Consider the following 72,089-nt stretch of genomic DNA (forward strand, 5'->3'; position numbering starts at 1 on the left):
TGATAAATCAACTATGGCCCAATTTGAAATTCAGTACTATAAAAGTAGCTCAGCAAACACTGCTAAAAATATTCCCTCATATTTCTCCCCTATTAATTTTCTATCAGCATTCTCCTGACCTAAAAGCAGTTCATGTATCAAGCTAAACTGCATATGCTACAAGGACTTTTCAGAAAAAGGGAAGGACAGAGGCGGGGCGCTTGCTGCAGAACTTCATGACAGAGCACTGTAGAGATTATACAAAGTGCTTGTACGGCAGAAAGAATGAATCATGCTCTAGAGCATCTGAATATCAAACATAATACACAATTCTGGGCTTTGTTGATGCCTGAAAATTAAGAGTCCATATCTGTAGAGCTTTTTGAATTTAGACCGAATAAAGATTTGTTCACAGAGCTTTAATATTCAAAGCTAGATAGGGTACTTAAAGCTGGCCTAAGGCAAAATGGAAGAACTTGCATCTAAATCCAACCCCTCTCCGCCCCCAAAATGTTCCATGAACTTACACAACATTAGAGGTGCCAACATTTAATATACATCACCATGTGTCACTTAAAAACCCACTGCAACTTATTTCTGTGCTTCTGAAGACACCCATCACAGACCAGCTCAACTCTTAGTTCCTGCAAAAGCCAACACAACCAAAAACTTTTTTTTGACAGTCTTCTCCAGATATGCTGAACCACCACCCTCTGGATCAGGGTTTCATTACTGATTATTTACTTTTTAAATTCTACAGTGCTTGCTGTATTTTAAAGCAGAGGTGACGAAGGAGAAAGGGGCAGGAGACGCAACGGTTAAAGAACGCCCACACGGCAGCTAGAGGACTGGACAGAAGCGGAAGTGTCCAGCTCAGTACCCTTCCTAGCCTGAGGGCTCTGGGGCCATGCCTGCCACCTTCAAGTAAGGCGCCAGGCTATGAAGTAGGCCAGATGTGAGCTTTCTCCTCTTAGTATTCACCCTCTCTATTGAAATTTCACCACTATATAGAAAACAATGTAAAATTTACAGGGAGGGAGTGCAGAGTACAGCTCTGATCCTCCTGGTTAGCACGCTTGGGAAGAGGGAACGAGGGCTCCTACCCCTGCTCAATAAATTATTTCTATGCTCTATCCAGTGATTGTACTGACTAAGGCAAAAGCTTGACAAGAATCATCATTTTTCTGGCCAATGCACTTCCACTTGTCATGAGAAGAAAATACGTTAGATGGAGAGTGAAAGATATATTCAATCAGAGCATCAAATGATCTATGTTTGTACAGGCTCAGGATCTAACCATCAAGTAAATTCATCTACTTGGATTATTTCAGTTCTGCATTATGCTGCATTAACCATCTAATTGTCAATAACAACCACAATCAATTTGTGGAACTAAGATTTCATAAATAGCTTGAAAGGTAATTTCCTTTTCGGCAAGCTGATTTATAGTGTTACGTCTGGGAGACACGAAAGTGCTCTGCCTTGGGGTCTTCTGCTGCTCTCTGCTACTCTGTAGTTGAGTGCGAGCTGCAAGCTGGGGCTTTTGACTGCAGGCTTTCTGCCTTTTGGGAAATTCAGTTTGGTAACTGACCATTTTGCAACAGGAGCTGCTTTCCCTTAACAGGCAAAAATGCACTGTTATTTAGGGAATGCTGTGTAGACGAAGACTGTGACTGCAAAGGAGGCCGGGCTTTTAAGCACAACTTTTTGAAGAGCGCTCTCCAAAGAATACCAAAATACTTCCAACCTCTAGAAACATATTTCATTAAAGGACAAAACTATGTGAATTGGGAACACAATAATCCAATAAAAATCTCCTTTGTCCATTGTGTCTTCACAAAATGGCTCCTCTCCTCAAGTTCTGCTTTCAGATCCAGCAGTTTTAAGGTTTTAAACAAACTCCACACAGCCTCCTCCTAGTTCCCAGGAAAAATACCCTTCCTTCTTTTACATTTGAATTTGGGCTTGCTCTCAGGAATCTCCCAGACTGCAGCCGGGTTGCGGGATGCTCCCCGTTTTGCCATCTGTCATAGGGAATTCTGACTCACCATGCGGAGGATGTGCACAGGGACTGCGTTTTCATGACAGGAGAGATTTTAATTGTTTTGCAGAGGAAATTAGACACAAATGCAAAGGGCACTAAGAAGTTTTCAGTTTCAAATACTCCTTCTTAAACCTCCACTACTGATCACAGTCAAAATAAAATCCTGTGTCAGACAGGCTTTCAGTCTTTCCCAGCATGGCAGCTCTGCTGTACAACCGATCCTTTCAGAAAAGCCGGGGTATCGTTTCATCTCCGTGAAAGGGAAGTGGATGCTGAGCCTGTACTTTGTCGCTGCTCTGAGACACCACGCAACAGTGCCTTCAGCCGTCCCATGCGACGAGCCAGGCTCTTTTTTCTCCTGTACTTCTGCATTCTGCACCCATCTCTGCTTCTAGGGCCTCTGAACTACTCTAATTCAATACAACAGTCTTTGGGCTATTAAGTACAATTGATTACCTTATCCTGAAGCGCTGTCGCTTTCCTGGGGATTTACAATAAACCAAGATAAACAACACATAATGAAATCCACAGCTGTGTGCATAAAAGATGCTTTTGAAAACGAATCCTTCCTTGTTAACACAGGACTTTATGTGTATTTACATCATAACAATCAGAGCTCTGCAAGTAAAAGTTATCATTTTACTTACTGAGATTTATATTTTACCTATTCATTTTCAACCATGTTAATACTTTCCTGAAATCCCAATCCGTCAAACTGATTATTCCCAGAAGATACTCATTGCTTTTAATCGTAAACGTCAGCAAGAGGAATATAATTGAAATACTCTTTCCAACCAAGTGCATATCACTAAAGTCTATTTTATGCTATGCTATGCTACATTAGGCGGCTTTCTTGTGAAATGTCAAGGAAAAGAAAAAGGGGGGGGGGGGGGAAAGAGGCAGAGGATTTATAGTATACAGGAAAACTTTTACTGCTAGTGTTCTACCAATAACCTTAAAAGCCAACCTGGAGCACCGGCTCTTGGAAGAAGAATAATCAAAGCTCATTGCCTGAGCAAGCTATGGTCTATCTGCACAACTGTTAATTATGGATGAGAACTACCAAAATGAACAAGAGTAGGTTGTTCTTATAACAGCTTGTATTTTTTAATCATTGAAATAACCCCCCAACTTAATGTCCAGGAAGTGACTGCAACAACTTCCAACCACCAATGTCAATGTGAATTAGTACTGCATAAATTTCTTTTCACCAGCATTAAGGCCATTCATTATTTCCCTTAACTGAATAGCATTTCATATTTGTTTTTCTGATTTTAGTGTTGATTTAACACGAATAAAAAACCACTAAACTAAAGTTATAGAAACTGGGTTTGTAGCATGTTAGTCAGCATATTTTCCTGCTAATTCCTCATTCACACCTGGGACATGAACAGAAGTAGTGTAGTCAGACTCACCAAAAGCTTTTCGCCCCCTGAACCTTCTCACAGTTTGTTTTTGGTTAGAAAGTTCTTCATATTATGGGAATACCCACTTTTGTGCTCCCTTTCAGAATTGCTCAAACTTTCAATTCAGCACAGTACAACAGCACATATTTAAATTAATATAATTAGACCTAAGTTCAAAATTTAAGCACATATACCGGTATTTCACTAAATCAGGTTTCAAAGTCAAGTTTATATAATGAGGAATGAGAAAATTTGATGTAAGGAGTTCTCCATGTATTTTTTACCTTAGACTCAAAACAGAGTTTCACCACCATTCTTACACTTCACACTAAGTATCTCTTTCCTAAAGTATCTGCTTCAAAATACACTCCATTATTAGTAAGTCCTTCAAAGTCCAAACACTTCTGCGACATCCTCTGCCTCCCTTTCTGTCACCAGCTTCACAGTGTCCCTATCCGCAGATGGTGCTTTGGAGATACCAATCTACGCTTGCAGATAAACACGGTGAAATTTATTATTAGAGGATAATTTTCATGTGCCAGTCAATGGCTATAGTCTGATACCATGCTCCATCCTGCTCTATGAAAATAAACTACTACATTTATTATCCATGAGTGATATATCATTAACACAATATAAACACATGATATGAATCATGTAATACTGTGACACATAAGAAGCACATAATCAGCTTTAAGCAATACTTGGCAAGTACTGTTGTACACTGTCAGATTTGGTGTCCACTGCTAGCATGCAAGATGAACCAATGGGATAATGAGGTAGGTAATTGCCATGCAGTTGGATTACTTTACAGTATGTAATTATTATTTTTTCCTTCAAGCTTTAGACAGCAAAACAATTAAAATGAATAGAATATGCAGTAGTGCTTCCAGCAAAGAAAATGCATCAGTTAATTAACTGTACTTTGTGACCTGATTATGTTTAAGGAAAGAAAGAGGGTGGGTAAAAAAACATATACCCTCAGACCTCGTTGTTCTTTGGCAGTTACCCCAAATCTTTATGTACATAAATTATCTTAGGTTAAACACTTGACTTTTTTATAATGACAGCATTGCCTTTGCCCAACAGATAATTTTGAAAAATAAGTTTCTTTTTAAAAGTCTTTTCATTTTTCTTAGGTGCAGCTGATGGCTACAGTTACTTTTTTTTTTTTAATAAATCAAAAAGGGAAGACATCCAGATTTCATTATGTCCTGTCATGAATGCAAGTATACTGGATTGAACTTTTTAACGCTACAAAGGTATACAGAAAAAGCACTTGCAGTTTCTGTGCCCATTAACGTTGGAGCTGGGAAAAGGAGAATGACAGGAAGTGGGTGTCTATCCATTTAAGTTCTATCACATATAAAAAAAAATTATAACATACAGATAAATATGGACATATTTTATTGGAGAATGTTGCATACAACTCTACTGATTTCATTAGGAACATTCTACAGCTAAACATCACCCACTACATTATCAAGCAAAATACCTTCACATTGAGCCCTAAGCCATCCTAGCACAATACATACACCTGAAAATTTAACTTTTTATAGGAAGTTAAGACATATGCAGTAATTAATTAAACCTAGTTCTAAAATGACTTAAATAATCTTATATTTCTGTGTGTTTATGCAGTGCATTTACCTTAATACAGAAGATGTATTATTCTGAATGTCTTTAAAAGACACAGTGATGCAATTACATCAAGCCAAGTATTTGCTGACTGCAGTGGATTTTTTTATCTACAAAACAAAATATTTATGTTGATTTCCATTTTTCTCAGAGGCACTAATTCTTGATATTCCACTGAAAGTGTGCAGTAGCATACATCTGGACAAGCTAGGCATCGCTTTCATAGGAAATACTTGATGTCATTTTATTGCTTAATTTTTTACATTCTGACCATCTAGCATTATATGCATTGGTATAGTATGGATAGTGTGGAGTAGAATGATTATTTTTCTGCTGGTAATCATTTTAATGCATCATCCCTAGAAAACACATGAGATATTTATAGGACCAACTATTTTAAGTCTACTTTCTATTTATTTTAGATGATATCTAAGGTGATTCTTAGACATTTCTAGTTTGATAAAGCATATGGATATCTACATATTAAAAGTGAACTGTGAGCTGTTTTTCATAAGCAATTACAGATTACAAATTCAGAAAAGATTTAAATTAATTATTCAACAAATTCCAGATCCCTATTTGTATATAGATCTCTCTATAGAGAGAAAGACAATGCTTTCATTAGAATGAGGCATATGCCATACTTTACACACTTGAAAAAACAAAAGGCCAAAAAGTTTTCAATTTGAGAGATACGTTCCTTGAGGAATACACATAAAGCTTGCCGAAAAAAATAATTAATTGTTCTACCTTCTGCTGGAACATAAGTATTATTCTACAAAGGAAAAAGGAGAAAGAGTGAATAATATGAAAGTAAATCATTAATCTGAAAATCCAGGAACCAAATTAATTACAACAGTGGACATACAATCCTTCTCCAAAACCAGTTAACCCACTTCTAAAAGTACATTTCCAAAGTTCACAGTATCCTTTTTTTGAAATGACTGGAAAAAAATCAAGACAAGAGGAATCCTCATGCAATTTAATCTGAAATATCTTGCCCCATCAGTTATGGGCTGGTTTTATAACACTTCTAATCCCACTGTAGATTGGATCTCGGGACAGGAAAATTCTCACTTTGGGAGATCTAAGGATGTTCTCTTCCAGAAATGTTACAGGATAAATTGCTGATGCCAAGTCCAGAAATTAACAGTATTTCAAATTTGTATTTCACCTAGCTTTAGGACTTGAAATGTGACATGTCAATAACTTTTTTTTGCAAATAAGATGTAGTATTTATGAATTTTGACTCTTTATACTAGTACTGCATTACTTAACAGCTTTTCTTTTTTCTTTTTTTTTCCTTTTTTTTTAATATGTCATGATCTGGCAAGTGTTGCTAATAAATCCTGCCTTCTCTTATGCAGCTGAGTCTCTTGGCACAGTTTGAAAGTGCTGAATAAATGGGGGCAGGTGTAGGAAGTGCCTAGTAACAAGCCAACCCACGGACATGCCATTGACCTTGCATTTGTCACCAAAAACTGGGTTAATATTAGCCACAGGTTTTTTATCCAACACATAGATCTGGAAAGCAATGTACCACTGCAATGACAGGCTAGAACTGGTGATGTTTATGGTTCACATATGCTATCAAATGAAGTTACAGTGAACTATATAATTTATAGAAGCCTCATTACAAGCAAATTGTGTTGATTCCAAAGTGAACTCTACAATAACAATATATATTATTAGGGTGCATAAGCATACGAGTTAGAAGAAAGCAAAGGCTGGAAGCCTTGAAGTAAGGATGTTTATCTGAAGGTGGTACAGGCTGCTGGGAACCCAATACTTTGTATAGACTCATGATCCGTAGAGTATCGACACTATTCCTCCATGGTGTGTGAACATGCATAGACATTTCAGAAGGGATTGTCATCGCTTTTGTGGTAAGCAAATCCCTCTGCTAGTTAGGATAGAGGCTGAAACTAAGCAACCCAGGTCTATGTGAAAAGTTATCAGGGAAGAAAGATTCTGTTTGTCTAAGAAATTCTGCTTTATAGTTATACAGTAGTACCTGCCATGGGGTCAGAGAGAGAGAATACATCCTCCAGAAATGTAAGATAGTTCCATAACTGTAAGGTCACAAGAGATACCTGACTTAATTGTTGCCTCATATAAAGAAGTTGGTGTGATCTGAGCTTTTCTCCCTGTTTAGGTCTCGAGTTGTTGTATTATTAAACAGATTATCCTAGAGGTAAAAAAATAAAAGAATCACTAAAATAGTGAAACGAACCGTTGGATTTCTTTACCGTGTTCGTAGTTCTGACTGTATTTTGGGAAGCTAAGATCTGCATGACATCTCTCTTTAAATGTGTAGAGCTCTTCAGTACACAGCTACTATTGTCATCGATAAGAAAATACACCTATCCAAAGGCAATGTCAAGAAGGTGGCCGTCATTAAAATGAATAAACGTTGACTTCTGCAAGACTGTATAATTTCAGGAAGCATTACAGAATAAATATAGGGAAATTATAGGACACAAAGAACATAGAGTCTTTTAGCACTAAAAATCTTTTTATCACACACTCTGTCATGAAGACCTGAGAGCAACTGGTTCATTTACAAGGAAAATACATGCTGTCTTTTCTCTGGAGATTATTTTTTCTCCAGTAGATTTCAGTTAATCAGTAAACAAGTGCAAGGAAAAAAGAGAGAGAGAGGAAGAGCAAAAACCAGCAGATATAGCATTTCTCAGACACACAGAACTTGGTGTAGTGTCAGGTCAACATGTCAGAACAACACGTCCCTCTCCCACCGTAGCCAACTGCATTACACGAACGTTTTTGAAGAACAATAAAAGTGGAAAGCTAGTTCTTATAGAACACAGAAATGGAAAGTAGCCAATTTGAGATACACGTGAGTCACCTAAACCTACTAAAAAGTCTTCTGTGTTATTCATGGAAGTGGGCCGTTAAGTACGGACAAGTTCTATATCTGGATTTTGCAGAAAGGAAAAAGGAAAAAGTGAAGGTACTTCTATGAAGCTGATATTTATTGCTGGCACTCATAAGTAGCACATATGACAAATGGTTTTCTGTTACAGCTATTGAGGCATTACAGAATGTATTTGATGTGTACGAGTTAGCTGAAGTAATCACTTCAGTTAATAGCCCAAACATTCCTCAAGGAAAATTCTGCTGAAGAACACTAGAACTGCTATTTATTGCCCAAGATCAAACTGATTAGCAGAAGGCTTTGTGCACACAGAGCCTTGAGTCAACATACAGAATTTTGAACAGAAAGAGGAAATGAGATTTCCTATTTCATTTTGATGCTCCATGAGGAGGCTACACTCCCTAGGATCTGGCTACAGGCAGTGGAGGAAGAGATGATCCTCCGGAGAATGCTTTGCAATAGGAGCCTACTGCAGGTGCATTAAAGTCCCTCTGAATTCTTGTAATTTCTTCTGAGGTTCAGCAAGCTGCAGAACACATGCCCCAATTCCTGCCATGGAGGATCTCAACTGCCGCTGCCTGGAGAAAGCAGGCTGCAGTGTTGTCATAGGCTGCGAGGGAGGACACGGCATGTGCTGAGCTCTTGGCAGAACTTGGGGACACTGGAAACGGTTGCTGTGGGGTGAGCAGCCAACCCTTCGCCTATGGACAGAAAGTGCCAGCTTCTGTCTCCCCAGCAGCCACAGCTCTCTGTCATCAGTGTGGGCAAACAACAGGGCCACTGAATTGTTTGAACCCTGTTTGCCCATTGAGTAGACACAGCCAGTCTCTTCCCCTGAAGAGGAGGCAAGGAAAAGTCATGCGAGCTGTAGCTGGTCTGTAGGCTCGGTCAGGCTGCCCTGGTTATGCTGCTTTACAAATAACTCTGCATAAGAAATACATACTACTGGTTCACTCTGAGATATTTTTCTCTTTCTCTCTGAGGTAATATTTTTCTCTTGGTGAAGCCATACTGCTACTTTAACCATCAAGAAAGACCTGGTGAGCAAAATTTCATCCTCTCTTTATCCTTTTCTTCCTCAGTGTTTCAGGTCAGCATTCCAGCAGACTGAAACAGCTTTAAACTGGTTGATCTGGTCAAGAAAAATATGAGAATGGTACAGCTCTACTGCTTCACATATCACAACTCATTTATTAGAGTCATCCTCTGCTTCCACTTCAGCAAGGGTAGGGTATTGGTAGTTGTCTCTGTACTGATTCTCTGTCTGTACATTAACGACCACACCATTCTAGCTCCAGAACATCCATATGGCCTTCCAGCGTATGCTTATTATTTACTTATATACACTATTTCCACCAAACCTTGGGGTTTTTTGGTAGTGTGAAAAATATCGACTAGAAATACTTTAAAAACATGAGCACAACGTTTATATTTACTCGCGATTTCCCCAGTGCACATTGTTTTATGCATGTATGCACCATGAACCACTGCTCACTGATTTATGTTTGCAATTTGCACTAACCATAAAAGGAGGCAGTCGTTTACTTTTTTGCTTTAAGAAAAAACATGGTCATAAATAGAAATCTTAGAAAAGTCCTAAATACAATCCCATAAAATGAAATGCAAAAAGAAATCTCTACCCTCAATTAAGGTATTTCATAAAAGGGACAGCAGAAATAAAAACACAAGCATGTAAGACATTTTCCAAAGCTATATATTTTTTAAATAGGGAGAAATGCTGACCATGCAAATTGCTTATTTTATACAGATATTTTCAGAGAGAAGTACCATTGAGAAAATTATACATTATATGTAACAAGCATATGCATGCTCACATGCGCACACTCACCAAGACAAATGCCAAAGCAATTCATTATCTTTGACACTGTTAAAATTAAAAATGGACTTTAGAGATTTCACGATACTATCAAGGCTACCATATGAATGTTTTGGTCATACTTGAACTAACAGACAGGTTACTTATACTCACGATATCATTTTTTGCAGTTATTAAAACATATAATAAGCAAAAAATAACATAAGTAAATGCACCTCTGTAAATATTACACTTACTGCAATATTTATAATCTAGTTTCCTATTGAACAAGTCTCACAGTGAGACTTGAACAGCGAACACACACTTAAGTTTACACAGATCTGCTGAACTTGTTGGCCAGTAAACTTCCTGGGGGTATGTGGGTGACGTGTCCACCAAGCCCATGAAATCAGCAGTTAAACAATGGTAGGTACCAAAAGGAAGCAAGTGTGAAACTCAAATCTGCAAGAAAAAGGATTCATCCATTCTGGTTTTCACAGAACTATCTGCTTTATTACTATGTTATTATTTCAGATGAAAGTCTTTCCTCTGCACATAAGATCATTCCCCTCCCTAAAATTAGAATTGTTGGCAAGAGTTTTAGACATAAGCCATGCCCAGATCACTAAGTTTTGTTCAGTTATGACACTCTACTTACATAATTTGAATTTACACTTCCTTGACTAGGAGCAAACTTACTTCTCTTGCCAGATGCCTTTCAGATTATCTGCTGACCTAACCGTGCTCAATTTGAGCCTAAAGGTTTGCTGCTGACGTGATACAATTGCTTGATCATCTGTCCTTTCCAGTGGGAAATTGGGTCATTTCATCATATCCATCTTGCTTTACTACAGGAACAAAGGAAACTAGCTTTATATTAGATTAACAGAAATATGAGACTCACTACAGTCTATGTTTCCTCTGATAACAGACTGTTTAATACATGGGGAAAAAGCAGTTCAATCCCTGATAAAACACAATTTCATCTTGAAATCAATAAAAAACTAGGCAACTTTCCTCTAAATCTTCATGTTTAACTGAAGAGGCATGTTTTAAATAAAAAAGACTCCACAGTCTGCCCCTTACTAGATTTCAAATCAGACTGTTCACTATGTGCCAAAATCTAGAGGTCAAAAATTATACCAAGTATTATAGCATACAGCAGCACCTGCGGTGTTAAAAAGGCATAAGTCCCACTGCGTGGCAGGGTAGTAAACACGGCACAGATGTGGGATGCCACTGATCAAGATGACAGCTTTTCATCTCTGCTCTATGTTTCGTTATCAGATTCCCTGATTTATGGAAGAAAGGCAAGCATGAGTCTCTTGATAATGTTTATTGATTATTTGTGTCCTTCCAAAGATCAGTTCCTTACACCATTTAGCTGAGAAGAGGATGCAAGAAGATATATAGCATGGCTTAAAAACCATGAAAGAACCTAATGGAAAGCCAATAACTGAGCCATTAGTAAAACATCTGAAAACTGTTACTATTTGAATATAGTACGTGGCATAGATTTTTTGTTTCATTAACTGGTTTGCTGTAATAAGGAAGACAAACTACTTTGGTTTTGATTATCTATCCATGTTCATTTGCATTTGCAAAAGCCTAGGGATTATTTTTTAATGCAAATACTGTTCTAAATCTTTTTGTAAATCTCTTGGGGGAAATTTAGCCAATACTCAGTCAATGAAAGTTCTGTTTTTTCATTTCAATGGCATTACAATTTATCTCAAATGATAATCTATAAAATTATTACTATTATTTATTTTTAAATTTTGAGAGGCCAGAACATTCAACAACTCATACCAACAAGAAAAGATGAAGCTTTTATAGGTAATTCATCCATCTTACATGCTTTTAGTTTATTTTTCAAAAGCTACAAGTAAAAGCTCCCATATTCCTATCATTTTTAAAATATGAGACACCAAAATATCAGGCAGGCTGTAATAAATTAATAAAAAATAAATGCATTAATAAATATAAAATAGAAAATTAATTCGAGTGAGAAGTAAAAGGGCAAAAATACTTTTTACTTGCCTGTTTTGCATTTTCAGGTGTCAGCAAATGATTGTGAAGCAGGAAGTTTCCATCTCAGAATGACTGAGCAGAAACTTTCTCTAAACCTATTCAACGTGGCACCTTTTGTGAACTGATGAAATCTAAACGACCACTTAGAATTTACTTTCCATTTTATTTAGATATTGAAAATGCCCCTGTAACATCTTAATATAATATATTGGAAGCATGGAACATGGATTGGAAAGCCAGAGAACAAATACAAAAACTTCCCTTCTCTCTGTCAGTCATGCAGCTCTCATCCTTGAGTACCCAAATGTTCTGTTATATAGGTACATGCCTCTTTTCAAAGGAATCAGGAATCTCACAGTTCAAGTTCAAAGGTCCAAGCTAAAATAAACACCGATAGTGGGGAAATAAAACTATAGCATGAGTCTAAACCTCTCCAGTGAAAATCTTACTCTATGTGAAACATTCAAGATATCAGAAATCTTGGGCCACAGTTTGAATATATAGATAGGAATCCTGAGCAACTGTACATCTTAAATGGAAGGTGATGACTCATCCCACCTCAGCAGGTACCAGCCAGAAAGCTACGTGTGTGCAGAAATCTAGAGAGGACTGCTGATGAATAAACGGGTGAAACTGGAGAAGTAGAAATGTGATTAGTAAGTCAGATTCAGCTTTAACCTCATAAAGCAATGTATATCCTTCTGACTGAAGTTACAGAAGAGATGCTCCCTCCTACAACATCCACAGTGTCGGAGTCTAGTTCACAGTTAGTCCGCCTTCCTTTAACGCTTCTGTCACCACCAAACAGCAGTATTTACATGAGAACTATTACCTCTTCAAAGCACCATATTGGGCCCACAGACATAATCCAAACACAAGGATGGTGGCGAGAGGGAGGGGAGAAGGCTTGTTTGCAAGTCCAACATCATCACACACTGCCACTCCCCATGTGGAAGAGACAAGTGCTGTCCAGGTCTCATTTTTTTTCCTGTAGTTCATGCAATTATCCAGTCTGAGTGCATAAATATTCAAATTGGCAGCTAATGTTATGCATAACCCTTTTCTTCTGTATCACAAAAGTTGGGCCTCTGGATTCTGCACTGTGAACAATGCAAGTATGATAATTAATGGTCAGCTGTCATCCACTGCTTATACAACATTACTTGGAATAAAAAATAGAAATATGTTATAAAGAACTATTTTCACTGGCATAAGAATTTTTGGATTGTCTGGCTAAGCTTTATCATCTCTCAAACCTTTATTAAACTCATATATTTGCCTGAGTCTTTTCTTACATCCTTTGAATGGAAGGCACATGTGAGGATTTAATGGTGATGGTTTATAATAATTGTCTCACCAACCACGAACGAGTATATAAATATCAATACTTTGCCACTGTATGGTAATTACCACTGCGGGTAATGTTACATTCTTCCATTCTGGACCATTTTATGAAGCTTTAACATACATTAACACTTGCTTGAGATTTAGTGTTCTTTCAATCCCTACCCATTCCCTATCCATCATTACCTCAACCCAATCACCATAAAAATCAACGATACAGCTGTATTCATAATGCATATATTATGTAATGGTAGAACATGTGGTAAAATGTTTCGTAAAACCAGAGAGAGAGAAGTCAGCCCACTGCTTATCCATCAGATAATACGGTCTTCCCAGCAGCATATGCCTTGAGCATGACTACTTAGGGAAATTTGCTAAGAAACCAGATGTTGCACTGCAAGTATATCTTCTGTGAATTAGTATCTTGGTCCTGAAATTACTGTCAGACAGGAGAAGGGGTTTATAAAATGTTTTATATCACCTTATTAATTCACTTCTGCGATACTAATGATCACTATTATTATTTATTTTTACAGCTCCCAAACGTATGCTACATGTTTCAGAGCTCATATTTCACAAACATATTGTAATTAACTGGCTAGCATAGGGATTTGCAAACTTTTTTTATACTGTAGACCACAGTCTGAGACAAGATTGCTTCCTAGACCACTTCCTCTGCTATTCATGACACTAATGTATTGTACTAATGGTCCCTGTGCTCATTGCAGAAATTACTTAGAAGAAGGGAAAAAAAAACACAAGGAAAGTATTTAATGGATTTTTTCTGCCTTCTTAAAATGCAGCCTATCCGGTAAAAGTAAAAGAGTCAAAATACATTATCAACTGGCTCACCACAGACCACCAACAAACTTTTCCCACACCACAGCAGAAAAGCCTCTAGCCTAGTGAGCACGACAGCATTTTTTCTACGCTAAGTAAGGTTGGAATTCACATTTATTTTTTTGCCAAATACCTGCTACAGCCTTCCATTGGAGTAAGGAAAAATTCACAGAAAGACTAAAAGTAGCATATGGTCTTCATATACTAATTATATTTTTCAAGACAGTAAAAGTTACTGTTGCATTTATTATTGCTGATCTGAGACCAAATGAAATAGGGCAGTTTAACTTACTTATTTTGTCTTACCCAAGCCCAAGCCGCTTATCTCCTGAAATTTCAAAAACATATATTTGAAACTTTTCAGGTTAGTAATTCATATAATTAGGCTTTGGCAATAACAGCTCTCATGGCTAACATTCAGGAGAAGAAGAAAAAAATCGCAGCAAGAAGTATGAGGACTACTTGTACACTTTAACAGAGCTTTCCGCTAGGCAAATTGTTCATGACATTAGATAACTTCATAAGCCATTGTCAAGATGTTTGCCACCAATGGCAAATTTTAAATGATGCATTAAAATTGATTGCATTCTTAAAATTTTTGACACCCTCCTGCATTTAAGTGAAAATCTTCATTTCCTGTATCTTAAACGATATAAACAGCCAAAACTTTGCTCCAAAATGACCAAAATAGCTGTTAAAATAGCAATTGTTATCAAAAAGTACCAGCAATAGTTTAATACAGCTCCCTTGAATTAGGGCAGATAGCTTTATAAATTCCAAGCACCTAGTATTAAAATGAAAAAAAGGAGACATTTACATTACCAACCACCATTTTTCATAACTTTGCCAAAGTATTGTAATCATCCAAGGTCATGCAGTTTTCTTTTCTTGCCTTGGGAAACCCATATGGTCTAGATTTTATCCATCCTAACTATAAAGTAATTCAAAATTTATGCACACAAACATATGTATGTACATAGGTGTCACAGACTACATGAAAACAACCTTCTCTTCTACAAACCTCAGCTAAAAAGAGTGCTTGAATGCCTGGGTACAATTTACCTCAAGAATTTATTCTCACCAGAGCAATTAAAAAAAAAAAAATCTACTACTTACATAGTTACACCTGATGAGGCAAAACTAACTATGTTTTTATTGAGAAAACAAACCTGAAAAAATGAACAGTGCCAAGAGGTCACTAGTGCTATAACAAGCTTACATTTTTTCAGGGCACTTTTGGCATGGTTTTTTATTGCCATCGAACAGAGCATTGTTGCTTTTTCTTAACTAGACTTAACAACCCATGCCACAAACCCCCTCAAGTTTTACAGAACAGAAGGGCACGGATGCTGTTACAGCATATTTTATATGATTACAGATGGAAAGTAGTTAGCATCAATTATGTTCTTCACGCCAGTTCCCAAACGGGAAAAACAGTGGTTCTACCCTTCTGTCTCCTTCATAAGGCACCTACCTGGACTTTGCCTGTACAACCTGGAGCAAGCCATCTTTGGGGAAACAAATTCCGTAAGAAGCAAAAGTCAGAGGACAATATGATAAGCCTATGTGTGTCTACTTGTGGCTAGATGGATCCTGAATCATGGGTAGTAGAGAGCTAAGAGGAGAAGATTTTACAGAAATGTTGAAGATGGATGGAAACCTAATGCAGCTGTTCCTGGTAGTAGTTCAAATTGACTGAAAACTTCAAGGATCTGCTTTGCGGTTGGATATAGCATAACAAACAGGGATGCGACTGTATGGGAAAATAAGAACTGAATACATGGGAATAAAAAGAGCATTACACTTGACTCTGAGACGTCAGTCTCCCCAGCATGGAAAGTCCATTGCTTTGAGACGCATCCCTCCCCCAGCCATCTGCCAAGAGCCTGACAACAGGTTAAGAGAAAAACGTAAATACATCACTGGGCTGTATAAGGGGCTGTAACGCCAGGAATGGCATTTACAGCTTGCATGAAAGTCAAGCAGTTACAGGCTTTGAGATGAAATCAGACAAAATTTTTGCTTGTTTTTTTTTTTTTTTTCATTTGAACATTTTTTTTTTCTTTTGAACTAAGTGGTACGTAATTAAATGGAAAGTGGCATACTTCTAAAATTTGATTTGGGGTCTTTCCTAAAATTGAAATGAAAATCTGAGTGAAGCCTAGAGAAATTTGGTTATAATTGATCGGTGCTTATCTAGTAATCAAAGCAGAGCTTATAGCTTTGAAATGAACATTACAGTAAGCAGTGCTTACTGCTTTGAAAGGAACATTTGCTCTCTGGAGAAATCCAACCTGCACCAATAGTGTCAATCTTATTTTCCAGTTTATCAAAGTTGAGCAAGTTTTGCGAGCCTTTTCACATTGCATAATGGAACATGACAATGTGATATGAGTGACATAAAACAATGTGACTCATTATATACCTGCTGGAATATGAGCAGTAATATCATTTTCAAAACTATGGTATTCTTAATGATAGATCTACAACACATAACAGAGATCAATTTTTTTCCAAGGTAAAATAGGGACTTGTTTTTTTAAAAAATGATGTCTTCATTTATAATCATCCATATTTTCTTAACTAATTTCCCTCTAAACATGGCTAGAAGTAGGCAGCAATTAGCAATTGAGCTAATTAAAGTGCATCATCGAAGTGCTGCAGAACTGCCATAAAGGCAATGACAAGAGCGCTGACCTCAGAGCTAAGTCAAAAAGTGCCAGCTGATGGGATCTGCTATGCTGGAAGCAAGCATCTCAGACATATCTTTCCACAGACCTGCGCTGATTTTGCCTCAAACAGAAAAAGGTCAACATCCTGGCTGCTAGTTATTGACAGATACTTATTTAGGTTCAGGGTAATAGCTTTGAAAGTAAAATCACAAAGCTATTTTCAATGATTGCTCAGAGCTTTGGCATATAAATTGAAAATGCCTTTAGCTTGCATTTGTTGGGATTTTTATGAAGTCATTTTGTCATTTTCCTTTACGGTGACTTGAATGTTGTTATTCACTATTCACTAAGACCTCATTCTGAAGAGTTTAAAATCTAAACCACATTAAAAAGCTAACATACAAAACCAAAGAAATACTCTGGTTAACAAAAACACAACTCTTGCAAATTTTACTGCTCACTTATTTCTTAAGTTTGTTCCAAAATAGTTACTTGCAGTATCCCTTTAGAAGGAGCGATTATTGAGAAACTATGAAGAGAAAGTTTGAAATTATACAGGACACTGCTCAATAAAGCTATGCCAGTGTCTAATACCTTTGTGCAACCATCATTGCCACAGACTAATCTCCTGAGGTCAGCCAAAGCAGTGGACAACTTAGCAATGGAGCATCAGGATCACTCCAGTTCCATCCAAAGTCCTATTGGCTGAAAAGTAGTTTTCCAATAGAATTATCTGGATAAGGAATAGGATGTAAAAATGTATTAAATTATATATTATTATATTATGCATTAGAAGCCTGAAAGAAAGCACTGAAGGATAGAGAGTGGAGCCAAAAATTTAATTCTGAAAGGGAGACTTGAATATCAACACTTGCCAGTAGTATGGATCAGCTAAAAGACATTCTGAAGTCTGGGTGATCAATATTTTCCTGGCTTTACTGTTTGACTGATAATGAGAATCGTATTATGAAATGAAGTGGAAAAATGGAGCTTAAATTAAAAACTCATCAGAGCCCTGTAATTTCATTAAAGTGTACAGAGCTATTTCTTCATCTGTATATTTAATAGCTCCATGAGATTGTAAGTGTTTAACAAAGATTTCAATTTGGGAGAAAGTAAGAGACTCTCACATATCCCTAAGCAACTGTTTATAGCAGTTAAGTACGACCACCCAAAAAGTCTTATTTACAGTATAAATTCTTCTAGCTTTAGCTGTTAGTCTGTGTGTCTTATTGTGACTGACTGCAAGTCTACTATCAGAAATCTTCTCCCTGGTTAGGTACTCAGAGATCATGATCAGGCCATGTAATCTTTTTTCAGATAACAGAGCAGATTAAATTCCTTTAGTTGCTCACTATGAGACAGAGCGTTTGTGCCTCATAAAAAGGACTTCAGTCATTCTCCTCTCAATTTTTACTAGGTGATCAGTACTCTTAAAATTAGGAGCATATTGTGACGGATCTGTAGTTTCAATCTTGCTATATCTGTGTATAGTCAAGCGTAGATAAATCTAGGAAAGGCAGAAAAAACACAAGGGGATTTGCAGATGCTATCATGCACTTTGGGACAATCCACAGTCCTGCGCAGGAGACAGGGAGCAGCTTGGGGTGGGAGGGATCGTGCACTAGACATGGCACCGTACAGGATGGAGTTCAGCACCCAGCTCTCCATTCACAGAAGCGTCTGCAACAAACTCCTCCTCAGTGGTAACTCTTGCTTCCTACTTCTAGTGATATTCTCCTGTTTAAGCAGCTGCTCTAGCCCAGTGTAGCCCAAGCCACCATTTTGCTCTCCTAGGTTATACTGAATTGGTTTCCAAACCAAGACACAAGCTCTCTCTTAAACGGCTGCTTTTCAAAACATTATCTCCTGAATTATTAGCACAATATCCATTTTTAATTCTTAGATATACACAGCTGTGCAACCCAGAAAGCAGTATGTAATTTACTTGTACTTATCTTTAAACACTTCATCAAATTTGGAATCATTTACACATTTGATTAAAAACATGTTTCTATTTTCATCCAGATAATTGAGACAAAAAAATTTTTTTTGAATAGCATTAGGCCATTCCTTTCAAAACCTCGCTAGAAACATCTCCTTTAGATAAGGATTCCCCACATGCTTTTACTTTTGGAAGTCTCCTAGCACATTTTTAATCATTTTGTATTCTTTAATTTGTTTTATAGTCCTAGGAAAAATATGTAAGGGTCTTTCCTCTTAACTAAAATTATTAATTCTTGACTCAACCATGTTTAGCTTAGCTTGGTTTTTTACATAAAGGTAGTAGATGCAATATACTTAAGATTCAGCCAGGCGTTTCAGACTTTGCCGTATAACATAAGGATTGGGGAGTAAGAACAATACAAAGTCAGCACGACAATCAAAATGTGATTGAAATCTAGGTAACTGAAGACTGGGAATTGTCATAGGACAAGTGTACAACAAATAAGAGCCACAGGGACTGATGACCAGGGACAGTGGACAAATTAGCAGATGATCGAAAAGTCAGTTGATAATGAAGAGAATAATGTAGATCATTTAGTAAACAAGATACAAGTTAATAACATCTTAACATGAGCAAAGAGATGATCAAATGTCTAAGAAAACGGAGCATAAGCTACCCTACCTCACTACCTCACTAAGGGTCCCATTAAACAGTGGCATTGCACATGATCAGGTGACCAATGCAAACCTGTACTGAAAAAGGTTATCATGATCTTTGGTGCATAAGTAAAAGACAATGGAGAAGTAGATACGCCACATGATATATATGGCAAATGCGTATTATCGACATACAACACAGTGAACTCACTAGAAGTGGAAAATATATTCCAGGAGCAGCTACAGTTCAAGAATGGTGAAAATGGTAAAGGATCCAAAGAATAGTCACAAAAATGATCAGCAGTTTGGGAAATAAACATTACCAACAGAGTGACAGCTCCGTTCATGTAGTCTATCAGTTTAAGTAGTCTAACAAAGCAAACTCAGTGGGTGTTCAAGCACAAACACATAAGTATTTCTGGGAAGAATATGAATTCGACAGAAGATTTTGGAATAGAAGACAAAATTTTAGCATTCTCCAATAGCTGAAAGTTAAAGCTGGACAAATTCAAATTCAATCCAAGGCACACATTTTTTAACATCACAGTCTTGGAATTGTAAATAAGATAATCTCTCTAGAAAGAGTCATTCCTGACTTGCTTCTCTGATATGAAGGCCAGAAGTGATGGAGGAAGCACTGCATTTCACAACCCTCCCAGTGAAAATCCAACATGATTAGTAAAAAATAAATATATAGAGATGGCACCTGGAGCTTCTTCCAGTTTCCCTAGAAAAAAAAGTCCTCCCTTCAATAAACTTTCCAGAACCTACACTAAAAATAAAACTGTTAGAAAATGTATGACAGCAATACAAGGTATTTATGACAGGTTTTAAGAATGCCCCAAAATGAGTATCTAAGCAACCCATCAGGCAGTTCCTGAGTTCATATAGCAAGCCTGTGTTGTGAATTATACATCTTCATCTTTGACTCATGTTCACGCAGGATTATTACATCTGAATATAAAAGACTCAAAAGAAAGAAGCTCTGGAGAGAGGTGACAGTTTGTCTTCTGCATTACATATCTAAAAAAAATACAGAAAGATTTCCAGAACAATTTACCACAGATCATAGTGGTTTCTCTTCCTTTACAGCTCTTAAATCAAGATGGGAGATTTTTATAGAAGAAACATTGCTGTTCAAGCAGAGCTACTAGCCATAAACTGAGAAATAATTTGTTCTTTGAAGGTCAGACTAGATGAATGGAGCAGTCGTATCAGTTTTTAAATCTATCTCCTCTCCTAAGCATGACACACACTTCCTTTTTAACACTGATACTCTCCTTCGCAAATAGTCAAAATGTAACTGCTATAGCTGAAATATCTATTAGACTGAATGGTATTTTAAGTAACCCTATTTTAAAGAAAGGTGTTTATCTCAAGACACATGACATTTAATAACCTGCCCCCTCGGTTATATAGTTCAGGATCACATGACCAATCTGGACATAATCCTGTGCACTGAGCCCTCTCGCATGATAAAAGGGAAGCCCCTAAATGTGTACCCATCACACACCTACACGTGTGCTTTATGCTCTCCACTGAGCAGCCAAACTGTTGACAATAACTGAAAAAAAGCTTCTGCGTTAATCTTTTCTTGTTTATGGTAAGATTTTGTACGGCTGGGTACTTTTCAACAATTCTCTCTCTAGGAAACAGAATTTTTATTAAAAATGTCTGAATGGAAACAAACTACCTAGTATTCAGTTTCAGAAGAGTGCTAGCACCCACAGCTATGCACAAACCCCTAAATAGCTATTCTGTATAGAAACATTGTGGAAGTCATCAAGAGATTTTATTGAATATATTCAGTAAATAAAAGCAGAAGACAAAAGCTACATTTCATCAGATCTCTGGCAATTCAATTATCTCTTTATTTTCACTGCCTGTGAGGAAGAAGTTAGACCTTGATCTAAATTACTGAGCTAAACTGGAACAATACATGTGTGACATAGTTCTAATTAAAAATATCCCAGTACATTTTAACAGTCACTAGACACACTGACAAGCCCTAAATTTATCCTCCTTAAACGTCTTTTCAAATTTAACTGGATTGCTAAACCTAAAGGTTTTGTCACGTAAGTTTTAAGTAGGGAAAAATACATCCTACCTGGCCAAATAGCCTGCCAAAACCAAATCCAGATTATAGGGTTGCCTTCAAGCTCATTTACCTAATACTTTTTCATTTCTCTGCTGTAATTACCAGGTTGAATTCATATGTTCGGAATTAGGTATGAGGGATTTTGATGATAATGAAGTATAAGTTTGATCCCGTGAGTGGAAGTAGGCATACAATGTTCAGAGGTCATAGCTCCTGTGATAATTTAGCACCTATTTGTTTGAACCATGTTCTGGCTGCACCTTGGCTGTTTCCTCTCAAGTCATGGCTGCGTAACAATTCGTGGTGATACATAGCAGAAACTTTGCCAACAACACGCAGGCACAAGAATTGCTTTGCCGGTGCCGCGTGGTGTAACGACCGCAGCGCCCCAGCCGGAGGAATCCTCTGCAGGGCTCCTGCGCTAAGGCTTACGCAGGAAGAGAAGAGGCACAGGCCATCAGGGAAAGGGCACAACAGAAAGGTTTAAATCTTCCACAGTTCTTAAAATGTCAGCGTGCCCTTTCACCAGCACAGTGTAGCCTTCTGACTGCTATTTGGTAAGCCCGACTGAATAACGCTTGCTGAATATAAGAGCCAGTGAATATTACTGCTTTTCATAAAATATTTTGTTCAATTAACAGGCATGTTTTTTGTGTTCAGGTAGCTCTATGGCAGACCATCTCCTATTTGTCACATAAATTCTTTGGTGAACACCAGCCATACTTGTCAAGTGATTTATTTATGGAAGTACTTCTCTGGTATCCAGCCAACTCTTCTTTTCAGACACACTCCTCCTCTTGCTTGTTCGTTATGCCTAAATTGGAAAGTGTTCAATATCTGGGAAACAAACTGCTGCCTTATTTTACACCATTTTTCCGCCAGATTTTCTGATGACCACAGTCCCCATGGACACAAATTTCTACCGAAGCACAGGCCATATCCACGACTGTATGGCAGAGGGTTGTGGTTTTTTAAGGAAATAATTAAAAAACAATGAAACTACTTCAGAATGTTACCTTTGCAAATGTTATTAAGCACTGTCCCAAAAAAGTTACATAGAAAATAAATCATCATCTTGAGATTTATTGTGCCAAATTTGAAGATTAAATTTAATCAGTAAGAGTGAAAAACAGAGCAATTTTTTTCCCTGGATTCAGTGCTAATTCCCTGTATACCCTGACTGTAAGGCTACTATTAAAGCAGAGAATTTACAAACGCATGTTAATTAAATAGCCCCCATAAAAGCTTCAGGAAATAAGCAAATTAATTTTCATATTTCCCTGGTGTGCAAGGGGTTAAATAAAGTGCTTTAAAATATTTCTTTGATGCCATTCGGTTGAGTTCTGATCATTGGTTGATTTTTCAATTAGTTCTATTAACATGGGCTTTGATGGCATGAATGGAGGAGACACGAAGAAGTTATACGGAAGGCGAACTTTACTATAACCAAGACTGGTGTCCTAGAGCAGCTTTCGCATTTGGTTGTATTTTCACACACTCAGGCTATTGGATCTCTGTGAAGAGTGGAATATCAAAACAATGGGGGAAAAAAATGATGTTAACTTGTTGGATGCATTATAAAAAGCATTGTTGATTGACTAGTTCTATGATAGTGCAATTTTTATTTGTAGCTACACTATAAAAGCTGGAGGGAAAGTGGTCCATTATCCTATAAAATTTCTTTATAGTTCTTTCGTAAGTTCTGACTTTATAGTAATTATACAGAAGTGTTTCCGTCCAGGATTGTTATTTTTCCCCTAGTTCAATTGGACATATTGGTGCATGCATAAGCAGTCAGAAGTGAAAATGAGACTTGCGGGAGGCAAAAATTAAATAAATTACAAATCTATATCCAAAATCAATAACATGAGTGTTGTCTAGCTGCACATGAATGCAAACAGAATGGATAACTTGAACAATAGATTTCTTAAAAGTAGATGCATATCCTCCAAATTTTAAATTACAAAAAGTATGCCAGAAACAGGCATGTACCACAGAAAACAACATAACCTTACTGTCATATTTAAAAAGGAAACAAAAAAAATATAAGGCCAGGTCTCTCATTTTCCACTGCAGTGTCAGACACAATCAAAAAACTCCATATAAAAGAGGACATTTATTTAGCCACAAAATAAAATTAATTCCATTTCCCCATTTCCCTCCTAATCATACGGAGGCAAAGAGCTAGATTCCCAAAAGACTACTGTTCCTATTAGATCTATAATATTGCACCAAATAGATGCTACAAAGCCAGCAACTGCTGCTGATAAACAGGATATGTAAAAGCAGAAGAGGTTTACAGGCACCTCTCACATACATCTCAGATTTGATGAATTTCGCATAACTGTGCAATATCATACCAGAATTAACCTAGAGGAATCTCCCTTCCATGAGGCATATTCCAGACTGATAACAGAGAATTGTTACCTCTTTGCACTTAGAAAGTATTCACTCCCGCTCTTCTCATCATGTGTCACATATACAGTCACATAAGATGTGTAACTTCTTTAGTTCCTTCAAAAGAAGGACTGTCTTGGGCATATTCCCTTACTGACCCAGTGGGAATTATGCCAGCTAGCCCTCAGGAAAACTGTTCTGGAAAGCATGAATGGGAAGTAATGAGGAAAGCCGATAAATAGGGAATGGGACTGGGAGTACTTAGCTCTTAACCCTATGTATGAAATGAAAATTGCACATGAGTTTTGGAAGGGAACAGAATGCTTGAGTGGGTTTAGAAAACATGAAATGAAAATAGGAAAACATTACTGAGAGAAGTTTAAAGAAAACGGGATGAAAAGCCGTCTGAAAAAGGAGCAGTTAGTCCTGTTGGTTGATAAGGTGACACTCACAGGACAGAAGTATAGACCTGGCTTCATCATTCATATTTACTTCAGGCACATGCTTTGAAATTTATTACAAAGACATACTGTAATTATTCTGTAAAAAAGAACGATTTATTTCCCTGGGAATATGGTCCAGTTCCTCAGCAAAGATAGGTCAGCATAATCTCAATAAAGTCAACTGAGTTATTCTAATTTACAGTGAATAAAGATCTGGAGTGCAAATTTAAGGGCATAAAGGCTTGAGCCATCTATCCCAGAGGAGAGAACAGCAAGGGTTAAACAAAAGATCATGCTATATATCATAAGAAAAACTCTGGGGAGGTGAGAGCATAAGTCCACACTAGTTTCTTAGCTGTTAGATAGAGACTTCCTCCATAAATGAGTTATTAATGACTGTCCTAATCAATTTTATAAGCCTGATGAGACTTGACTTCAAGATAACAGCTAATATCTATCCTTTAAGTGCCTGTAAGGTGGAAAAGCAGTAATAAGAAGATGACATTGAAGAAAAATCAGAAAAAAGACAGTCTCAGAATAGATCATTCTGGGATCAGATTATCACCTCAGGAATGAGTTGAATTTTTGAATTATCATCTGAAACTTTTAATTGGAAAAATAAGGAAATGGAGAATACAATATATATTTTTTCAAACAACGTTAGGAGTCCATCTCAAAATTATCAGCCAAAGAGAAAAGTCATCTCAGCCTATTTTCATACCATATACAAGGATCAATTCCCAGTAGCACTTGCTAGCTCTTTGCAGCTTCTCAGAGACCTTTCATATATTAATACTAATAGCAATAGCTGTAAAACTAATATAAATAATTAATAATAAACAAATTAGAACAAAATAAAAGACATTTGAAAAGGACAGGTTCACATGCTTTGACCAATACTTGGAGGTATTGCAATTTGTCAGTCTCAATCTTTTCAGGGTGAAAAGCACTGCCCCCCCCTGCCCCCCCCCCACAAGTTTTATTTTTCTTCCTCTATTAATTAACATTTAAAAAACAGTTATCCTGTTTCGTGAATATTTCACGTAGCTGATAAAAATTCCTTCACGTTTAAGTGTAAAGATACAATAGCAAAAGGAGCAAAATGGGAATAGTAACCTCATTTGTGTCCTTGTGTGGACACAAACCTTGAAGGATTTGGCTACTAGAAAAATTTCAGAATAATTTTATTTGTTAAATAATTGTAGTATCTTTTTTAGTTCCTCACAACCATCTGACTATCCTTCGGATGACTTTTGTCAATCTGATGAGGTGCTCTGCCCTATCATTACAATAACAGTGCTATGTTCTTTCAATTAAGCCCTTTTATTTTGAAATTTTTAGCGATGCACATCCACATTCTACACTAAGATTATATTACATTACATTATACTTCCAACTGATATTCAAAAGCATTCTGCTTATGTGGCTCTATGCATATGTACTTAGTGACATTGCTTCTCACATCTCCAACTTCATGATACATAGCTGCTAGTTCTTGTCAAAAACTAGGCAGTAGTAAAATGTATCAAATCTAAAACAAATCTTTTTTAAAAAAAAGTAACTAGGAATAAACAGATTTTTTTTTTAATGTGCCAAGCTGTGATCTTTCCGGTTTAAACCTTATCATAGTTTTAGGCCCGTAAATCACTGAAAGGATTTCACCTTCTCATCTTCTAAACTAACTTTTTTTGTTTACAGAATAATGTCACTTTCCAAAGTAATTAAAGCATTAACTGGAAGCCTCATGTTGAGGTGCTTGCATGACATTGTTCAATACTGGGTCAAAACTCTTAGGGGTGGATCTATTTTGAGAGCAGAATCGCTCTTGGGAATATGGAAATAGGACATGCACACCACTAACACTGATGTGACTGAGGCAAACACAATAGAAATGAATAAATATTTTAGTCTCAAGACATTCTAATTCATATAGCAAAATACTAAGTTATCTTGAATATTTCATCTTTCACAGCTATGAGCTCCCTAGGAGTACAAATTGGCTTGCCCATTAAATGAAACTCTTGCCTACATAGCAAAATTGCAAAACATAATGTTGTCTATCCTTCATATGTTTACCTTTTTTTCTGTAGTACTGCTTTCTGTGATTGTACTATCACAGGAGGTTCATGGCCTCAACAACAAAAAAACACCTCCAGAAAAAAAAAATACCAAGAAAAAAATATTCTGAAAGCATTTTGCTTTCATTTACTCCAGTTCTACAATAAAATAATATAAATTCTCAGTATCTGACTTTCTACAAGCGTGGAATCAGACTCTAACCCCAAGCACTAAAATTATACAAAAGGAAGCCGTGCCATTAGAAGCAAAGGAGAGCAATAAAGTCTTCATAGCTCCATGAATAAATAAAGGCCCCTCTTTATTTAGAATCTATTAATATTTATAGTAGAACTACAAGGGTAATCATCAAGCAAATCTGGGAGGAGATTTTTTTAAAACAAATTTTAAAAATCAATTAATTAAAATAATTTCAACCAAAGGAAGATGGGAAAAGCAGGAGGACTATTTAAGAAGTTGTTTCCATAATTTCAAAATGTTATGCTTCATTTCAGAGTTGACCACTGTATTCCGGGTTAGTTTCTGGTAACAAACTATTCGATAAGGACACATCTATGTGGGAAAACTCATTGAGATTTTAATGTCTTAAAAGGCATCATTATGTAGAGCTAAAACTTATTGGACCTAGATATCTCAACCTCCCTCAACCTTCATAAACCCATCCGCTACCTTTTGTTCATCTTACAAGGTGAGGAAAGTCTTCTCTGATTTTTGGTCTTGAAGTGGAAGTTGCTCAAAGTACTAATAAAATTTTCCCACTTTGGATATTTAAATGAAATATTGAATTTTTCCTCCAAGGTCTAAACCAACTCTTGTTCCTCAGTGTATGAGCTTTTCATCATTACTTCATTCATGATTACTATTCTGTGTAAAATGAAAAAATTGCAAATATTACACTGAACATTTTTTGATTTAAATGAGCTCAGAGTGCTTGGCTGGGATTCATTTAGGTCTGCTTTCTATACCTAACAGGGCTTGCTCACAGATGAGTGGATTTGTTCATCATTACGCCATAGTGAGAAAGGTAATTGGTACATAGCTTTAATCTATTTTCTTTTTGGTGCAATACTGGATCATCTGCTTTTGATTTGGTTGTCTTGTAACAGTAATAACATGACTACACGAACACATTTAAATATAAATTGCAAGCAGTGAGAAATACATTTTCTAAGTGTTGGTGAACAAAACACAAGCTCAGCTCATCCTCAGAACGCCAAACATTTTCCTATATTTCAGATAGACAGAATGAAGCTTAGTATGAGAAATAAAAAGTCACAACCATTATCAATGTCACTACAGCTAGTGAGTAAAATATTTGTAATATTAATGGGAAAAAAGAGAAAGACTTTCCTAATAGTTAAAGGTATTCTCCAAATAGTTGCACTATTTAAAACAACTGCAATAATCTATTTACTGACACATCAGTACTTCCAAATCAAAGCTGTTTTCCAGTTCTTAAATGAGATTTGAAAGAGCTTGAGCCAAACCCTTCTGAAGACGAAGAAGAGCCTGCTACCAGACTCTCTTGCTTTGGATCAGGCTTTAACTGCCCAAACACGCAGAAGTCACAGTGTAAGGTGACTGAGAGGCCTCCATTTCTCTAGGTGCAAGTTAAGACAGGCACTTTTTTAATGCGTTTTTCTTTTTTATTTATTTAGTTTGTAACCAACGCAGCCTGCTGTTTCTGGGCTCTTCGGTCCCTCCTTCAGGAGGTTTCGCCAATGAGAACTGTGAGCGCTGCCATTCTGCTCATCTCCTTCAGTAACCTTACCTTAAAAAGCAATTTGTGAAACTCCCAAGACTCATTCAGGAATGACCCGAAGAGCCACAGAAGCTGTCATCTTCAGCCTCCCTCTCCACCTGAGCACACGTTAGCCCTCCCCCCCATCCCTCTCCCTTTGCTTTTCAAGATGAAATGGGCTCTGCTTTCATAGAGGAGTGACACAACATCGAAACGTGATTGCTCTGTGCTAAGCCAGATCTGTACACTGTAATGGCAGAAAAAATACTGTGTTGGTTATAAGTATGTGAGTACCTCGTTCGTCTTTTAAAATATATCTATGAACCGGTTATATGTATTATGAACAAACCCTGGCACAGGTTCCTGCTGCTGTTCAGGCAGCTACAACTTCAAGACATTAAAACAAGCAGTTCCTTCAGAGATTGATGGTAACACAATGGTCAGGCTCCTTGAGATTGCTTGACCAGGGCATACAGGATACGACAAACCATCTCAGTCTTCGGGAGCAAAATGAAGGAAAAGGGAAGCGCCCAAAGGCAAAGTTCTTTGTCCTTTTCCTTGTCCACCCACACAGAGGTCAGGCACAGTCTGATCCACAAACATGCTAGTCTTTTCAAAATGCTTACGGAGGGGTAAAAGAAACCATGCCTTACAAAAAATGAACACCAGCTTTCCCAGGCTTGCAATCAAAGCCTGGCTACAAAGTTGACTGCAAGTCTTGTGGCAGTATTTGAGTGGGAAAGGCAGTCTCTAAAGCTAGTGGAGCTGTCAAAGCCACTTGATGTGTGAATGGCAGCTGGTTAATTCTCCCATAGCTGATTTCCCACCGCCATTAGAACAGTGAAATAATTTACAGACAAAACCTCAAAATCCCAGATTTCCCAGAACTACAAATAAAGCATGCTTCCCTTGGTCTCACTTGACTTTTTCAATGTGTTTGTGCATCCCATGTTAAGGATAAAGCTGACAGAGGCTTACAGCCATCTGCAGCATCTCTCGATTCTGCAGTGCTGCTTGGTAACTCTGAGCTCACTACTCCCCGGCTCCTTCACTGTGCCCCGCTTTAGGGAGAGACGTTAGGTCTAAACAAAACACAACAGTCCTATTGCATCCAAATCCACTCACATCCAAAAGGGTCATCTTGTAGCCAGTTAACCCTGTTTAGAACAACAGTCATTAAGTGAAATGGGGAATGGTCCAGCTGCACATAAGGAAAAAAATGAGTATAATTAGGTACTGGAAAATGTTGCCCAGGGAGGCTTCCAATGTCTGGAGGTTCTCAGGACCTGACTGGACAAACCTCTGAGCAACGTGGTCTGAATTCAGCATAGACCCTGCTTTAAGCAGGCTGGAGTAGATGACTTCTGGAGGTCCCTACCAACCTGAACCTATGACTCTGTGCTGGCAAAACAATTTGAATGTCCTAATGCTTTAAAAAACTTAAACCTACAGTTCTGTTCTCTTCTACAAGTGAAAAAGGACATTATTTTTTCTTAAAAAAGGGGGGGCTGGAGGTAATAAATTGACAGGCACAGAATCAAATCATGTATGTCAGGTTAACAACTCTGAACCTGTTTGAATCCCCACTCTTTTACACCAAAAGATGCACACCAAAATCATCTATAAAAATGCTGTATCTGTTCAGCAGGGAAATATCTTCTGCTTTTTCTTTATATCATTCCTAATAGATGCATGCTATTGTAGAAGGTATCTACTTTCTGCTGGAGAATCAGGTGTGGTATGGGTTATTACTGATGAAAAGGTAAGAGCTCTGATGGACAGGTCCTCTGATCTGGAATGGCAGTATCTGAGCAGGCTAGACAGCTGTAAGAGAAAAGCTCCAAAACTAGGCTTTGTCCTAGGAACACCCTACTAAAGTAGTCTTTCGAATGTTCTCTGTTGTAAACATAGATAAACAGACCAGTGAACCAGGAGTGAAAAGTATTGTCGATATAAGCCAGCTACAGGCTGAAAATAACTTTCAGCCAACCTGGAAACACATGTAAACAAATGCAGATTCATTCTATTGGTCATAAAATAATCTACCCTAAGAGCATGGAAAGAAAACCGTCAAAAAATCCAGAACAAAGCAGAAGACCCCCAAACCCAGTGCTTTTATGTTGATCACTACCTTTGATATTGCTGTGGACCATGAACGATCGATACAATTGTTCTTTTACAAGCTTCAGTACAATCTTGACTCCCATTCATGTTATCATTTGCATGGACAGGTGTTTAAAGGATATTTGGACTACTCTATCTGGGGTGTTAGAGGCCATAAATTACATGAGTACCTAAATATACGTATCTCAAAAATAAATCTTCTTTCTTGCAGGATCTCAAACATTTAGTAAATCTCAGAATTGAAAAGGAGATTGCTGACAGGAAGACAAAAACCAAAGCAAAAATTATTTCCACATAAATAAGTTAGGAAGGAATGATTTCAGGGATAGGTTATCAAAAAATTCTCAAAGAAAACCTGCATACATCATCCAAAAGGTGGCCTTGACACATAAGGGATCTGTGGTCGCTTCTACCATTCCTTCCATTCAAGCATTAATAGACATCAGAGAGAGCATGGAAGGAAGGAGTAAAGGAAGCAAATTAATTCCATGACGATTAATACTCTGTTTCAAGTTTTGCAAACCATGCTTTGAACAAATTTTCATAGTCAATGTAAAGGCTTTATAGTTAGTGGTAATGGTAAATACATGGCCTTCTTTGATAAGCCAATTCAATGTTGAATTTCCAAAATACACACTGCTGGATTTCAAAACTGGATTTCTCTACCTTCTCTCTAGGACTTTGGACCCTGTTACAAAATTATTAGTCAAGTTAACCCTAAGTTATCACACCTTCTCTCACCGCACCAGAAAACATAAACACTGTGCCAGTCATATTGCAGCCTTTGGCACAACGTGCAAGATGTGCTGAGCTCATTAAATTTGCATCTTAAAGATTATTTTGCATCTGCAGAGATTTGTTTGGTTCTCTCTACAGTTTATATATTGCTCTTAAGGAGAACAAGAAGAGCAAGAACTGAACACAATGAACTGAACACAGTATATACCAATACAATTTGCAATGTAATTCACCAATATAATTTCCCATCCTTCTAGGCATCTTTGCTCTTAGACATGTATTTAACAACATTAAAATGCACCTGTTACACTCCAGTGACTCACCCAATCTTATGCATTATTTATCATCATACCATCTTTGTGTCATCTGTAAGCTTTAAGGGCAAAAATCTTCTATTGCATCTGCACTGGGCCTAAATATCATTGGGCCAAAAAAAGATATTTAAAGAACTCAATTAGAAGCAGCTCCATTAACTAGTGTTACCAAAACCAATTTCGTTTTAAGATCAGTCAGTGAACTAGTCTTTATCTGACATATATCCTTTTCATTCCATACAATTCTGATCAAACTATTAAGCCATTTTAATATGGAGGTCAATAATAGTTTAATTCTAGTGATGTCACAACTGAAAACATAATTGAACTTCAATACCACTTATTTTCCAGCACATGCATTTCTTAAATCAAATTAAAATTCCTACCATAAGTAGCTCAAGTTTTTCTTTAAGATTCTTGCATTCTCCCGTTATCTATTTACACCTATTCTGCTTATTTTTCCCCTCTATTAATTTTCACAATATGTTTATTTAGTTGCCATGTTCTTTGAAGCAGTTTCCTTCAGAATTCAGAAGTTTTTTTCCTGATCTTTTATTCAAGGAGTCAGTTGCAAAAGATATTACATTTCAAAATATCAAAAAGTAGACCTTTATGAACTGAAGAACTGCCACGGCTCACATGTTTTTATTAGGCAGTTAATGTTGCCTGAACCACACCAGGTAAGTCAGCATACAATGCTTCGTGCTTTCTTTTTCAAAAGATAAAGTTTGTCTCCTGTAACATCACTGAGGTTCAACAAGTTATCAGACCTGCTTTGCATAAGGCATTGTTCAGATCTGTGTTTCAGGTATTTCAGAACAGCAAAGGAACTCAGGACAACGTATCCCTCATCTCTTATGGCTTCCCAGTTGGACCTTCTCTATTTGTTCTGTTATGCAAGAAATTCCCATTGGTGACAAGAGAAGTTCGGAGGAAAATGAGTAGATAACGCACAGTGAAAATCTGCAGTGCGGAGAGGAGTGCAGAGTTTTCTCTTAGGCTGATAAGCCTAAATCAACAGCTGTACACGTCACATAGGAATATAGCAAAAATTTCTTTCCTGGAACTTCCCGTGAGGCAGGCAGTCTGTGCAGCCTCTGGGACATCAGCAGAAGCTTTGTCGGATGTGACTCGTCCTTATATTTCCATAGGCCTAATACTGAAAGGCTTTTTCTCTATGAAAAAAAAATTATATTTGAAATATTGAACCAACTACAGAATAGCCTCTTGCCATACCAGAAAAGTTTCTAGTTAACATTATCCTCAACTTGTTCTTTGTGTGTCTAAAAGCCTTAAAACTAAAGTGAAAAATTTGAACAAATTCTTCTATTTAAAAGATATTTAATTGCACTTTTCATCCCTCTTTCTCCTTAGGTTGCAAGTTATTTCATATGGAGCAACACTACAAAGAATCATTAAAAATCCTGGAAAATATTCAAGCAAACCCAAAGGTCTGTAAGCTTTGGCTTACAGCTGCATCCAAATAAAATACCAGTTTGGTTATTTCAGAGCTTACTCAACAGAAGTCATGAATTAAACATTTGACTATTATATGTGTGAGTTTTTTGCAAGACTATCAAACATACATCTTCAAGTGCTCATGAAATGAGGTCTAAGATAGTCAGTCCCTGGGAAGACTAAAGTCTTTGTAGTTGTTAGCTGCCAATGTGAAGAGATAAACTAAGATTCATTGAATACTGTATGAAATACTGAAAATAGAATATTTTAAAAATTTCTTTAATATATATAATTACTTTTTTGTTCATGTTGGTGGACAAAGGGCTTTTAATAATATGAGATAAAGAAACTGTCAGTGTGCTTTCACATTGGAATGGTACAGGCACAAGAGAAACTACCTACGTGCAGATAAATGACACATTAAACCTGCAACATACTCTTCAGCTGTTTTTGATTAGATAGAAGTACTAGTTAAGTGTTGGATGGCTTTCCATGCAAGTCATTCATTCAGAAAACATTTTACTAAGATTGTACTTTGAAAAAATATCTATAGTTGCCTCAACCTTTAATTTCATAAAAGACCTGCTAAATTCAAACTCCTATTGAAGTCAATGTGACAAATCTCAACACTTCAAGTGGAACCTTCCAGTTCATTAGTGATTACAAAAGTATCCTTTAAGATCAATTGCTAATGACTTACCCTACAAGAGAGGAAAATGAAAAAGCAGGAATCTTTCATTCTTGAAAATGGCATTGTACAAAAGTTTTCTTCAACAAATAATAAGCAAGGGATGATCTTTGTCATATCTGAGACAAGAGTGTATTTCTGTTTCAAAAATTGTACCTTTTTGATAGAGTTGATAAGTTTTCAAAAACTGAAACCTCTGACTGAAATTGTCCCACCGCTGGAGTGCTGCCCAGATGAACAAAAACTGTCCACCTGGACTGAAGACATGGAAACCTACATCCCTAAAGCAAGCTTGGAAGCACCGTTTCATCCCCCTCCCAGCAAGAGTTATAAACCTATTTGTGCACCAAACGGGAGTACTTAGATTAGGAGGAAATTCTGCTGGCTCTCACTAAAGAAATCTCAATGTTTAACAGGCAGGTAATACTTAAAAGGAAAAAAGTCATTTTGCATAAAATGCAACGGTGGAAATTAATATTTTCAGATCATGAATAGTAGTTTCATGATACTGGGTATTTCTGAAAATCAAGTAGGAGAGCAGATTTAAAAGATTAGATTACTGAAACACAACAGAGCATACTAAATTCTTATTTCCAGCAGCTCTCGGGCTGTTACAGTAACCTGGCCAGATGAGTTAAGAGAATTGTTTCTGAAATTCAGAAACTAACTGGAACAATGCTTAGCCACCCAAACAGAAAGCTTCAAAATATGTACATCCAAGTATGTGGCCTCTCTGTCACTCAGTAAAGGCCAATTTATTCCTGGGATGGCTTCACTGACTTTAACAGAGGTCACTCAGCCCCCCTAAATGTGAACTGTCAAACAGCCTCCTGTTTCTGTGCATTTCAGTTAGTATGAAAACTCCAGAGAAATGTCAGATATTCAAAAAAAAAAAAAAGGGAAAAAAGGAAAAAAAAGAAATCCACAGAGCTCCACTATAAAATGAAGACTATGTTTAGTTCTACCTGCTTAAAATTAGTTAGAATGCCTTGGGTACGTGTTTAATTGAGTTCTGAATTGATGCCTTAATGCTCAAATACTTTGAAAATGAAGCTCCATTAGAATCTCACTCAACAATATTCTGGTATTAGCATCCCACTTCAACAAAAGCTGCTTGCTTAAACTTTTTAGTTCTTGAATGTGTGCATGAACAAATTTATTCACTGACATCCTTCCCCAAAAGTGGTATTAATGGAAAGTTCAAAAAGGCATATTCCAGAGTTATAATGTTTCATAAACGTCAAGCTCAGAGAGGGCTATAAAATCTCTTATTTAATCTCCTGTATATCACAAGCTATTACATTTCACCCCACACCCCCTGTATTAGACTCAATACTTCATTACGATGAAGCGATTCCTCTGAAGATGACTTTTTATTTGCCAGAGGAAGAAAAGAGAGGAGGCCAGGACGCTATCTGTTCTCAGAAACTGGCTAGGTGAGAAGTGCTCAGATGATCTCTATATACACTTGGTACTACAAAAGGACTTAGAAAACCTGTTTTTTTCCAGGTCAGCCTGGTTGAATATTTCTGACATAAAATCTCATGATCATTTTGACCCTAAACACCTGAACAAAACCTACCAGCCAAGCATCTGAGAAGAAAGATTCTCTACGCTCTCTTAGAGTATTAGTCCAGATCATTTGGTTTCCTGTCTCAGATATTGGCAAATCCCAGAATGCTTCAGAACAAGTAATGGAGAGGGAAAGAGAGAGAGAGAGAGAATGTTAGAAAGAAAAGTGAAGCTGTATTAAAGTAAACATTCAACTTCACACATCAGGGTTTAAACTCGTTTATACATGCAGCCTTCAAGTGGAGCAGATGATCCTGTAGATGACTAACTGCAATTTCTTGAAATCTCTGGTTTAACTATGCTATGAAACAGGACATAAGACCAGAGGGCCGCAAGTCTGACCAAGCACAAGAATTTCGGTAAGTGCAAGCAACAAAAGTGTATTAGTCATCCAGTGATTAGTCTTCTCTATGCGAAACAAGGATAATAAGGTAACAGCTTATGGTCCCCACACACAGCTTGTGCCTGTTCTTTCTTTTGTCAGGTATTTACCTATCTAAAATCTTATGTTTCCTTATGCATTCCTTTGCCATTATATATTATACCTTAAAGTTTTTAGCTCTGTATTAATCTTCAGAAAACTTCATAAACAACTCTTGTTTTATATGGTTTTATATGCATTCAGACAATTTTGTCATCTGAACAAAGCTCATAATTCAATGTATAAATATAAAAATTTAAATAACAGTTTGCATCATAACAGACTGCTAACCCACAAACATTAAAAAACAAACATGCTTCAATGAATAATATGATCAAACATGTAATTTAACTTCAAATACAATTGACAATGGGCAAAACAAAATTGACAATGCAAGACAAACACATTATATATCTCATGCATTTTTCTAAACAAAAGCAAAATAATGTGCTACGAATAGAATCAACTGATGCCTAAAAAAGCCCTAAATTAAAATAAAAAATACCATTTTCTGTTCCAACAGTCATCCAATAATCAAAACCTTACTGCACATCAGTAAGGAAAATAACAGGATGAGCTGTGTTTCACATGTTGATTATTCTTCATCTGAGGTCAAATCCCATGTTTCTTACTTGGCTCTTGGTTAGTCTAACCTCTGACCGACTTGCACATATTCCCCCCTTCACTCCTGCCCTCAGCCAGAGATCAAAACAGGCTAATAGCAACCATGTGGAGTCAAATCCATCTGTATTTTACATTTCAAAGATTTGGTCAACTGAAGCATCAAGATTATAGAGGCAAAATAAAAGAAAGTACCCACAAACCACTGATTCTAAAATACTAGTGTGAATAATCTAAAGTGAAACTAAATCACTGGCAAGAGAAAATAAAACAATTATGGGAATATTAAGACTGCAACACGGAGGTCTTATTGCCTAGAAACAACTAATTTATATCTTGCACTTTCATAATTTTGGGAGGATAAATTTGAATTTGGATGTTCACAGGGATAGAAAGATAGGGAGATTAAATAGCCACAAATGAATATAGAAGCATGGAAAAAATATTGGCTGGGTCCCCAGATAGCCTGAAATAGTGTAACATCTCTGCTTGAATGCAGTTACAACACCTTGAATTCTATCACATAGGTCAAATCATAGTATTTCATGCTGTGATACTATAAAACACATTTTAACTTGTCTAATATCTACAGTCGTCCGTCCCTTTTTTCAGGGATAGGACATCAAACACTGATACTTCAAGGTATGGAGGTGACATGATCATGCACAGTACTTATATATAGCCATACAATTCATATTTCAACACATCAGTAAGTTTTTGGGTTTTTTTAAATCAACAAAAAATAAGACATACCTAAATGTTTCGCCTACCTTCCTTCTAACCACCTTGGTGTTCCAGAACATTAAAACCAACAACAACAAAATGCCATTCTAATACATTTTCTTTTCTCCTTTTCTTTCTCCACGACCATAACAAAAAGAGGATGCAACTTGTGCACACTGTGAAAGCAACAACATTATTAAAGCTTTTCTTTCTGATCTAATGATGTATTCCTCGTTCTTCTTCCTCTCCTCAATCAGTAGGAACAATGGCCTATATAATTGAGCAGCTGTCTAGTTATTTGTATGCAAAAGCACACGAGTTACAGGAAACATAAGTTAAAGTTGAAAAGCAAAACCACAAGGAACCCCTTTGCAAGCAGATGAAAGATTTACCCAGAGAAGTTATCTGAATAATTCAAATACCTCATACGGCCACAATGTCCCTGCAGCTTCTTCCTATAGCCCATGTAAGAGCATAATGTTAAAGGAATAAGTAAAACGGGGGGGGGGGGGAAAAAAAAAAAAAACAGGAAAAAAACCTTTCACTAACATATCAAACCCAATTAATTACATAAATGTGTAGAAGAGTGTCCGTTAAATATCTAACTGGTGTTTATTTAATTTTTCACTACTTAGTAATGTTAAAGACAAGGTAAGGGAGAAATATCTGAAGCCAGATATTTTTCTATGTTTGTAAGTATGGGCAAGGGTACTTACCAGAACCCTAGGAAAAGAAACCTGAGCTTTTATTTGTTTTACACTGTTTCCGCAGACTGCCATTTCAATGACATTTAACATCCCATGCCATGAGGTAGTTATAAAAAAAAAAAAAAAAAAAAAAAAAAAAAAAAAGTACAACAGGTGTTTGATGGCATGAAGGACAACAGGGCCTAGATGAATGATGTTTTTTGATCTAGAGGAAAAGAAAAAAAACCAGAAGACAGAAAGGAATCTTTTACTCACTTGTAGCAACTATGAAAAGAAGCGATTTTGTTGAAGATGTTTTGGACAGTATCTAAACTATCGAAAGTAAAGAAGAAGTCTTTAAAAAATAACTAGAGGATAATGCAGACAGAGCTGGAGAAAAATCCACCAGTTGGGTAGTTCTGTTCTTTAAAAACAGATTGTGAGGCTAAATTCCCTACAGATCCGGAGATGCAATGAGAGAGCTATTTTAAACGAACAGTTTAGGAAGACAAAACAGAAAATAAATAAGAAAAAAAATCCTGAAAGAAGTAAAAAAAAGAAAATCCATAAGAACAAATCAGTGCTCAGTCCTGCAAATGCAAGCTTGCAAATACAGGACTAGAAGCAGATTCTTCCTCTAGAGCTGCATGCTAGCTATGATTGCGATCTTTCAACCATCTTTCAAACTACTGGATTCATAACTAGATGACAAAAGTGAGGCTGAAAATCTATTTTGAATCCGGGGAAAAAGGGTGGCCAGATTTGAGGACTGTAACCTGATTTAAACTACTTTAAAGATTTACCACAGTAAGCCTTTACAGATTAAGTAGCTTCAGGATGCTTTAAGACTTCAAGTCATCTTAACTATTGAAACTATTTGCAACAGTTGAGCTGGTACAGTTTTATAAAATGCTTGATATATAGATTCTTAATGGATAAAAGAGCATCTGCAATTCCTGCTTATTTCAAAAAATTTAAGATATCAGACCATGAATTCCTTAAAGCAACTCATAAACTTGTGGAACCAGTTTAAATTTTCTTAGATACTTAAAAATAATCCGAGCTTTGTACTTTTTAATTTCATTTTTCAAAATATTCCAAATTAGTTGTATATAAATCAAACCCATTCTAAGTAGATGTTATATCCCAAATAGGAACTGTAAAGGGAGCAGCCCTATTTTCCCATGCTTTTCTGTCTTTGAAACTTTGCTCGTCTGCCCAGTGGGATCAAATGTTATGTTTGATTCAAATACATGAAGAAAAAAGAAAGAAGAAAAAAGACAAAATACATAGTAGAAAATTTCTTCGAAAGCATCAGATATCAGGTAGCAACTATGCAGGCAGGGTGTCAGCCAGCTAGATGGATCATCTAATATTTCATAATAATTTTAGTATTTGCACATTCCAGAAACATGTGTTTCTGCATTCTAAAACAAAATTCTCAGAAAAATTCACAAGAATATGGTACGTTACCATGGATTTCTAATACAGCTAACTCTAAGAAGTAGGATGATCTATTCCCACAAAGAGATCAAAGAGGCTGCTAGAATTAAAGCCATTTGTGCCTTGAAATGGTCAGAAAGCAGTAAGCAGGAATATTTGAGTGTTTTATTTTAATATTCTTTGCATTTCTTCTTACTGTCTTGTCATATCAGGCCAGGCGTAATGATGTGCTTTAACAGGATCTGACAGAGTGTGGCTAACACACGACAAGAGAGGGCGGGATGGGAGACCAGCAGAGCTCCCATGGTCTCCCTGCCCAGTCCTCTCTTCACGTTTCTTGTGTAATGAGAAACCAGAAGCTTACTTAGCAAAAGCAACCCATCCCAAATACCAAGTGACCGAAATTTCAACCTCCATGATTTTCACAACAGACATTTAAAACAAACAAAAACACGCTTGCCTCTACATCAGAATTCAAAAAAAGTCTTAATAGGGACTCTGTCATATTAGTAGCTATTGGATATATAAACATAATTCCAAATCTTTGTGAATATACGTGACGGTACACTATTATATTAACAGACTGGTGTTTTTCCTTCTGCATAGAACCTTGCCTCATTTAGTAGGCAAAATGGATGGTGCTCATTTAGGGAACAGTTATTTGGTATGCTGTTCTTTCTTCGTCATTAATTGGATAGCCCGAGGCCTTAGATATCCCGTATTATTCAAATGCTGTTCTGATGACAAAGCTATTAATTTCCTCATGTGATTTGCTATGCCACTTTTCAGCAAAATATCAGCCAAAATTTCTATTGACTTCAGTTGCAACTGCATATTAGTCTTCAGAGTATCGTCAGAAAATGACAAACAGATGAACGAATCTCAGTTAAAAAATGAAAAAAAAAGCTGGCTTCAGCAGTATTCTTAGCATCACACAGGAACTCTGCTGCCCAGGAGGAGCAGTTGTGTCCCTGCTTCTGCCACGGCTCAGTGTGAAATAGCTTTTTCTACTCCCATCATTATCACCCACCACAACTAGGCAGCTACTATCAAGAGGAGACGGAGTCACGCTTGAAAGCAGCTCAGGTGAATGAGTACTGCGGAAACCCGCCCTTTCTTTTAAACTGGTTCACATTATTTTGCAACTCCTCTCCCACAAAAAGGCAGAAGAGATTTGAGATTTCTCATTGTTAAAAGAGTCCGAATTTTTCATAGTGATTCCACCTAAAAGCCAGAAATTCATATAGCGTGAAACATCCCATTGTTAATGAGCCTAAGGTATGTTTTTATTTACTTTCTTATTGCCTGGTGGGATGGAATATCAAGATGTTAAATGCTACTCATAGTTATAAATACAAATATAGACAAAAGGATAAGATTAGTGTAACAAGTAATATTAGCTTTTCCTACAAACCTCACATCTGATAGACAGAGACAGACATAAGAGTCTGGTAAGCAGTCAAGTCTGTGTAAAAAACAATCACTCATAATTTTTTTATCCACACTCCTTAGAGATCTTCCTATACAGGCTTGAAGACCTTTGAAAAGTGGACAAAAAAATGAATGAAAAAATACCTGAATTGGGTTCTTGGTTGTCCAAATGAAGAATCTGGCACAAAGTACATCTGAAGAATATTTGAAATTACAGCATACTGTGCTGCAACTTCCATTGCTTCCCTTGAACCTCCACACTTCATTCATTTAGTTTTTGGTTGGCTGTTTCTGAAGATAATTGTTATTAAGCAGTTCTAGATAACCACATTCTATATAACTTTAATAGTCAATATGATTCTATGTGGGCTGCTAGCAACCCTAAGGAGCTCAAAGGATATGCGTATAACATAAAAAGAAGGATTTTAACAAGACTAATAATGGCCTTAAAGTTGTTTAAGGAAGGATTTAGCAGTCTCACATCTAAAGTGGCTATAGTAAAGAGCATTAATGAGAAGAGTTTTCTCTATTTAGTTTATAAATGTCATCTTATTTCTGTTGACAATTATTTCAATTGCTGCTGAAATTAATTATATCTGTTTTTATACTATCATGAAGCAGCATGATACAAATTGTTTTATAATGCAAAATCGATATTTAATGAGCACTATGTTATTACAAGTGTGAAAATATTTTTGCTGGAGTTATTATATCACGTTCATAATTTCCCCCCATTGCCAGACAGATCTTTCCAATGCAAATAAAGTTTTGTATTGCAGATCCAGTGTCCAGGATCTGCACTACCCATTTCAAATTAAAAGCTACCATTCTGAAAGGAAAGCCAAAGCCAGCGTCTTTCGCTGTCTGGAGATGGCAGAAGAAGGTGGACTCACTCATAAATGGGGTTTCTGATTTTTAGTATCCTTCGTAGTCTATGTGAAAAGCAGTTTTCAGACTGCTTCATTAACTGTACGCTGTCCTGTTTGCCAGGGCTGCAGGAAAGCTATACCATTAGTCTGTGTTAGCTGCTGCCCAGGGCTGCAGCTGTGCGTCTCAGACTGGATTTCAAGGTGTAACAAGCTACAGTTTGCTTATTTAACTAAGATACAGTCTGGCAGACCTAACTCTGCCTGGCACTTCTACACTTTATTTCTCTGCAGACCTGACGTTCTATGGAGCGAGGAAAGAATGCTTTGCGAGACATGAAGACACTGTCTTGCAAAATAACAGTGATGAAGGGACTGAGACTTCAGAACTTGCCAGAGTACAAGAATAAAACAGCTCATTGGCCTATACTACGCGGTTTTTTAAGAAAGGACATTCAATTTTTTTTGTCAATCTAAATATGCAGTGACTGAAGACTGACCTGAAAGACAGAGTCTTCAAAATTAGCGTGGACCTTGCTTTTTGCGTTAGCTTTAAACACCATTCTCTGGCAGGGAGAGACATCATGGCAAGAGGCATTCAAGTGCCCCAAGATACCAGTCCCATTCTTTGCTGGGCAGAAATAACAAGCAAATACTGTACTGCAGGCAGCCTCATATGTTTGCTTTTTTCAGTTGTTCTGGCTTGCTCAATGACAGAGTGTGTCACATGGAACACTTTGCTCAAAGCTAAAATCTGAGCACCACCGTGCTCTTCTTGCTTTCCATTTATTGACTATCCTTAATAGTCAACAGGGAATATAGGATCTACAGATATTACAGGAGATGGAAATAGCTCTTCTACCACATTAACGTATTTTTGAGATATCTGAGTCATTTCTGTTTCATTATTAGTTCAATACTGCTCTAATAAGGAATATTGTTGTTTAAATATGATGTACGCTTGAGGACTGCCACAGGAAACCACTAAGACATAACATTAGCCTTATTCTAGAAAAAGCACTGTAACACAGTAGGGAATGTTTAAAAGAGAGTGCATAAAGCTACCAGCAGAGATTTTTCTTTTTTGATTTTCTCACAAAGTTGAGATTCAGCTTAACTGCTGACAGTTGCCTAGAACTAGCACTGCCTGATGCCTTGAATGACTAGAGAGGAAAGAAATAAATGACATTCCAGAGACAGACAACAGTTGCATCTCATGTCAGAGGAAACGGCAAAATAAAATTAAAACAAAAAAGCTTTTGAAGAGGTAAAGCAGTCTCTTGACTATAAGTGTGCAGTAGCTGGCAACACTCTATATGTGCAAAGTAGACCAAATAAAGAAAATTGAAAATGCATTTGGAAGTTCCAGCAGAACCCTCACTTTCTACAACATAAAACCACAATTTTGTGCAATTTAGCATGTTTGGCAGGCATCTCGGCTCAAGAGCAGCCTAGGAATAAACTAGAAAGTTGGTATTACAGAACAGGATTGAAGTACATTGGCAGAGCTGCTTTGGAGATGCGTGTGAAGCATCTGCTTGCACAGTGACTTGCCCAAACCAATGCTGTTTGCCTCTTCCTAAACTAGCCGCTAAATCCCTGCACAACATTTGGAGCACGGAAAGAAGGAAAGTGAGAGTGATCTGTATATGAACTTCCAAATACAGTACATTTTGCAGCCAGCAACTATTAGTGGGGCACTTTTTAACTACTCTGAAATGAAAATTCACAACATTCATAAAGATGCCAAAGAAAAAGGAATTATGCAAACAGGCATTTTACCACACACACATTTGGAGTTAACCATTATTGCATTATTATCATGTACTATTCTTTTTGAGTTAGACAGGGTGGGAGTTGCCTGCCTTAGCACACATGTGCCCTCTGAGATACCCAGGGAGATGCCTTGCCTCATGCTGTCACTCCAGAAGAGAGCAGGTTATCCAGAAATCCTGTGTCAGCCCTGTGGTGCTTCAGCTGCGGTGGGGACAGGGGGTCTAAAATAGCCTTAGGCATCTACACTTAAGTAAATGAATCCCACCCATCGACACTCCTCTAGTGAAACTCTTTATCTGCTGAAGGTTTTTCTCAGTTTTTACCCACTTTGCATTGCTGTTAAGTGCTCTTGGTGATGGAGAAACTCAATGAAAAGGTGCAGCTGGACTGCACGTGTGTGTAACCACCAATAAGGCAAAACCCTCCAACTTTGCAAAAGTCTGCAGGGAAAAGAGGTTTTACAAAGAGAACCCTCACTAGAGTCCCAGTCAAAGCCCACTAGAAGAATCTTCTCAAAAACTCAGTGGGTTTCGACTTGGCAAGTTAGTAAAATGATAGAAACTAGTTAAAATGTAACTGCATGAGTGTATTACTCATGACTTTGTAGAGGCAGAAACAGCTGAGATATGATATGGAACAAACACAATACTAGCAACAAAAAAAAAAAAAAAAAAAAAAAAAAAAGCAGCCTTTTGGTGTCCCGTAGTTTAACAGATTTTAATTCCATAGCTACGCAGAGCGGACCACATAGCCTCAGTATGGAAGTGAGTATCCAAATCTACTCAAAACTTTATCAGTTAGCAAATTACTCTCCCTGCTTACTTCTACACTAATAATAAACATGAATGTGCTATATCATCCAGATAGAGGTAACTCCTGTCTAACAGAAATGTTTATCTTGCTCAAGTTCAAGCACTCACACTAATCACAAATCATTTAAAAAATCTTCTCATTTGAGACTTTTGCTTCCTGAGGCTCCCATTAGAGGTAAAGCAACCTGAAAGTGTTAGCACCATTTGAACTCAATTCAAACCAAGCTCTAGCCTAAAAATGGATCAAAGATTAAAATTATTAATAAGCATGGAAGAGGATAAAAAAATACCTGACTAGAAAACTTTTATGTAAATTACTGATACTTATTTAATCTTCTTCAAAGTTTTGTGCTATTATGAACCCAACAAACTAATGAAATAACTGCCTACATGTTGCCTTCTAACATTTTAATAGATCTTAACCTCTTGAAATACGTAAACACATCTACAATGCCACTGATCACAACCCTCTGAACTCTGCCTTTCTGCCAGTTCTCAGTCCACCTCACTTTCTGCTAACCTAGCCCACGCTTCCTGAGCTTTCCTGTGAAGATGTTATGGGAGACAGTGTCCAAAGCTGTACTGAGGTCAAGGTAGGCAACATCCACTGCTCTCCCCTCATCTACCCAGCCAGTCATTCCATCATAGCAGGCTTGGGTTTGTTAAGCATGATTTTCCCTTTGTGAACGCATGCAGACTGCTCCTGATCACGTTATATCTCAGTCATATATTCACTGGGGTGAAGGATTGGACAATTTAAAAAACATGAATAGTTTCCTGACTCTGTTCCTGAAGAAATTAGGAAAGAAATTAAAGAAAATATTTACTTAAAAAACACAAGAAAGGAAACCAAAAAATAGGGAAAGCACAGATGATAACATTTAATAATATACTGGACCTCAGTCATGCTTCAGTATGTGAAGATATTGTGAATAAAGTTTAAACTGGAATAGGATATATCATAAACATGATGCAAGATCTCAGAATCACAATGTCATACAATGTTCTTAATCATAATGCTCTTCTAACGGATATAAGAAAAATCCATGCAGAAAATAAAGTATCCACAGAAGAGTCCCATCCTACACACTCCCAACTGCCCTCTAAGCAATCATTTCACTTATTTTGAGAAAGAATTGACTGCTTTCATTCTCACTGCTGACTCAGATCTCCTCTCCATTTTGCTCTGGCATACCCCACTCCATTTTCTAGCAGGTTAAGTGACATTAAAATCAGATTCCAGATGTTGACATGCATGCCTTTTGAACATTTAACAGCTCTTTTCCTTTTCATTCCACTACATGCAACAGAGATAACAGACTTTTCATTTAATCCTGTTTCTGGTGGCTTGAGGAAGAAAAGTATCATTAAAGCAGAGCAACTCAAGTATTCAATCGACAATCCCCCAAATTTTTCTAAACTTTGTATTAATGGATGAATCTATGCAGAAAAGCAAAAGGCTGGGTAAAAATAAATGCTTATTGTGGATACTGTTTACTAATGTTGGCTGAAAATATCTCCACTTCTTAGCTATGTGGAGCCAGCTCCATGTAATATTGTCTTATGTTCTCAATATTGGTTGCACTTGCTGCTTAACAGCTATTCTTCAAGACTCATACGTAGATATAGTTGACCCCTCCAGGCAACTCTAACTTAACTGTTAATCCTTTTTCATGTGGCAACAGGTATCTATGTTGCTATGAACAGGACAAGCTACACACATAGATGGTTTATAGTCAAATAATAATAAAAGAAACTGCTTTTCTATAAAATTCATAAACTCATCTCCATATGATTAAACAATATGAAATGTTTAGGCCTATGAATAGAATGTGCCTCATTACACCAAGTCGTCTGATGAAATGGCCGAATTTGATTATTTAAGGAAAGAGCACCCTTTAATGCCTTAAATTAGGCTTTTGATGCTAATCTTAGACTTGCAAAAGATATCATATTTCTTCCCATAACTCTGCAAGGCCTATTTCAGAACCTCCTTGCTCTCCTTCATATTTGATGTCTGCTACTTGACAGTCTTCAATACAAGAATATTATTGCATTGTGTAAGTGCAAGATACTTCAATGCAAATAACATTGATTTATTAAATCTTCATAGAAAACACAGTTCAAATGAAGAATCAATTTTTTGTGTCAACAATGAATAGAGCTATAAGTGTGAACTTGTGATCAATTCCAGGTGAAAACAGTGTTACTAGAAGTGAAACTGGGAACACTGTTCAGAACCTGAAGTTGCTTTGAGGCGGTAACTGTTTTTCACTTAAAATTCAGTGAACACTGATTGACTGTTTTATTTTAGAAAAATCAATATTGTTATTGAAGAAGAAAAAGACAAAATAGTTGTCCACTTGAACAAGTCAATAAAAGCAGAAAAGCTTAAAAAATTCCTGAAGAGGAATAATTACATCAAGAGGATTTCATTACTGTGGAGATTACCTTGAAGTAAATTTCAGTATCAGAAGTCAATAGCTACCCTGAGTGTTTTGTCATTGTTTTGCCAGTTTCCACTTTTGTGGTAAAGACAAGATAAGGTAAATTACTAAAATCTGCTACAGTATTCTGAATAGAAGAATAATTCTGTTTCTAAATGGACATATTTTTGTTTGCTTATATTATATCTTCTCTTGAGAGCTAACCCAAGAGAGAAATTTTCATGTCCACAAAAAGTTCTAATCAGTACTGTATCCAACCACCTGCTTAATAGCAACTATTCAGTTTTAAGCACATGCTCATCGCTGTTCAAACATTTTTAAAGCCTGAATAACGTGTCAATCCTACAAGAAAACAAGGTGTGTGTGTGTGGGGGGGGGGGTGGTTATCAAAATTATTCCCTTGCTTGATTTTTGGCCTGATAAATTAGCCCCATAGGCTTTTTCATATTTAATACCTGGCTCTATTTCAAGTTCTTTTTCATGTCAGGAAGCATTAGAATATTTCATTGCTTTTACCTTATGTCTTATTAAATATAATACGAATTGGAATGGACAAAGACAGTAAAGGGATTGTGGCCAAGGCAAAGCAACCTCATTTGTGCTCTAATTAGCAACCTGGAGATTCTCATCATTCGCCAATACTGTATGTATGTATGTGTATATATTTTTTATTCAGTGCAGGTTTTTCAATCTGTGCTTAAATTCTTTGGCCACTAGTATCACATATATGTTTATGAAGAGCAGAATGAAGATACATGAAAAATTAACTAAGAGAATCACTTGAATTTTAATATTGCATTCACTTACAGCTAGAGATACTGGTAATAAGCACACAAGTTTATAGCACTATTCCAGGCAGTATTTCTAAGCTACATGTAGAAATCTCTCATGGGTATATTTGGAGACTAATCACTTCACCATGCATGCTCCTATAAAGCTGTTTCTTTACCCGAGGTTGGAACTGCTTTTAAATGCAACAACAACACTACAATTTAAAAGAAGTAGAGGGTCAACCCAATAGAAAGAGTGAGAATTACGAGGGTATTTGTCTATAAAACATAATTTAGTCAGGTTATGAGGAGCTTCATACATGAAAGTTGCCCAGAGCAACAGTACTAGAACAGCTCCTCATGTACATATTGTATAAAATAATGACTATTTCAAATATTACACCACTTTCACAATCAAAGCATGGAACTGAATACATTTTCCCCCTAGATGAAAATGCCTACATAAGTACTTAAAGTTGTTCTACTAATCCAATTAAATTCAGTCTTCAGTTAATCTGGATAAGTTTCCACAGTTTTTGAGCCCCACAAATGGGGATTTGGGTCACTCCATGAAGTCACAAGGACAATATGGAGTTCTGTACACTGAAGCCAATTGGCAGGCAGGATATTTATCCTCCCACAAGACTGACATTTAGAAATGTGACTAAAAGCTTTTGAAGTATTATGAAATTGAAGTGTTCAGTTATTTTCATTCAAGTTTTGCTGCAGTCAAAATTCAGATGGTTCCACGTCACAGTTCTTATCTTTAGAGCCAGACTTATATTGACAGCACTGAAACCTTAAATTGTCTGGGCTCAGTGTTCAATAATAATTATTCTGCCCTTACTTCTGTATATCTAGGAACATTTAGTCTGTTGAATTCCTTAGTCAATCACTAAATCTCTCTGAATGACACACCTAATCTCATCACTGAAGCTTGTAGCTAGCAAACATACTCCAGCAAACATCCTCTGAAGATTCACACTCTTTTCTCATTCAGTATCTTTAACTGCTCCCTAATGTTAAGGTGGCTTGTTTTCCCTGAAAATCTTTTCTGTAACAACCCGTTATTATAGTACTGAAGGGTGATAGGATGAGCTATCAGACTTCTTTGTGGGTATAGTTTTGAAGGAAGGTATCTAGACACTCCAAAATGCTTTCTGAACAACAGCTGTTTCAAAACTGAGAAACCCTGTGATTTATATTGGATACTGAATTATACTGGATCTCTACAGCATGCCTCTGAAAAATCAATCAGTTAATATTGTGCATCTTCTTCAAATCTAAGATCCATCTTCTTGTCACATGTGCGAATTAAGGGACCACTCCTTTAAGCAGTTAAGAAATACTATCATAGCAGTAGATGAGTTGTCTTTTCCCTGTGAAACAGAGTTCTGTGCCCCAAAACTTCATTTAGCAAAGAAGTAACTCACAGAAGTATCACACCAACTTTATCTACTCTCCTACTGTAGTCAATAGAGAGAGATTCAATTACCAAAGGGTAGTTCATAGAATCTCTATTAGGCTCTTGCTCTAAATTACTCTTTAGAGGAGCTCACTCTTTTCCTCTAGCCTGTAAAGGAGGTTAGAGAGGAGAAAAAAAAGCTAAGTTGATTACGTAACGGTGAATGGTACAAAAATAACATACCACTCATCCTTTTCCCTGCCCGTTCTAGTCAAACATCTCCTAGATCAAATATTATATGTCACCCAAATACAGATGTCTAAAATTTGGTAACTTGTTTTTAGCTAATTCATACCTCCCAGAATGCAGATAGTATTCATTTGAAGAAATGAAGGATTCACTAATGCTTGTTTAAGGGCTTAATCACTCTCACTGTTAAAAACGCGTGTATTAGTTTGATTCCAGTTTCTGTCTCTGGATTTTGTTATGCCTGTCTGTAAAATTACAAAGTACTTTAGCAACTGGCGTTTTCTCCCTGTGAAGGTACTTATAAACTGTAATCAAGTCATTTCTCAGGCTTTCCTCTGAAATGTAAACAGTGTGAGCTCTTTATGCATCTCGCTAAAAGCCATTTACTCCTGCTTCTTGAATCATTCTGATTCTTTTTTGCACCTTATCTAATTCCTTAAGCTGATTTTTTAAATCTGAGCATGTGATCTGTACATAACATTCTGGCTTTGATAATGCCTATGTTGTACTCAAAGAAGTAATCATCTCTCTTTTCCAGCTTCTTCTCTATTTATACATGCACATCACAAGGACACAGATCAGGGCCAAAGAGAGATTTAGAATAAAGTATGCAACATCTGCGATCTCTGGAAACTGCTTAACATGTACTGTTTCTCTGCTATAGCAACTTTAGAGTTCATGTCTATCTAATTCCATATAGTGTCTCTTTTTTACAATATTTTAATGTACAGTGAAAGTGTACTCAAAACTGAGCCATCACTATGACCCATTAGACCCTTATTAATTGTAAGATCAGAACCTTAAGAATTTTTATGTGGAACAAACTGAAAATTCTTGTTCAGGAAAACTCCCAATGATAAAATTATTCACATAATGAGAAACATAACCACAAACTGTCCTTGCACCCTTATACAGTCTGTACTATTCCTTCCAACTTATGTGCAAGGGACTCTTTTTTTAATTTAACAAAATATATCACAAATCATTTCAAAGAAATAAGGGAGACCCTGATTTATCTTTCATTTAACATAATTTAGCTAACATTGTTACAATATCCATTGCTGTCAATTACACATTCTGCACCATGTAGTTGAAGCAATTTGCATAGAATAAATTACTAGTTATTCTGAAACCATTTTCTCTTAGCATAGCACTCTAAATGTGCTATAATTGCATTTGATATCTCTCTGACAGGTCGTGGTATTTCATACCCATTGAATGATCAAAACATGCACTCTATCCAGTAGGATGCATTATGAATAAATTGAAATCCAGCATTTACATGCCATTTCCATTGATATTCATGAAAGAAAATGCTATAGTTTGGCAACTCAGTCCAACTGTCCTCAAAGTCAATGGGAAGACTCACAGCACCATCGATGACAGCTGGACCATCAACAGAAGCCCCACAGAGGCAGACTGCCCATGGCACCTGAAAATGAGCCACCTAGACAGGCATCCAAACTAGATGGCAAACAGCAAGCCTGCTCCTTAACGGTGTCACTCTCTTGCACTGAATATACAATAGCTTTCTGGTTAAATTCAGTCCAGTAATGCAGCCCACCAATAAATGATTCCAGTATTCTCATGATACAATTATGGTCCAGATACATGTCTTTGACTGCCAGCCCACACCCCAGTTAGCATTCTTGTAGCAACGTCCTCTTTAAAATGAGACCCAAAATCTATCCCATTTCTACTTTTTTTTTTTTTTTTTTTTTTTTTTTTGTCTTAGTGCCATGGTAATGTCAGATCCCACTCAAGAGCAAGAAAACAACAGCAAAAGTTCATACTACCAAATAAAAGGGATTTGTTAATGAGTCTTGCAGCCATACAAAAAGTTACCAGTATTAGTAATAGTCTCCCTTTGAAACTATTTCTGTTTTTTCAGGAATATTGGCTTTGTGAGTGGGCATTTGTTTACACAGAATAGGTCTGTTTTGGAAAAGGTCAAATTTTGGAAAAAATACTCCAAATCCAAAAAGTTTTTGCAGTGACAAACAGTTGCCCTTACTTCCACATGCATTTATATTTCATTTTTTCCAACAAATAAGGTGAGTCTTCAATATTTAAGGCCATCCCTATTTTATTGTGAGCATGGCTGTTTTCTTGACTCCTGTAAACATACCACGCTGTAGCTGGTAAGCTGGCTGCAAGACAGTAGCAAGGTAGCTCCTAAGAATCACTCCAGTTTCAGTGCCTCCCTTAAAATTTTACTGATTTTATTAATTTAGTAGGCTCATTCATATATTTAAAGTTAGGTGTGCACTTAGATCACCAAATGAGGACCTAATTATTTGGTCCAGCTTTCCATACAATTAATAGGAGCTTTCCAGCTGATTTAATTGGGAGTTGGTTTCATCCTTCTGAAGAGCACTGATCCTCCTCCTCAGTGTTATGCAAAATTTTTTGCCTTTGATCTATGTACGGTTTGTCTGAAGTTCCTGAACTGTTAGTGTTTTATCTCCAGGCCCTCTCCAGAAGCACAGATTACATGTAAGTCATTATGTTGAACGACCCTGGCTGAATATCTTCATTTGGTTACAGAATAGTTTTTTGGAATTGCCAGTAGTACAGTATTTTTGTACATTGTTATAAAATAAACATTCTGACAATACTCAAGGATTCTTCAATATGCAACCATCTGCTTGTAAAAATCAGAGAAATAAAGCTTGTTTGATTTAGGTTATGATCTGCTCTCTAAAGCTGCTAGCCTTTCTTTATATTGAAATTCAAAGTTAAAGATAGTAGAGATGTTTGGCTAAACTGTTTACACAATTACTGCAGTGTAAATTCCAAATAACCAGGAAGAAATACTATAAATATAAATCTATAAATTCTATAAATATAAATATACTCTTTCAATAAAGGTTCATTTCTGCATATTGTATGCAACCTACAAACCGATCAATTAAAATATTTCTATATTTACCTACTCCCAAATTCTTAATATGTGTAATCACTACACAAGTGATCAAATAGGTCATTAAATCATTATATAGATGATGTTATTGGCAAGACCAGTTCATGCTTCACATTGCGTTGAAGGTATTTACAAAGTCTAAATACAGTGTTTAATTTTCGATTAATTTCCCCAAGAATATTGCTGAATACCTGGCTTAGAGAATAATGCTTTGATATATATGACATATACATACTTTTATAATATATGTTTATGTACATACACACAGATACACACACATCAGTGTGTTAATACTTTGAGATAAATGGGCATTAAGTACAAAATATTTATGAAGCTTTTCTATCAGTTTGGAGGCAGTTCAGAAACTGCCAGAAAACCAGAAATTTTGGTGACACACATTTTCTTTCGAGTATTACTCAATAACCTAACACCACATTTCCATACAAAGAGAATTTTTTGCTAGACAATGGTGATTTTGCAAAACTGGAATAGACTGTGGCAAAGTCCAGCTGCAATTCTCTGTCAAAACAGAAAGGACATTTAAGTTAATCTCACTTACAATATTTTTTTTGAAATAACCATAAAGGTCTATTACAAGTCAGTTTGATATACCTGCATCTACATTTTCTATGACAACAGCACCCTCTACTCAGACGGCAGAGAAGCTGTGTGACCTCCCAGGAGTTACGTTACTGCACGTGCATCAAGGGATTGGCAGCTCTGCCCGGAGGTATAAGACCCAAGAGGAAAAACTGGCTTTAGATTCTCTGTGATTTCGGTCAAGCAATTCTCCATTAGGCAACAAAGCAATCCACGTTGAGCCAACTCAAAACGTTTTAATCAGCTCAGACTGAAATTTTAGATTAGAAACAAAGGTCTGAATGAAAATATAGCTGAAAGTTTTGTTCTCAAAAAAGAGTTTTCAATGTTTTTGCTTAACTAAAGATAAGAGCACAATGCAGAAATATTGTCATTTCCCTAAAGAAAAGAAAACCTAATTTTCTTTCACCTCTACTAGATGCTTGAAAATGTTGGGGAAGAGTAATATTATTAGTTATAGCTTCACGGCCCCAGAGTGTTCTAGATGCTTTGGAAAAGGAAATACTTATTTTGTGTTCAAAATGGGCTGTACAGCAAGTGAACAAGGACAAACTAACAGCAGTGGAAGTGTTTTGTGGTGCTTCCCAGAAATCAGTGACATGCTTGCAAAATATCCCTCATCCTGTCTTATACATGCATTTTCCCTCCATGTAATGTTCACCTGAACACAAACGTGAAGATACATCATTTCTTTCTTCATGCACAAGAAAATAACATTCAGAGAAACTGCAGAGTGAAAGTCAAGCAGCAGACATGGTGGAAAACAAGACACTCTTCCACACATAGACAGAAAAGACACCCAAAAAAACCTCAAGAGCATGAAAGAGCAGAAAAAAACTTCTTGAAAAGTGTTGTAAGCACCACTTGTATCAGATGATTAAAACTTGTCCCTTACAGGGCTACAGTAACTGTGGGAACTCCACGTTAATAAGTTAGTCAAAACTTGTCATGTATGAGTTTACAATTGCTTCATTACCCTTGTAATCTCCCTGTGTTCCAGTGGCTCTGTTTTAATATTCTGTACATCTCTTTTAATATTATCTCACAACTTGTGAAGGACTTTTGCTTTTCTTAAAAAACATCTCCAGACTTCCTAATCCTCCACTGAAGGGCAAAGATAGAAAAGATATTGAGAAACAAAAGCTAAGTTTCTCAGGTTTATCACAGAATACTCATGATAACAGTTGCACAGCGAAGACCCTGGGACAAAGACAAGAGAAGTTGTGCTCTATATAACATCATTTTACAGTAACATGTTGAATCTAGTGGGAGCTCTGCACACTCTCACTTTTACAAGACAAAAACATTACATTCACAAAGCTTGTAGGAGTCCTAGAACTGTAATATGGCAAATCAATAACTCCGTATAACCAGATATCAGGAAAGATGAGAGTAGAGGGAATATTAGCAGGGGTTTTTTTGCTTTTTGCAGGCCTGAGGCCTAGACCTTTGCTTTGTCCAGGTAATAAAACACAGCATAGACTTTCTTGACAGCACAGCATAGACCACTAGCCAGTTGCCAGCATATGAGCTATTATTTCATGCCTATCCTACAGCTTTGGCAAGGAGTCCCAAGCAGGATACCTCAGCAAAAAACAAAAAACAAATATAAGGTGCTCCTGAGAGACTGCTAGTATTTGCAGTGGGCAGTAGTTGGTCTGGAGCATGAGCACAGGCTATCAGCGACCATCTCCCAGCCCAACAGTTTCAGCACAAGACTGCAGTTCACACCATCACAGGAAAGTTCATTCAAACTCAAATCAGTTACAGAGCTAAAGATATCCACAAAGCAAGTGTTGGACTTTGACTAGTGCATCCCAAAAGAAAGAAAAATAGCAAACAGTATAACTATTACAAGTTCAGTTGACCAAAGCATACCTGAATTGCACTGACCCTGATGACAGAAAAGGCAAATAGGAGAGAGACACCTCTCTCTCCCTGAAAATCTTGCTTAAAAGGGCTATGTCAAGTGTGACACGGCCTGGAGCTAAATAACAGCACGTGCAGAAATGAATGGCAGCTCTCTCTGTTTCAGTTTTTCAACCTTCTTCTCAAAGTTACCATTCAATATGTTCTGAAAGCTGAAAAAAATGCTGCAGCTATAACTGTAAGATCTGCAAGAAAACATGATGCACAGGAAGACATACAGATATAAAATGCAAAACTTCAACATTATACATATATACTGCTCTGGTTTTATATGATCACACAGTTTGAACTGAAAGGGAAAGCATAGGTGGACTTCAGCCCACATACAGACAAAAAGGAGTGCCATGCAGCTCATACGAAGCATTAGTCAAAATAGTCTTTTTCAAACTCTATTTTTAGGTATACATATATGTATGTGTATATGCACACTCATACTGTAAGTGAAATTAGAACTAATGGTAGCCAGTTTTGTACTGCATGATGTTTTGCAGACATGATGAACCTACAGAAGGAACTAGCCACACTTGAGCTCTGTATTTACCTTCAAATAAATAACTGCTTTTTAATTTAGGTATGAGCAACAGGGACTTAAATTTCAGATAGTACCTTGATTTTTCATGTTGATCTGGCCTATCACTTTAAAAACTTGCTGACAGTGTGAGGGTTATCAACATACATAATACAGATATGAAGATGGGAATCTTCAAGATATAGGTTATAAAATACATATCAGATTAGTTCAGATTTCAGAATATGCATCTCCTCTAGAACTTGACAAACTGGTGAACCAAATCTAAACTGAAGGTTTGGAAACAGCTCCTTTAACACTGTTTGTAATGGCAGTATGTTTGACATTTATTAAAAAATTTGATTGTTCAGAAAGTCTCCATATGTGATCAGGGTCATATTCTGAGTTTGGTTTAGAAAAAGGACACACCACTCTTACCGACAACTGTTTTTGGAGGATTCATGAAAAGGCCTTTTTCATCAATATAGTAAATAAAAGCATTTATATTCCCTTTAAGAACTTTCTTCATAACAGGAATCTTTTCCAGTGCTGATAATCTCCCAGCCTAATTAATGTCACTGTTCACTCCCACATTAGAGTAGTAATAACTGCTTCTTTTACCAGAGGTAAACCACTAGTTAAGTCTAAGTATTGAGACCAATATTAGACAATGCTTAAGAGATCACAGAGGTCTCTTCGGTGCCTTAGCAGACATAAGCATGGATTCCTTTTTCACTATGATAGGAGTGCTTTGATAGTTACTACTAATAGAAAATAGGGAAAGTGTTGGTTTTGCAGCAGCAAGGATGTCTAAAGTCTGACACACAGGAGCACAAGAAAACATTTCAGCTCTCAGATAACACCTGGGGCTTTATATTGTAATTTTTTTTTGCTGTTGTTGTCTTATAACAACCCAGGACCTCCTGGCTTGCTCATATTTCATCTTTGGATATTATTTCTTTCAACTTCATTTTATGCTTGTTAGTCCTCTTAGATATCCCACATTTTATGTTTGCTTCTGTTATCCACAACATAGAATCTAAATTGTCAAGGTGAATAGGTCAGCATATAACATTGCATTGCTATTCTGATCTATGTTTTTTGGTTTTTTGTTTTTTTTAAACAGCTGTCTTGGGCATCACATTTTGTGTGCAACTGAACAACGATCCTCTGAGGGCTCATCTGTACCCAGCCTGGTCATCCAAGATTTTGTGAGTGCTACAATCTGTGGGTTTTCCTTATTACTTCACATGATGCATAGGAAGTCAATATAAATTACCAAAGGCCTATAATTTAAACATTTGCTAGCTTTCTGCTTCACAGGTTTGCTGGACATCTTAATGGTATGACTAAGATTATTGAGGAACGTAAAGATCACCCTTTGTAAAGAGCTTGCAGTTGCAAGCACTCTCACACTAAGCTTCAAACTACATTTGTATTTTCTGTCAGATATTTTTAATACTTGCAGAACGCTTCTGCCACATGTGCCATTAACTTCACCTGAAATGTAACGATCCATCCCTTGTAATATTAAGTGGAATGGGCTGACAGTGTTCTGCAATGAACTCCTGATATTACAGTGGTTGTACTTCATTGAAGCTTTTCTTCAGGATTCCTATAAAGTAAAACAGGAGAGACTATTGATATTTTAAAGTGAAATGCATCGCACAAACAATGACAAATTTTTGATTAAACAATCTGGCAACCAATCTTCATCAAATTGCGAGGCTATTAAGTTATACATGATTACTTTGCTTTAGCACTTGGATTGCAATCTACATTTAATAGCTGCTAAGCATTCTTCTGATGTCTAAACTATTTCTAGACAGAAACAGAATTTTGTAATATAAGTAGAATTAAAGATAGTAGACTAATAGGGACCTATTAATTTTTATTCACTTGATTGTGCACAATCTGTATGCTACATGGTCTGCAAATGGTATAGTAAACAAGCACACATATGGACAGGAATATGTGCCAAAAAAAAATCTCTAACAAACCAAGAGGTTACACATGTAGAATGAAAGGTAAGTAGATATCTTGCTGCTGTGAGCATGTGACAGGAACTCTATTATTGGTGCATTTACAGGTTGGGGAGTGTAGGGTTTTTTTTTAAGTAACGCCATTCTCTATTTCAGCGCCCTAGCAATCCTGTAATTCTACCCCAAGAACAAAAACAGAGCAGAAGTAGCACCAAAAGCTGCCATTTCAAGAAAGGACTCTGATTCATGACTGTCAACTGCATTAGTAATTCTATTTGACTATGCTTTGCAAGTTATGAGCTACAATGACAGGCACTCCATATCTATGCTGGAACTTTGCTGGAGCTGCTCTCCACAGCATCCAAACGATGTCAGCACTGTTTGGCATATATGCAAGGGTAGGCTTTTCCCTATTCTTATCGTGCTGCACAGCACAGCCAGGTTTATGCACCCACACCCTCTCTCTCCCACATAGCAGCCTTTTTTGCCTCGGATGAGGACTAGTGCCCCCAAGGCACTAGCACTAGGCGGTGTTGGGCTAACATTGATGTGTCATAACCAAAGGAGACAGTTACCTTTCCTTCCAGCATCACTTTGTGCAATTTCTGTCATGGGATGAAGTCCCTCCAGGACAAGTGTTGGACCGTGCAGGAGATCAAAATGCCCACTTGTGGGATAAAAAAAGTTGGTAAAAGTAGAAAAACCCTCCTGTCCTCACTCACTGCTCCTTTAAAGTTGAAAAGCCCATGTCGTAATGGCCTAATAGCATTATCATCTTATATCAGTACTTTTGAACATTGAAATCCACCAGTTGTGTTGGGCATGTCAGTTTGGCCTTGGACGCCTGGGTTAAGAAACTATAGGCCTTACTAGCAGGCAAATTCGTGCTAAACCCCTTGGAGACCACTGTAACTTGGGCATAGACATGTATGGAGCACCTGCCTACATCAGAGCACAGCAGACCCAAGGTGATCTCAAGCTACCTCTCCTTGATTTTGCTGTGAGCTCAACCCTACAGAGCCTGTTCAGCCGTCCCTGAAAGGCTTCTTCCAGCACTCCAGTAGAGATACGCTTTGCCTATGTATGAACTTCAAATGAGGGCACATACTGGTAAGAATAGAAATGAAAAGTGACAAAGATTAAAAATAAACTCTCACCATTTCTGATTTATCTTCTCAAACTGCATCTCCGTTACTGCTTGCACTGTCAATGTTAGCTTTTAAGGTGGTCAGGGCTTGTCCTCAAAACTTTGTAAAAAATATTCCCTCAGCGCTTTGGCATTGGCTGTGACTATCCAACAAAACTTTGAGTGAAAAAATTCAACAGCACAGGAGAGAGCAAAACTCTGCTCTGTCCCTGATCCTTCCTCTACCCATACCGCTTGTGCCAGAGTGGGAGCGCAGGCTGCAGGAGGGTTGGTTTTGTTTGTTTTTTGTTTTTTATAGCCCTGAAAGGCACTCGTATTAGAAGTCCAAATGCTCTTGGCAATTCCTCTGGAACTATAAATAAGTTCAGGGGGTATCTACAGACTGATAACAACGTGTTTAGGCTCAAGGAAATATTGACAGTTTCGGACTATTTCCGAGTCCTGTGTGACAGCACTCAGGCCCTCAATCCACTCCACAAAGCTATCACAGTAGCACCACACACTACTGCTGCGATGGCAGTGAGCCAGAAAATCAAGGCTTTTTACTAGCCTTAGATGACCAGAAACAATCCTCCCCGTCCTTCCCTTTGCAGTGCTCCTTCCTCTCCCAAATTTGCAAGCAGGGAACAGCCGCGCTGACACAAGCACTGGCAAACCTCCACCCTATCCCCAGCATGTGCAACAGAGGCACTAAGGCAGAACAGCTAGAGAGCCATTTTTCAGCTAGTAAAGAAATAGCAACATGCATTTTCTCTTTCTCTCTGTGTCTTATGAATGTCAGAAAAAGATGGGGAAGCAACAAGCTTCATATGTCTCCTCTATGTTTTAGTGTCTCAGTTTATTCCCCAGGTTGCTCCTGAGGAAGTAAAGTGATGTACTGCTTTACCTTCAGGGGAAAGGGAAACTCATAGCACAGACCCTTCTTAACTGGCCTTTCATAAATGCATTTTCTGTTGGTGTAGCTCCTTTTAAAAATACCAGCTTCTTGTTTCTTAACTTTTTAATTTGAAAAAGTATCATTTCTAAACTTTATAAATGCCCTCGTTATCTTCAGGAGAAAGTACCTAAATAAATTCAACCCAAGAAATATATTTTAAGCTGTGTAAATTCAGCCCAAGTAAAATAAGTAGGAAAACACAGACTATGGTTAGTAAGTTTAATTGGGTGTTTTAGTATAGCCACAACCCACAATCCCCTTCCAATGCTGCTGGTGGCCTAAGTACAGCCAAGGACTAGACAAGTTGCTCTGTCTCCATAATGAAACTGTGCCATGCCTGTTTAAATGTGTGTTCCTCAACAATTTATTATCCTCAAGACAGTATAGCAAGACACAATCCAGAAACTATGAAAGTAAAAGAGAATTTTTAAAGAAGAAATAGTCAAAGATACTAAGAAGACATTGTTACATATATTAACGAGAAAAGATCTACTGTTTTTTCCTATGCCTATTCACCTGGCTGCAAAGAAAAGAAGATAAAGCAAACAACGTATGAGTTTCTTCTGTTTCTCTTCAAGAGATAAGCAGGAAACAAATGTGGGATCGGGTTCTCAGGAGGAGCTGGTGAGGCACTGGCAGAGGGATAAGTTATCAAAGAAAGGAGCGATGGAACAGCTTGACTCCGTTACCTTCATTACTAGGTGTCTCCCACCCTGTCTTGCTAAATGCTTTGCTTTTACGTCCTAATATGTCATTTAGCAGCAGTCTCTCTTCCTGCTGTTCACAGACAACTTTCTTGTGATCTTCCTCCGTACTGAGTGCCTGATGACAACACGTATGTTGTTTTCTAGCCAGAAATCTCCCGCATACCAACATGCCATTTCATAGATTTGAGACAAAAATGCTGAGATGCTAACCAAATAATTCTATTCACTGAAGTTAAATTCTTCATGCTTCACCATATCTACACCAACCCTCAGTAACTGACCCTAGAAGATTTTGTTCAGCTTAACGTGTTTTCAGGTGACACTCAGTACATTATACCAATCACTAACATTTAAAATGTATCACCTAGCTGCCCTGTACCCGACATTTCTCTCCTTCTATGCATTTTTAATGTTATCCTCCTATGTGGACAATTATAAATATCACTTAGCTGCAAAGTTTCCTGTACTGTATTTGCTGTGACCTATTCATACACCAAATGACATTAAACCTTTACCCAACCAGATAGCTTTTCTACTTAAAGCTCTTCAGCTGAAAACCTAGAGGACAAGAAGGGAAGCAGTTATGAGGGATTTCAGACATCAAAATTTCCATAAAATGGAAAAAGAAAATCTAGTAACTGAAGTAGGCTATATACTATGACATACCATTTTTCAACAGTTGATGAGATTATGGCACTGAGAAAAATACCTGTGGAAATTTAGCTCATATTTTAAAATGTTGTTTAGCAAATGATCAAATCTCACTGCAAGTTAGGACACAGCCTTTTCTGAACCATCATGATCTTACACCAAATGAACCACCAAATGTTACAAGAGGAGATAGTGTCTTGGCCTATCTGCCAACCTATGTCTTGATTACAGGGAATTTTATCATTCTAAATTTCATGTTAATGCCAAAGTAGAACTTTAATTATCCAAACAGCAAGGGGAAAGAGAGAAGAAAGGACAGGAATGTGAGAGGTCAATAAAATAATTGGGGTAGGAAAGATACAGCTTAATTAGGGATTTAATTTCCATGAGTCCGAAAGTACTGCTTAAACACTTGCATGTAAAGCCTGATCTATAGCTCACTGAAGCCTACTAAAGCCTGTCCAGCTTTAAAAAGCGTTGGATCAGCGCCATAAATATTAACACTGCATTATGCAAGTCTGTAGAGTACAAGAGCACAGAGGAAGGCTGATCTACTAAAAATCCTTGGCAGCTTTGAGACTGCACAGGTTTCCTGCTGAAGCATTTCCTGACCCAGGCCAGTTTCATGTTTGTATGCCTTCTCCTGAAAGGCCACACTGTCTCACAGGAGTTACCAAAAAGGTGCACATGCCTCTACCCTCCTTTACGCGAAGCCTCATTTTAAATGGTAGTGATGTCAGTTTATAGCAGTCTCTTGCCTGACTGAGCACATGCAGTGCATTGCAGGAGATAAAAACCTCATCAGCGGTATGAGGACACAGGAATTGCAGGAGCACAAGCTATCTAAATATTTCTCTGAGAAGGCTGGTGTAGTCCAAAGCATTTCCTAAACACATAGCATAGCAATGATCTGCTACAGCAGTACTCTGATCTTTCATGTTGTGCTTAATCAAAAACCCAAAGAGAATGGAACATAGTAAACAAATCCTCCCAAACTAAACAAAGGTGGCTATTGCATTATTTTCTTTCTCCTACGATCCTTTCTTCTCTGTTGGCCAACAGGACTTTCCTAAGAGAGAAAAGGAGGGGAGGAGAACTCAAACTTGATGGAAACATGACTTGCAGAGTTCCAAGCAGCTTAGGGTTTATTTTTCTATTTAAATTTTATTTAAATTCTTCCCACTCATCCATTCTTCCACAAAATGCCAAAATGCAAACAGTGCGATACTGTTCCTATTTGAAGGTACACATATATCAGAAGTTTTCCCACTCTCCTGCTTCTATCTGATTCTGTGCTTCCTAAAGCCTCCTCAGGTGCACCTCTGCAGAAGTGCACTACGCACTCTTCAGGTGTAACAGAAAAGGAGTGACTTCTCACGCTCTGTTCATCCTCCTCTTGGCTAAAGGAGAGTTTACAGCATAAGAGGATCCCAGAGAAGTTAAGCAAGTTCAGGTAGTCACAGTTCAATTTTCAGCTGAAGGAAATAAATATTTTTTCCTGGACTCCTGTTCTACAGAACAGCTTAATATTCCAACTTGTGACCTGATTTGGAATGAAAACAAGAGTAAGGAAACAGTGGCATTTTCTTAAATTCTGAAGTTGTTTATTTGATTAGCTCTAGATCTCTAATTCCTCTCCATCTGTTCTCCAGAAAAAAACAAGTTTTTCTCTGGAACTATATTTCTCTTTACAAAGGAAGGTATGCCTACTACTTTTGACTTCTCTCCCAGCAAAGACCTAAAATTCTGGCTAGGTTGAAAATTAAGGAGGAATCACTTTTGCAAATACCTGCAGATTGGAGCCAAAGAGAATTCTGTGCAATTTAACTACACCTCTTTTCCACTCTTCAAGGCAGCCTTCCTCCTAACTGCATGTGGGAGCATTTAGGCAATGTCTATTAAAATATACCATGGCAGCAAGCAAGCTTTGCTTCCAAGTTTCTGCTTTGTTGTGATTATGTCACATGCATTCAGTCCAATGTACAAAACTTGATCAGAGCTGCTAAAAACTCTGCACTTCCACAGAAAAAATAACAAAATTCACTGTCAGCTGGAATACAGAGCCTAAAATATCTAAAAAACACACTTTACCAAGCTTTTTAAAAAACGAAGAATTTCACTACATTTATTTTGCATACATACATTTATTTTTAAAGGTTGCACCCTGCTAAGCAAGATTTCACCTTCAACTCAGCAGTACTTTCCTTTCTTAAAGCAGCAAAATAAAACCCAAATAACCAGTGGTCATTTCAGGAAATATTCTGACCAGCCCTTATATGTATAGCCTAAAGCGATAAAAACGCTCCCCGACGACATAGTTCCTCGTCGGTAATGCTTCTGTCTTTGAAAAGCAGCCAAGTGATGGCAGGCTGATGATGCCCTTCTGTGCTGCTCAGCACAGCTGCCTGGGTGAGCACCAAGGACCACTCCGCACTCTCCAAAGCCGTGAGCTATTGATCCAGAGCAGGCTCCCTTCCAGCTCATTGGATTTCCTCCTGCGTATGCCAAAAATACTGCCAGCCTCCTGAATTTCTTGTAGCATAACTGAGGGAAGCTGGGCAGAATTAGAATTACTTCAAAATGAAGTGTATCTTATGCCTTTTTAAACTACATAGAAATAGGACACAAAGGGACACGTAATCAGATTCAGGGAGAAAGTAGTGAAGTAAAACTCATGATTCATCCATTAGAGCTTCTCGCTAGAGGTAATAAATGAGGCATTTCTAGAGCAACTGAATAATTTGTACATTTTCACAGTAGATCAGGCTCATATAGCAAAACCTGGTTTTGTAGCTGTGACACATTGAGGGAAATTCAGTGACTCAGTGTTAAGTGAGTTTCATTTCCACCTGGATGGTATCCGGTTGCAATATAGGTAGGCAAGTCTTGTAATAAGCCATGCAGAGACACTTGTTACCTAGAGGCTTTTTTTTTTTCTTTATACTGCCTGTGAACCTTTATCTGTATTTCTTTGTGCAAACCTAAAGCTTATAAAAACCAACAAAGGAATTTTTACTAGTTTTTAAAAATAAGATTAACTTTGTACCCAAAGTCATTTTGACCAGTGATGTACCTCTATACCAGTAAAGCAGGGAAAGAATTCAGCACTACTACTTTCTAAGCAGGAAAACTCTATAACCTTTGAATTAGAATAACAAATATCGATATTGATTTATATACACTAATTACCCAAAAAAGGTTACTGTATACATATCGATAATGTAGTAAAACAAATAATTGTTTTTGCTCCTGCACTCCAGATATTGCCTCCTGACATCAAAGAATTGTATGTCTTACTTTTTAATGAACAGGAATAATTTGGTAAGAAAATAAGTCTCTTAAATCCTCCAAGAAAAAAAAAAGTCATTAAAAAATGCACGCACACACAAGCCTCTCTATTATACATTTTCCTGTCTGGAAAACCAGGAATGCACTGTTAAGTAACAGAGCAATTCAATGGATTAACATGGTTTAAAACCAGCCATGGGGAAGACGCTGTATATTTTGAGAGGAACCCAAACTATATCTATTCATAATCCCAAAATGTATCTATTCACAATATGGCTGATTGACAAAATCTGTTTATTTCTGTATCATAGGTAAGGTCAAGTGCCCAGGCTCTTGGAAGACAGCCCTTCTTTTTGTAGCCACTTACATTGAGTGGTGTCAGAATATAATTAACTCACACCAAAAGGAAGGTAAAAAAACCTCAGAAAATAAAACCACCAGCTGATAAAAAGATACTATAAGCCTAGGTGGGTTTTTTTGTTTTTGTTTTGTGTTTTTTTCTAAATAGTTTTATCTGTCTTTCACTTTCTTACAAACATACACAAAGTAATCCTCTCCCCTATTCTACTGTAGCTACCACTACAGTTGTTCCTCATCAGTTACAGATCTGAGGTGTGAGAAATTAATCCCTGCACGCACTTTCCTCTTCCCATCCTATCACCTAGGACAGTCTGCTATTGCGGCGCGCTTGCTCGGCCGGTCCTCAGCAAAGTGACCCGGGTAACAGCGGTTCGCACAGGGACGCGAGGGTAGTGCTGTGTGCCAACGGAGCACCCAAAACTGAGTTTGCTCCAAACCAGCCACTTTAAAGAGGAGGACAGCCATCAACGGGATTAAACCACCACCAAGGAATTAGAGAGACTCCTGAAGCAAAGGAGAAGCCAGCCTAAGAAGCAGTATAGAGGAATCACGAAAACTTGTAACAGCGGGAAGCGACAGCCTATGGGTCAGCGGGTGGTAGAGACCCCGGCGGATCCTTCTAAATCCTCCCAGGATGTGGGAGCCGGGGATCCCACATGCCCAGGAGACGGACACAAACATGCAGGGCATCGCACTGCTCGGGGGTCATTATAGAAGGGTGCTTAGAAATGTGTAGGTGTTCATTAACACTGAGGGGCTTGTACTGTGGGTTATCTTGAATATGTAGTCCACTGGTTGCTAGTTAATCACGTGTTTTTAATAAGTCAATAAACCACTTTGATCCTGATTTGGTTTAACAGCATGAACTGGGTGGGTTTTTTTCCCCCTATGACCACTTGCCACTCCATATCTTTCAGGATCATGAAATGGATTCCTTAATGTTTTATAACATGCCAGATTTTAAGGAATACTGCAGAACTTACCTTTGTTCCACAGGTACAAAGCCATCATAGTCAACGAAGTTACCCTCAGTTCACACCAGTATAATTAAGACCAGAATCTAACGCCGTCTGCTTCTGGCTTTTAAATTTCTAATTAATACTTTTTCCATATGTTGCACAGGGATTCATTCAGTGAAGACATTTCTGCTTTTTTCATTCATTGCTGGCTAAATTCTTCTCCCAATTTCTTTTCCTTTTTTCTTTTACTGTATCTATCTAATTTTAGAAATGGAAAGTAAGGTATACTACTAAAGAGATTGTATTTGCCCTTTTCAGGGAATTTTTCCTCCATTTCCATGAACTCTCCAGACTATATAGCCTCGAGATCTTTTACAGTCACTTTAAGAGCAGGTGGGAAAAACAGCTAGGTGTAGAGAAATACTTGATGAACAGCACACAAATAAATATGTTGTTTTGGCACACTTATTTTTTACAATTAAAGCAGTGCTGCATTTAAGGTCTTACTAAAAAAATACAGTCATAGAAAACCCATTCACATATACAGAGTGAAGGTTTTAGTTCACAAGTGCAACAGGAAAATTATTTTAATGAAGGCACAAAAGTTTTATGAATTAAACCCTGCATATTCTCAAGGCTTCTATACCAAAATTACTGCCTCACTCTTCACATAACAAACTATTTAATAAGATCTCATTTAGGAGCCATCCCCAGGTGGCCCTGTTCTGCTGTACAAGAATCTTTTAATGCTTCTCATATTAAAACATTTGAATCGTTCTTGGAATTAAGCCTAGGGTCTATTATGAAATAATTACTCTTGGGGAAGGAAGAGGGGTTGGTTCCAAGACATTTAAGGCCTTTTAAAGAAATTCCCCTTACAGAGAACTTGTTTTCAGTCACATAGTTTCTTGTTTAAAGAATGCAGTTGATATTCTATTTATTGAGAGTCTGGACAGTTCCTGAAGCGTGGAAAATCCAGACATCATAAAAGGTGACTGAAGGCAGTTTGAAAAAGTAATTGGCTCGAGCCTGTTAGACTGAAAGATCCCTCAGACAGAGATGCTGCCCTTACTTTAGATCTCAACAGTGCTCATGCAAATCAGAGATGCTTCATTCATTACGCAGTCTCATAAGAATAGGACTAAAAGGCCTGCTTGTATGTTCGTACTTGCTGCTGGATCGCATGGCAGCGTTGGGTCTGGAGATCAGGTACAAACACAAACCAGCAGCGTGAGATCCAACTCTGAAAGCCATGTGGCTACACCAGTGCAAAAAAAAAAAAAAAGAAAAAAGAAAAAAAAAAAAGTGTACTATCTCTTTTTAACAAGGCCACGCACCTCCCATACAAGAGGCAGCTGGTACATCTGAGATGTCATCTGTCACCTTCAACCAGTGGCAACACGTGGTATCTTCTGTTAGTATGGTAAAACAACATACAGCATCTTCTGCCTGCACCCACAGACTTACCCCTTGGCTTAAAATAAGTAAGCAAATAAGTAGATTAAAAAGTTAGAGCCTGATAGATCACAGTATTTTCTTTCGATCCTTTGCAGAGAAAACAAACAAACAAAAAGTTTTCTATTCTCTGCCTTCTACCAGCATAGTGAAAGAAATCCTTACAGTTTCTGTGTAAGGTTCACCTGAACCAAATTGCAAACAAATAGCAGAGGTCCTCCAGCAAGGCAAGAAACTTCCCATTCTACATTAGTATTGTACAATCCACAGAATAAGGAGAACATAGTTTCCCTGTACCTAAGCTAAACGTGTAGCAATATTGAGTAGTCTCATCGCCAACAGTCATCAACAACATATACTAGTGTCTTGCTGTACAGTCAGAATTTCAACCCAGAAGTCTGCCTGAGAAATAAAAGAGAAAATCCAATACCAGCCTTTCCTTTAAATTCTCCTGTCAATACTGAGTGTAGGGAATCTGAAATATTTAATTGAATTTGGGCTGATGATTGGGCAGAACTGTGTATATGGCAATTGGCTCTGATATTCAAAGTGTCTTGAGGAAGGCAGAGTTTCCCAAGCACTCTCTTTTAGCTGTACAACAACAAACCTCTTCTGAGATAGACTGAAGGGAGAACTTCGGAGGGAAACAAAGAATCACTAGCGGGGCGGGGGGGGGGGGGAGGACACTTCAGAAATTTAGAAATTGTAAAATTCTTGCATAAATAAAATTCTAAACTGAATCTTAGAGTATTGTCATGTAACTATGCTATAAAATACATTCTCCAATACTGCTACATCATACAGTGGTTTTAGAAAATGAAGCCCTGATAGTGTTTCAAACTCTGAACAAGTAGAAAAACAGATAACCAAAGCAATTTTAGAGTGCTGTTACAACCTCAAATGCTAAGCTATTTTTACCTTTCTCCCTGCTGCATCACTGATATCAGAAATATTATTTCGTAGGTCTCATACAACTGTTAATGTACAGGATTTGGAATTTTACCACAGCATCTAAAATATTAATAATAATAGTTATGCTATATCTTTTGAATTAAGATATTTCTAATTTGGGAGTACCAATAAAACACTTCAGTGGAAATAGGCGACCTCTGTTAGAGCGTGTTTTGAACTTTTGTTCTCAGGTGTTTTCATTGAAGTGATATATCCCTTGGCTCCCCAGAAGGTAAGAACACCTATCAACAAAATGGACACAAATCAAGTATCTCCAGAAGGCTGGAACTCATTTCAGAAACCTAATGCCGGGTTCAGGAGTTTCAAACAGCTTCCTCCATTTCCTTTACCTCCCGCTGAGCTATGTTGCTATTCAGGCAGTGCAAAGTAAGCCATTTTCAAAGTTTACAGAATGACTATTGTTCTTGAAATGTGCTACGTTTTGAGAGAGTTTTGAAATTTAAAATACATAATGGCCATAAGGGCTTCCGTTTTGTTTTTGTTTTCTTAACACCACATTGCTATAGTTCCAAGCAGTCTAGCCAAGTTGAATGTGACTTTGCTTTCAGTTTTGCAGCGTGGGCCTTCAGCATGATAACTTGTGTACTTGACATTATCAAAAGGGCAATATCTAGAGTCATAGGAGTATTGTGGAAAATATTCCCAAGAGCTTTTTTCCCTGGATGATAATTAGTATCCTTCAAATAATTTGTAAATGTAACTTGAAGCCAATCCCAACATATCAGCAGCGTTTAGTCTCCTTTCTTTGTCTCAGCCATGGGGTGTTTTGCTTTATTTATTCAGCTTTTTAAAAACTGAAGATATACTTAAGTCCCCCTTTGCTCCTGTTATTCTAACAGGATTAGGCTTTCACTGTACTATAATCCAAGACACCTCTGGTATCATGCCCCTTTCAGTACCCAAGTTATCTTCATTATAATATGTGTTACTGTTAAAGGCTAATCATATAAGGACACTATGGCAGCTCCTTAGAACACAATATTTCAATATAATCTAATAATTCTGCCCTCTCTTACACACTTCAACATGCGTTTTTCTTCTGACAATGTCAGCTGCAAGAAAAGAACCATCTCCGCAATAAGCGGCCACTGAAACAAATGGGATGATTTGTCCCTTACCTGTTGTTTTTGTCTCTCTGAAAACCCAGGTGGGCACCTAATCATTTAAATCCTCTTAAGAAACAAGAACAGTTAAAGGACACTTTCAGAAGTATCTAAAATACCTCAATATATATGGGGAGCTTATGATTCTAAGAAAACCAATTATACAGGTAAATGCATTTCTAGCCACCTAAATACTGTTGGAAAGCTGGCCCTTCTCTGTTTAACAGTATAAAACTTATAACATTCAGCTAACTCACCAAAAGAAGTAGTAAATATTAATGCTGAAAAAAGTTTAAATGACAATGCAGTCACCAGCCTTCTCAATTTTTATTGTCTCGGGCTCCTCAGGAGCTTGCAATTACTGTATTTCTTATGCATGGGGACACGGTCTGTAAGGTAAAGATAATTAAAAAAGCAATTACATAGCAGCTTTTTGGCTGCCCGGTGTGGGTATGCTCATGCCTGGAGCATACTCCAGGACGGTACAGCAGGAGCTAAAATATTTTATGCATACCCATATTCCCAACACCAGTGTAACAGACCTACAATAACCATTTGCTCTACAATTTATTTTTTTTTTAAATGATAGTTCAAGCTTCTCCAATGTATTGGTCTACAGTTATTTCTATAAAAGTTTTGTTCCCTTCCTTCATTATCCAGGAGTGCTACTTATTTCACATTACAGTGTGACTTCAGTTGCATTCCTGTAACTCCAGAAGCGATGGGCACAAAGGTATGTACATTTTTCTGTTTGTTTATTTGTTAAGCCATTTCAACCAAAATCAGTCTTCTGTCAGTTTGCTAAAGGTCAGGTTTCAATACAAGAGTCCTACCATACTACTGTCCATCACAGTTCATAATAAAACAGATAAACAAGTCAAAAAGTGCCTAGTGTAACTGCACAAGCATTGCTTTACCTTCTGTTGGCATAAACACTTACTAACCTTCTGTTGACCCTTTGCTGCATTTTTCCATTATGTATGTTCTTTGCTGGCCAGCAACCCAGCACAAAACCATAAAAGTTACACATTATAAAACACAACTTGTCACTCAAATGATACACTAATATTTTCAAGAATTTAGGCTGAATGTCTCCTTTTAAAGAAACTACTTTAGACAGAGTGATTTTTCTGTCCTTAAACCTCCTTAACACCACTGACTTGATTAAAGCTAGGATGAAAGGAAAAACCAGATTCCATGCATTTTCTTTTCCAAACAATCAAAAAATTTCTTATCATGTTCTCTTTTATAGATATCTAAACACTGCCGTACAGATCATGCATAGCAACACTAAAAGCCAAGCCCTACTAGCCTTGTTTATTTAGGATTTCAAATAAGACAACCATGTATACTACATCTGCACCTTTGCTCGCCCCCTCCTCACCAGATAAAGGGCTCTTTTTTCAATAAAGACAAGGCAAGTATTTTTCTCTTCTGAAAGATTAGAATTTGACTTTTGACCAGAGAAATAGATGTGGAATCTTAGAGTTATCCACGTTATTTGCACAAAACTAAGGCCTACAGTAATACATACGGAAGAATTTTTTTTTGAGTTTTGAAGACCTAGTCATATACTTTGCCATCCTGTACAGGAGCTAGTAGGGAGAAAAAAAAAAAAACAAAAAACAAAACAAAAAAACCCACACTCTAAAATTGCAGAGATCCCTGTCTTGTTGAAATTCCACTCTAGCAAACATCCCATCTATACGTATTTCAATACAATGCTGAGAGGGTTAAAATTTATGGTGCCATCCAATACCTGTCTTTAAACAAATAGAGAATGATCCACCTACCATCTTAGATAAAGCTCAAGAAGAGAGGCAGTTCCGATTGTGCAAAAACAAGGTATATCTCTTATTCTGTACAGCAAAGCCATCCATTTGTCTGAGAGGATGATGTTCAGAAATAGTAAGTAACCTGTAAACCCCATGGACATCCAGTTTCTGGCAGTCACTGAGGAAACTGAATGATATACGAACATCACACAAACATCTTCAGAATGTCAAAGTCAGGCTAAATCAAAAAAAAAAAATCAAAAAAGAAGTTGTGTAAATGGTATGTCTACACACTTTCAATAGAGCTAGAAACAACTCCAAAGCCAGTCTTTCCTATAATGTTTTAGCATTTCCAGTTTCAAACAGAAAAGACATTTTGAAAATAAAGAGGAATTAACCTGTTAATTCTGCAGCTCCATAGAGATTCTAACAGAAATCAGGAGCTGTCAGATCCAAAATAGAGACCAATATGATGAGGAGGAAGGGAGGAAGAAAGAAAGGGGTTTGTTATTTGCTTAAACAGTTGAAATACTTTTTGCTCTCCCCACTGGTGTAGGAATAGAGTCAGTTGTGTCACTAAGCTAGTAACTCCTCCCAGATTCTTGTAAACGAATCAACTACTAAAACATGTGGATTCTTTCAGGCAAGGGGGGCAAACCATACAAACTTCTAAAAAAAAAAAAAAGGTAGAAAAAAGGGAAGTAAAGATTTTATTACTAAGGAGAAGGAAAAAAAAAAGAAAGAAAAGGAAAAAAAAAACCCCACAACTTTGGGCTTCTCATTTCCTCTCCCACAAAATTAAGTTTTGCTCACAGTTAACCTTTGCATATAATAATTGAATAATTGTCAGTTCAGGTTCAATTGAAACAGATATATCTGAACATAAGGAAGAAAATGACACAGTTGCAACACCACTGGGAATTAACAGGATATAGTCAGATCCCTTCAAAACATGGTATGAAGATTGTTACTTTTACTCCAATTCTTGATCCAGCTGAACCCCTAATGGACTTCAGGAAAACAATGGATTAAACCTCTGGTTTTCCTTTGCCAAGTATCTCAAAAAACTTTTCTCCTACATAGAAGAAAAAAAAATCTGTAATACTACATAAAATGGAAAAATGCTCTTTCTGCTGCCCAAGAAGGAATATCAGTGCCTCCCCTAGGCCCTTCCTTTAAAACAGTTTCCTTTTTAAAAAAAGACAGTGATATCATAAAGTCTGTATAGTATTCCTACATGTTTACACTCTAGAACAACTCAAGAAGCTGTCAGAATTCAATATTCTGATCAGGTTCTTTTAGATATTCCACACATGAAGGGTGTAATGTTTAATATTAAAGTTTACTTTGGAGATATTTGATGTTACACAGGATTTTTCATTTAGCAGAGCAATACAGCAATATACTGAAATCACGACACAAGTGTATACACTTAGCAAAATATAGCAATTGCAATATACAGTTTAATCACAATACCGATGTGATTCCCCTTACCGATCTCTGTAATACACTCACCATCACGACACTGGGTGTCCCCAGCTGCCGGGAAGGAATATCTGTGTTGAAGCCAGCTCTAGCCTATTGCTCTCTTTGAAATTCTTTTGTTAGTTGTTCAGGTTTTATACTCTATTTTGGGCTGAGCCACGTATACGCTTCCCCCCTATGTTGCTCTGGCTAACTCAGGGAGAAACATCTGCACCAGCTGATCCACTCAACAGATAGAGCTGCTTATCTAAAACAAAGGTCCAGCCCCTTTGTGTTGAGCTGAAGTCAGCTCCTGAGCAGCAGCTCTGGTTAACGAGTCACAGCCTACATTACCACCAAACTTCATGGGCACCTCACCCTTGCTCACCTCCTCTGAGCCTTCTTCCATTGTGGGGGTTTATCGGTCAGTCACAGAAGCCCATTTCTTTTCTACAGCTCCTTGCTAAGGATAAGTGAGCCTTTCATAAGTCTCAGCCGAGCACTTCCTAGGTAAATCTGACAGATGGATGAAATGGGTGGTCTCTGGCCCTTAATAGGAAAAGTCATTATGGGACATATAGGAAAAACCTGCTTTAGAAGTTGCTGTTGGAACCAGGGCAAAAAGGCATTCACTGCAAATCAGTTCACGACCTTTTCCTCTCTCACTTTGCCAGAAAAAAATAATTTTGGACTAGTACTTGAATTCTTTCACATGGTTGAAGAAAAAAATTCTTGAAAGCTTAGCTTCTTCTCTTCTAAG

The sequence above is a fragment of the Dromaius novaehollandiae genome, chromosome W (assembly GCF_036370855.1).
Source record: "Dromaius novaehollandiae isolate bDroNov1 chromosome W, bDroNov1.hap1, whole genome shotgun sequence".
Taxonomy (NCBI): Eukaryota; Metazoa; Chordata; class Aves; order Casuariiformes; family Dromaiidae; genus Dromaius; species Dromaius novaehollandiae.